The 72,089-nt window shown below is 42.7% G+C and overlaps 1 protein-coding gene across 2 annotated transcripts; it reads right to left on the reverse strand.

The window, feature by feature from the left end:
* Positions 1-3,550: 3,550 nt before the first annotated feature.
* DYRK2 (dual specificity tyrosine phosphorylation regulated kinase 2) lies at positions 3,551-58,280 on the reverse strand. Of its 2 annotated transcripts, none has more exons than XM_077469407.1 (3): positions 58,134-58,280; positions 23,690-23,799; positions 3,551-11,267 (listed from the first exon to the last, which is right to left on the reverse strand). In XM_077469407.1, exons 1-3 carry the CDS (start codon positions 58,135-58,137, stop codon positions 9,666-9,668), a joined length of 1,716 nt encoding a protein of 571 aa, XP_077325533.1. In that variant the 5' UTR covers positions 58,138-58,280; the 3' UTR covers positions 3,551-9,665. The 2 variants fall into 2 exon arrangements, with proteins under 2 accessions (XP_077325533.1, XP_077325532.1); XM_077469406.1 differs by lacking the exon at positions 58,134-58,280 and adding an exon at positions 23,981-24,361.
* Positions 58,281-72,089: the final 13,809 nt, after the last annotated feature.

Below are 72,089 nucleotides of genomic sequence, written 5' to 3' on the forward strand. Positions count from 1 at the left end.
GACCTTTTATTTTGAAAAAATATACAGGATTTTATTTTCATTGACTTTCCCAATACAGCAAACAAGTGAGAAGGCTGTATGCCACAGTGCTGGCGAATACCCCATAAATGTGAGTTGAGAAGTTATCCTTTTAACGCCAAGGAATCCACTTGTGTAAAACTCAAGTTATTCGTGTAATATCAAGATTGCCAAGTTTGTTTGGACAGGATAATGGTGCCATTTTTCACACAAAAATTGTGAAGGACATTGAGTACACTTGTGGAAGTTTATGTTCATCAAGTGTAAATGTTCTCCGGAGCATCTGCTGTATTCACTGGGACTTGAGTGATAATGAAGCCCTTCTTTATATTTAAGGCCAACTCCACATATTTTAACTCCACTTATGGTTAGTGAAGCAATTGCAGATGCCAAATATTTGCTATTTTTTCCCCCACAAGAGTAATTGATTTTGACCTGGTATCAACCCATTGTAATCCACTGTACAGCAGAGCTCAGAGAACGGGAAGGGCAGCACAAAGGATCATTCTGTACATGTGCTAACAAGCAACCTTGGACAGGAAAACAGCAGAGCCATATAGTGTTGAGATCATTAGTCTGCAGCTTCTCCTTCACTATCAGGTCACAAGCTGGGGGGAAGGGACAGGGCTTATTTGTATGTGAGACAGGGTTGGGTTATGTGTATACAGTAGGGAAAATTATTTGATCCCCTTCAGATTTTGTAAGTTTGCCCACTAACAAAGAAATGAAGGGTTTTTTATATATATATATATATATGTTTTTTTTATCATAGTTGTATTTTAAATGATACAGACAGAATAATAACCAAAAATCTAGAGAAAACAATAAAACACATGATACAAATGTTATAAATTGAGTTGCAGTTCAGTGAGTAAAATAAGTATTTGATCCCAAAGCAAAACATGACTCTGTACTTGGTGGAGAAACCCTTGTTGGCAAGCACATAGGTAAGACATTTCTTGTAGTTTGTGACCAGGTTTGCACAGATCTCCAGAGGGATTTTAGTCCACTCTTGACAGATCTTCTCTAAAGCCTTAAGACTTCATGGAAACTCAAAGTTTCAGCTCCCTCCATAAATTTTATATAGGATTAAGGTCTGGAGACTGGCTAAGCCACTCCATGACCCTACTGTGCTTCTTGAGCCTTGGCAGTATGTTTTGGGTCATTGTCATGCTGAAAGACCCATCCATGACCTATCTTCAGTGTTCTGGCTGAAGGAAGAAGGTGTTCATCCAAAACTTGACAATACATGGCCTCATCCATTGGCCCCTCAATGCAGCAAAGTCGGTCTATACCTTTAGCAGAGAAACAGTCCGAAGCAGGTTTCCATCATTTTGTGTGACCACACAAAATACCGACACTTTGGTCCCATTTCGGACATTTTCACTGAGGGGTGTACTCACTTTTGTTGCCAGCGGTTTAGACATTAATGGCTGTGTGTGTTGACTTATTTTGAGGAAAAAGCAAATTTATACTTATACAAGCTGTACACTCACTACTTTACATTGTAACAAAGTGTAATCTCTTCAGTGTTGTCACATGAAAGGATAGAATAAAATATTTACAAAAACGTGGGGGTGTACTCACTTTTGTGAGATGGCGATTATATATATTTTATATTAAAATAGATTGAAAAGTTTCAAGTGGGGCAAAACTGTCCCCCACAACCACCTATGGGAATGAGTCAGGCATAAAGGACGGAATTTTATAGGCTAAAATTTTTTAATGAATTTGATTGGTTTTAAGTATTTAATTTAAATATAAACTGTAATGAGCTTGTGCTGGAAGGTATATAAACAAGTGGATTTAACAAAATTTGACAGACGACGCTGAAAGACAGAAGATCGTCCTACCCTCCCTCCCTGTCGCAGTCATTTTATGAGGCGTTGTGTCTCTTTCTCTTTTGAGGAGATTGATATTATATGGTGTTTTTAACCTGAGCTTGGATAGCTAGGTTAATGTTCACATTATTAATATGTATTGTAAAGTTGAATAAAATGGAGTTTATTATATATGGTATATTACAAAATATGTTGTTATTAAGCCTATAATAAAACTGCAGCCTTATTTAATCTAAGTCTGGTGTTTATTATTTTTTTTATTTAAAATAAACAACTATAATTTTACAAAGTCCTGACTTTGGTACCATAGCAGGGAGCTGGTCTATTCACAGCAGCACAGCTCTGCACATCTATGGAGAGTGGTGTGTGTGCCTTTCCTCCAATCAGCTGGATCAGTGTATGGCAAGGATCCACACCCACAGGTGAATCAGGAGGAGAAAATTCTAACAGGATGTGCACTTTCTAAACCGTATATAAAGCTGAAGACAGCTAATAATTAAGTAAAACTTATGTAGGAGGATTTGTTTCATCTCTGTATCATCTGATGTTGTTCTCTTCACAGGGTATGAGGGTTTACATCCACTTTAAGGATATAGAGAAGATCTGTAAAGAAGAGTGGACCAAAATCCCTCCTGAGATGTGTGCAAACCTGGTCACCAACTACAAGAAACATCTGACCTCTCTGCTTGCCACCAAGTACTAAGTTATGTTTTGCTTGGGGGATCAAATACTTAATCTACTCACAGTTGCAACTTAAATTTATATAATTTGTTCTATGCACGTTTTCTGGGTTTTTGGCTGATATTCCGTCTCTATCATTTAAAATACACCTATGATAGAAAGAAATGAAGGGTCTGTTATTTTTAAGTGGGCAAACTTACAAAATCTGCAGGGGATGAAATAATTAATTTTCCCCACTTTATATCAATCATTATGTAGTTGTTCGGCTGCAGTTCAGGTTTAAAAACAAATCTTTTTATACTTTAAATTTTTATTTCATTGGAGGACCATATCCCACTAATTTTGCAACAACAGATCACATATAATCGTGATCTTGCCGTTATCAGCAAGCATTATCCCAACACTGTAGTGAAGTTTTGCTGCAAGTTGAAGCAAAGCAGAGCTGGACCAGTTCTGACCTGCTCCAAAATAGTTGCCATTGCACACTGGAAATACAGATAAGGTCAGAAGCATTGTTTGTACCACAGAATGCTCTCTTTAGCAGGATCAGAAGCCCAGAAGCTGATCAGTTCAGCTGCTGGGCTTAGCCCAGTGCCCTCATCATCACTAAGAATGGGAAATGCAATCCCAGCACTATTTTAAAATAGCATGTGGGATGGAAAGTACACCTGACAGAATTGCCATCGCTAACCTCTGCTTTAAGAATGCCAGTCCTGGACTTACAGCGCTGAATAGCAATGTAACAGGTTTCATGGCTTTGTGGTTAGAATATAAATGGGGCATTTTTAAAAACAAGTGTCAAGCATTAGATTGTAAGCTCTTATGAACAGGGTCCTCATGTAACCCTCTTGTATTTTATTGCAACTGTACTGTCTTCCCTTTATACTGTAAAGCGTTGCACAAACTGTTTGGTACTATATAAATCCTGTATAAAATGATAAAGTATAAATGATGTTAACTTAAAAACATATGAATTACCACCAACCCTTATTCAAAACAGGACAGAGAAATAAAAGGCAAAAGGGACATACATTTTTATTCTGAAATGATCTCTGGCCACAACAATAAAATTTTACAAATAGTCACTAAAAATTCATACTTCTGTCATCTGCTGTACAATACATACAGTATAAAACTGGCCACTGATTCTTGTCCACTCCAACATATCCAATGTAAAGTGGAGCCAGCAGCATCTCACAGAAAATGTACACAAAATTATACATAAGTCCACATTCAATCAAAATGGTTCACATATCAGTACACACAACTGCAGCATATTACAGTCACATGTCTAAGATGTTGCTGAAGAAGCAAAAGCAACAGCATCAGAGGTTCTTAAGTTTGTTTGCCAGGTTATACTTTTTTGTCCTTTTTTTTTTTTTACAATCTTTTATAGGAATTAAATGATTCGCCCCACGGGCGCACACCTGTGAGGCTGGGCGTTGACCATCACGCATTCTTAATTTACAAACCACATCTAATTTATTTGCAACGAAAGCCACACAATCTGCGCACATTAAATTTCATTAGGAACACAAACAGAACCAAAAACATTTTGCATGCCTTTGGTGTGTTGAATTCCTGACTACATTAATAAGTACTAAACATACAATCCACTCCAAAAACAGATTAGATGTGGTTTGTAAACTATGATCATTGCCAGATATGGCCAATTATGGTCAAATGGAGGAACAAAATCTACGGGCAGTTTGCAACCTCTGCAGACACCTCCTGGTAATAGCAAAAGAACTAATCACTCAAGCTAGATTTTCACAGCCAACTGCTACTTTTCTCCTGAGAAAAAAAAACGCTGCCAGAGATGTATGTTCAGTGCATAAACACACACCCCCGTCAGAACAAGCATGCATATTTATATCCCCATCATTTTACACATTGTCAGAAGATCAGACTGCTGGAGAAGCAACCTTGTGCATGGGCACTCATAAGCTGGCTATACATTTAACGAGCCAAGCTTAGAGTCTTGAACTTTAGAAGATTAACTGGAAACCTACAAAGAATTGCGAAAGATCATGAACTTCCAATTGCAAGGAGAAAAGCAGACATGGTGGTACAACGACCACATTAAAAGCAGAAAGAATTTGCATGTTCTAATTCAGGGGTCTCCAAACTATGGCCCTCCAGTTGTTCAGGTACTACAATTCCCATCATGCCTAGTCACGTCTGTGAATGTCAGTTTTACAATGCCTCATGGGATGTGTATTGCCACAACAGCTGTAGGGCCAAAGTTTTGCCAGTGTGTTCCACTTCAGAGCAGAACAGATAGTGACCCAATACACTGCCATAGAGGATGTCCCAGCACTGGTGTCCGCCTGGCAAGCGTACTAAACTGAGCGGTTGATTTACTAAAACTGAAGTGAAACATGTAACATGTGAAACCCATAGTCAGGTTGTAACATGTTACAAATTTACTTTAAATTTGATCTGTGAATAGGAAAACTACAAGTACCTACAGCCTTTGCAGCTGTCAGCTTGTAATACTCAATGAGCTACCATTGAGCTTACACCGACAGATCCACAGGAGACCTGCATGGCATCAGCAATCTGCTGATCGCTGGTGCAATGCTTTCCAGGGTCCTAAAACATCCTCCCTCTTAGATTGTAAGCTCTAACAAGCAGGGTCCTCCAATTCCTACTGTATTAAAAAGTGTATTGCATTTATCCTGTCTTCCCTCAAGTTGTAAAGCGCTGTGTAAACTGTCAGCGCTATATAAATCCTGTGTAATAATAAAATCGTAAATGTACTTTTACCTGCAAAAAAAAGTGCATTCATTATTTATTAGAAGGTGAACTTATCCTTTAGGCTGGGTTCACATATGCTGCAGCCGTGGCTCACAGCAAGGGGTCCAAGTACATCCCTCCTGTTCACCGATTCAGGTGAGAATCAGGGCCGAATTTTTGCCTAAATTTGCACCTGAATTGGAACCAAAGACGCACAGGACCCTTTTTAAATGTGGTCTGTGGCCACCCCGGAGATGTGTGAACCAACTCCATTGAGAGACAGTCACACTTGCATCAAATTCACAGCACAGTGGTGTAGTGGGTAGCACTTTCACCTAGCAGCAATAGGGTCACTGGTTCTAATCCTGACCACATCACCATCTGCCTGGAGTTTGCATGTTCTCTCTGTGCCTGCGTAGGTTTGCTCCGGGTACTCTGGTTTCCTACCACACTCCAAAAAACATGCTGGTAGGTTAATTAGACTCTGTCTAAAAAATAAAAATTGGCCCTAGTATGTGTTTGCAAGTGTGTCGGGACCCTATGGGGTAAAGGACCGCGCTATACTGCAGATGACACAGTGGAAAAAAGCACCCTGAGGCGATGGAGTTCGCATAGGTAGCGCTATACAAGTCATTAATTCAATTCGCATATGTACGAACCTTCAAGCTTTGACAATGAAAATCTGGAAGCGGATTGGTTTCCATGCAGAGTTGCATGAGATTTTGCACTCTTTAATTTTAGTAAAATCAACCAGTGACTGGAGTAAAAACACACCTGCAAAAAAGAGTCACCCTAAAGAAATGACAAATGCTCCCCATTTCTTTCAATCCAACTCTGCCCGGAGATCTTGATAATGTGCTGTGTAGAATGACTGACAACACCATTAAGAACCACTGGGCAAGACAAGTGTAGCAAGTTTGTAAGCATAAACATTTAACGTTTCAGAAGTAAATGTCTGTCCAGATGTAAAAAAAAAAAAAAAAAGTTTCAAGAAGAGAACTCACATTGGTGTGTTTATGATCAAAGTTAGAAATTGGGCTATGCCGTAATCTGCAGAGAAACAAGGTTTTAGAACGAACCCTTAGAGAAGTGTATGCTCTATGGGTTACACTTCCCTCCTCCTTCCCGTTTACTGTATAACCCAATTAGAAGAGACTATGCACTCCAAGATCATACATGAAAAGTGGCTCAAATACCGTGCACCTAAGAAAAGTCGCCTGGCTGCAAAGCCATTACAAAAAGGAATGCACTTTGGTTCTTACCAAATGCCCTGGGATTGAACACACTAGAAAAATGAAAAGTTTGAGGTAATTCTTACAAAATTAAATAAGATTGTGTTTCCTTCACTAGTAGAAGCATAACAAAAACAATGTACAAAATATAAAGGGTTGGTGTACAAATGCAGATATATAGTACCTGTTAATTGACTTTGAGCCTCCTTAACCTTTCGGATGTATGGAAGTATAATCCAGCAGTGTGAATGGATCTCAATAAGAACAATACTACTGTTATAGGTTACTTTTAAGGCCTCTATACAGAATTGGTTTAAGACAAGTAGAAATGATCTGTAATATAAATGCTTTTCTCACTACTTACCATCTACAGAGTAAAACATGAGGCCAAACATGCCCAGTGTGGCATTAATAAAAAGGCACAATTTATCCTGTATTGTAAGAGTAACTCATTCTGTTGTTGGAACAGTTGTTACAGTACAACAGAAATACACTTGTGTGTCAAGTAAGCTCCAACTGGTGCATGAAACAGCAAAAATGAGACTGCAACCAAAGAAACAGCAACATACTGTGCTATCACTACTGCTGTAAATAGGCAAGACGTCCCCAGACAATGGGAACATGTGAGACACAATATTGTTACTAGGACGACACACAGCAGATCAGTCACCAGAGCCCTTAAAGTAATGACAAAGTTGCACTTGGCATGCTTTGTGTTTGCACTTAACATTAGAAAATGACTAAAAAGACAGCTGCTTTATTTGAGAATCTCAAATTCAAACTGGTGAAAAAAAAAAAAAAAAAAAAAGAAGGAGGGGGCAGATCACCAGGGCGAGGGTTACTTTTATGACTCTTTCCTAAATGCAAAGATCGCTGGGGACAATTTACAGCGAAGACATAGTTCACATCAAATAAGTGCATTCGATGCGCAGTGGGCGCAGGAAATGTACAAACTGACGGGCCTATCATATGGTTGTTCTGATGCAGGCCATATCAATGCCAGCTTGCAACTGTATTTTGCACCAGACAAAAATGTGCAAAACCGACCACAGCGAGGGTATCATTGCACGTTTGGTTAAATAAATACATAGGAATCGTCTGCCGTAATAACCAAGTTACTATATTTAGACGAAAGGGAGAGGCGCTCTTCAGATTTTTGTTCTTGGCTCTGAACCAATATATAAAACGCATTCCTATTTGTGAAAAGGATTATTACAAACACTTTAAAACAAATGTGGATTTAAATAAATGTTGTCCCACATTTGACAAATCCTATTTTTTTTGTGAGAAAATTAGATAAGTGACATCATCTTGTTTTTGTTTTTTTTAGACACATTTGGGGACCATGCTTTAAGTGTGAATAGAAACTGCAAATGTTAGTAATGTGGATGTAACATTTAAAACCACACTATAAACCGTATAGGTTTACTGTATAAATTAAAAGGGGTTAACAGTCATACACTGTTGTGGGGAGCACTCACATAAACCTCTAGTGCTCTTCATAGGGAACATTTGCGATAACCGGAACCAATGCAGGTGCTTTCAATTAAAGAATATATTAAAAGCATCAGTTGTATGTAGAAGAGAAAAAAAAAAAAGCCATTTCCCGGGTTCCTTGCCACTGCACCACACGAAAAAGATATTTGGCTTACATTTACAAATAAAAATCTGATTAAATAATTTGACTCCACCATAAAAAGGACTAAAAGTATCTAAAGGATATATTACGCAAACAGCGTTTCCTTTCCTGCATGTAAAACAATGGTCTCCAAACTAGGGCCCAGATGCGGCCCCTTGCTTGCCATTATCCATCCCTCCCGATGAAACCAACGATGGGGCACAATTCCTTCCAATGTCACCAAAAATGGGGCATTGTTTATTCCCATTGACATCGGGGCCTTCTTTACTCCCAATATCCACAGTCCAGCCCCTCCTTAAAGCGGAGTACCACCCAAAAAGGGAACTTCCGCTTAGCCAACCCCTCCCCCCCCCGGTGCCACATTTGGCACCTTTTGGGGGAACCAATACCTGTCCTTGACAGGTATCCTGTCCCCACTTCTGGGAGACCGGGTTGTGGCAAAGTATGTCACATTTCGGTCCCCCCTCCTCCTGCTGGGCCAGTAAAAGAACGCACGTTGCGCATGCACAGTAGGGACCCGAATGTGAAGCCGAAAGGCTACACTGCCGGATTCCCTTACCCGCAGTGGCAGCACCCGACATCGCTGAACTCCAGGACAAACAAGTGTCCTAATGTAAAAAGTCAGCAGCTACAGTATGTGTAGCTGCTGACTTAATTTTTAAAGGGGCAGGTGGACCTCCGCTTTAAGTTTGAAGGACTGTAAACTGGCCCTTTGAAGACCCCTGGTGTAAAAGTATGAGACCAGTATTTTTTTTTTCCCCCCATTAATAAAAAAAAATATTTTTTTAAATAACAGCTGTGACAAGCAGCGACATACATTTCATCCTCAACCACCAATCAGCTGTGAGATTTTAAAGATCCACAAATAACTGAGGCACATGTTGCAACCAATCAGATACAAGCTTTAACTAGTCTGTACTCTTTACACTTGCTATAAGATGATTCTGGCCGTTTGACATAGTTTACCGCCAAACAAATACTCTTTACATTTTTATAACTCTTTGCACATACCTCCAACATCATTAACATGCTTAAAACACTTTACTCAACTGTATGAAGATATGCAAAGTATGTCATATGCATACTGGGAATCGACTTCTTCATAGCCAACATACATACAAGATACATCCACTTTGGCCAAGTCTACTTTGTAAAATAAATTAAAATAACGTGTGGAGCCGGTTTCTCAGAGCACTTAAGCAATTACTTTAAAACAAATGGTTCATAGCTAATCCTTCGGACACCAATAAATTAGGTTTAACAGTCAAGCAATAGACAGTGGCCAGCCACTGATTTTGACACGTCCTAAAGAAAGCCAATTAAAACTGATATGCCAAAAAAAAAAAAAACTTAAAGCATCGTCCCCATTGTTTAAATACAAAATTGCATCCTTACTAAAAATTACAATGGCTGCACAGATAAAAGTATTGATATAAACTGAGCAATTAAAAATATTATGAGCTGTATGCATAAGGCTCAGCAAGGTGTTTAAAGAAAAAGAAAAATGTTTATGAATCAGCTAACCAACTTTGGCAAAACGGTCCTTTGTTGAATATTTCCATTGGCATCTGTCATTTGGGCCAAATTATTTCTTAGTTTTGCAGCTGAGCCTGATGCAGGAGGTAACTTAGAGATTGAAGTTATAGCACCCGAGCTTTCGGTTATTCTTTTGGATGATGTCTTTTCCCCTGTTGGAGGCTTCGGCAAGCGCCGACGTAGCCAGTGATGCCGTAAAGCTTGGCTGGGTGTCATGCGCAGAGTGGGATCCCACTCTAAACATTGCGATAGAAAATCAAGAAATAAAGGATCATCGCAGCCCTTTAAAGCAGTTACCCAGTCCCTACTCCCAGGAGGACCACGTAATTTTCCTCTACGAGAGCGACCACCATTCAGTACCACAGATCCGTCTGGCAGGGTTGTAACAGTGCAATATCGAGGATAACCTTTGGAGCTGACAAAATTTTTGCCGCGTTTTGATGAATCAAGTAGTTTTTGGGGTGGCATTCCCAGTAATTCGATCATACATGCCAACTGATCACCTTCATCTTCTCCGGGTAAGAGTGGATAGCCCGTCAACAGTTCTGCTAGAATGCAGCCTAAGCTCCACATGTCAATAGGCATACCATAACGACCTCCAAGAATGACCTCTGGAGCTCGATAAAAGCGAGACTGGATATATGTGTAAACACGCTGATGTTCATAACAGCTAGATCCAAAGTCTATGACTTTTATACCACTTCTACCCTGTTGCTTCAATAAAATATTTTCCGGTTTAAGGTCACAGTGGATTATTCTGTTTTTGTGCAAAGCATCCAAGCACTGTAAGATTGAGTGCGCAAATTTGCGAACTAAAGGCAGACTGAAGCCTTGAAACTTATTTTTCTTTATCAGCTCATAAAGGTTCATGCTTAGCAACTCAAATGTCATGCAGATATGATTGCGGAATGTGAAATTCTCCAGCATGTGGATGACATTCATGTTGTTATCTTTATCTTGCTTTTTTAGGTGTTCTAGAATTCTAATCTCTTCTGCCGCTTGACGATGAAATCGTTTCTCATTCCTCACCATTTTTAAAGCCACGTGCTGATGGAGCTTGTGATCGTATGCCTTCACAACTTGACCAAAGCTCCCTTTTCCAATAACTTTCAATACTTCATATCGGTATGCAACGTGATCATGTGGCACTTGCACATAAGAGCCTTGGTCATCATCATAACCACCATTATTGGGGCCACCAATTACACCTTGACGTTTCTTTGCATTTGGACCCAGGAAGTATATTTCTGAATAGTTGAAAATTTCATGGTGCTCGAAGGCTGTTAGTTTTTGCATGTATTGCTTCATTGCTTGTTCCGGGGTTAACGAAGAGGACTTCACTTTGGTTGTTCCATCAGCAGATTTCAAAGAGCTGGAACTACCTTGTCTCCGGTGTGTGCTTTCTAGCTGTCTTTCTGAAACAACAGGAAGCCCAGTCTTGCCAACATTAGTGAGTCCATTTGGTTGCGTTGTCAGTACTGTCCTTTTGTTGCTGTTGTCCTCAAACAACTGCTGCACCTGGATCTGTCCATGACTGCTAATGTGCAGATGTTCATTCATTGTGTGCTTATTGCCTCCAATCTGAAAAAAAAAAAAAATGTACAAACATTCATAAAGAGGACAACAGTAATGCGGTTTTCACAAACATTAATTGCAACAACCATCATCACAATAGATACAAAAAAATAAAAATAAAAAAACAGCTTGGCATTAAAGCAAAATTTAAAAAAGAAGAAGTCTACCATCAGCAACTCCAATAATTGCTCTCTTACAAACCCACACAGGCTGCTGGAATATTAAATCACTGGACACTGCCTGGTGTGTCAGATGCTTGCGTCCCCTGCACCATGCTGTGGTTTGACTAGATAGATGCTATGGGGTCGATTTTCTAAAACCGGAGAGTGCAAAATCTGGTGTAGTTGTGTATGTTAGTCAATCAGCTTTGAACTTCAGCTTGTTCGATTAAAGTGGATGTAAACCCACTCTCACCCTTTCTAAACGACTGCAATATTGGTTATCTAGAAGAATATACATGCCTCCTGCATGTATGCTTATCTGTCAAATGTCTCCCCTCTGTCTGCTATGAGACCCGAAAAACTACAGGATTTTGTGGGTGGGTCTGTTTTCCAGGACTTGGTGGGTGGAGTCATGATGTCAGTAGACTCCCCACCCACCTCTACACTCCCCTTATCAACATGCATTTTCTCCTGTGTATTTCTTACACTGAACTTCTGCTATGATCACTAACATCCAGTCAAATCACAGAAAAGTCCCCACATGACTTCAGCATGCCAAATCATGCTGATGTGTGGAACAGCCGATCCTTGCAGAGCTGCTGAAGAAAGGAGTGGGGGAGGGAATTAAAAAATAATGCATGTCTTAGGCTAGTGCACGAGATATGTAAATCACCTGTCACTCAGAGCAAGGGGGAAGAACGGACAAATATTTCACAGTTTGTCCATTTTATTTCACTGAAAAAAAAGATATGAGGATAGCGCAGAGCTGGATTAACTCTTTGTGGCAAGACTGAGCACAGCTGATCTGAAATACCACACTATATAATTGTGCCAGACAAAAAAAAAAAAAAACACCCATTTCGGGTTTACATCCGCTTTAAGCTTTGACAAAAAAAATAAGATAAAAAAAATAAAAATAAACTGGAAGCCGATTGTTTCCTATGCAGAGCTGCATCAGATTTTGCACTCTCCGGTTTAAGTAAATCAACCCCAATGTTACTAGTGTGTCTCTACAGTGGTGCAAAGGCAATGAGGTGGAGCCAAAGCAGAAAACAGGGGATACAGAAATACAACACATGCTGGCCATTACAGGGCCTGGTGTAGTTTCACAAGAGATCAAAGATCTGAGTCACTGCTGGCAAGACAGGTATTAGTTTTTTTTTTGTTTTGGTTTTTTAATAGGCTGCTTATTTTTAAAGGAACGAAGTTAAAGGGGGTTAACTGAACATAGAAGTTTAGGAAAGAAAGAGAAAAATATCCCATCATTCAGTCTGACAGATGAAATATGATCAGATTCTATTCATCTGCTACAAAGCATCTCTGAAAGGGCTGTGTCTATTGTCAATAGAAGCTAATCAGATAACAGCTGTCCAAAGCAAGTTGCTACAATGACTCTTTCAGCCATGAAGTACTCCTATCCTTAACTACTTGCCGTCCATCCTATAGCCGAAAGATGGCTACAGCGCGGGCCTTAATTGCTGGGACAGCGTCCATGAACGTTCCGCAGAGCCTGCGGGTCACGCTCTGTGATCAACGAGTCTATAAGACTTGGCTGATCACAAGTCTGAGTAAGGGGGTCGAGCCCGGCCCTTTACCACGTGATCAGCTGTCAGCCAATGATGGCTGATCGCGTGATGTAAACAGAAGCTCCGTAATCTGTATTTTTTTTCCTCACACTGTCAGCATGAGGGAAAAAAAAGCCGATCACTGGCTTCTGTCAGTCAGAGGGACATCGGTCCCTCACACAGAAAGCCGCAGCTGCATTTTCTGTGCCCACCAGTGTCAGTTGCCAGTGCCCACTCAGTCACCCATCAGTACCCACCAGTGCTGCTAATCAATGCTCATCAATGTCGCCCTTTAGTGCCACCCTTCAGTGCAGCCTCATCTGTGCACATCAGTGAGGGAGAAAAATTACCAAAATTTTATAACTATGAAACAGTTCTGTTTTTTTTTTTTTTCAAAATCTTTGGTCCTTTTTTATTTAGGAAAAAAAATAAAAAAAACAGCAGCAATTAAATACCGCCAAAAGAAAGTTCTATCTGTGTGTGAAAAAAAATAAAAACACGATAAAAATTTAATTTGGGTACAGTGTAGCATGACCACACAATTGTCATTCAAAGTGCAAGAGCGCTGAAAGCTGAAAATTGGTCTGGGCAGGAAGGTACAGTAAGCAAGTGGTTGGCATAGGTCTGTCTATAGTCCAATTTGGTCTTTGTGATTAAAAGTAAAAAACAAATACCTATACTTTTTTTTTTTTTAAATCTTAGAATATATATTTAAAAAAAGGAGGAGATTTTCCGCAATCACTTAAATTACTTAAAAAGGTCGCTCAAACCAAAAAGTAACATTAAGCGGTAGAGAATGGTGAGCCTAGCCAGCCAGACTTCGATTATCCAAAAAATATCAGGAGAGCAGGTTCTTCCTACCATAAATGACTTCTCCGTTTTCCACCCGGGGGTTTTAGGTGTTCCCACCCACCTCTACATAAATAATTAAAACAAAAAATACAGAGAACTCCACAAGTCGATAAAGCAGACTCAAGAGTCTCATGTGTGAAAAATCGAAAAAAAAATAAAAATAATAATACCAGGTGGTTTATCTCTACCGCCTCTTAATAAAACAGACATATCTGTTTTGTGTACTCTAATCTGTTAACACTTAAGCTGCTGCTTTAGCTTTTTAAATCTAAATGTAACTTCATTTATTGTTTACCATTAAGGCCAAGTTTACACTGGCCTTTGAACCAACATCCCTGTGACTTTATTACGGCAAATTGCATACAAATTCTTTAACCATGAGGATTTGCCCCCTTAATGGCCAGGCCATTTTTTGCAATACGGCACTGTGTCGCTTTTACTGTCAATTGCGACGCTGTACACAAAACAAAATGTATATCCACACACACACACACACAAACAAACACAAATAGAGCTTTCTTTCGGTGGTAATTTGATCACCTCTGTGGTTTATATTTTTTCCGCTATAAAAAAAAAAAAAAAAAAAGGCATCAATTGTGAAAATATCCCCCCCCCCCCCCCCCCAAAAAAAATTTTTTGCCTTCACCACTTTAGGCCAATATGCATTCTTCTACATATTTCTTAAAGGAAAAAAAAAGGGAAGGAGTTAACACTAGGGGGCTATCAAGGGGTTACGTGTTCCCTAGGAAGGTGTTTCTAACTGTGGGAGAGTGTACTGACTGACCGATTGTAAGGAACAGAAGATCCCTCTCTACTCCCCTGACCGAGCCGGGTTCTGTCTGTTTACATTGACATCCCCATTCTGTCTCTCTCAGGAGCGATCGCGGGTCGCCGACAGACATGGCGGTTTGTGCTGTCGTGCCGAATTGCCACCGTATGACAACGGAGGCTGGTGAGCAAAAGGTTAACGGAAGTCAATGCAATTCGTAGTGAAGTCACACCAAAAGTAGTGCAGGAACCTTCTAAGTTAGACCAATTTAAGTCACACCAATTAGAACTGTTCCATTGCCGCTCATGAGGAGTGACTTGTCATGTGACTTTAAAAACTCAAGTCACATGACAAGTCATGGTATTGTGAACCAGAGCTAAGGGTCCCTGCACATTTGGGCATTTTGCCTGTAGAAGCAGCTCAATGTTGTCTTATGTGTCCATGCACATTAGACTTATTTTAAGCTCAGTGTTTAAAAGGCAGAAAAAATAAAATAAAAAAGACCCTTATGGTTTTTGAGAGGGGTTTTCTGTATTGTATAACAAAAACATGAAAAGTGAAATGTACAGACAATATCTGTTTATATACACATAAATGGACGCAAACCCTGTTTTCTGCGGACATAAATGGACTCAGATTTAAAACTGTCCATTTACATCCACCTGCCTTTAGACATACATTATGGTTCCTAAAAACAAGAGAAAAAAAAAAAAAAAATCAAGTATCTTCTTACTGATTTTAGGCAGCTGGTGGATGAGTGAAGCCCTATTAAAGCCTAGTATCTTCTCTGACTCCAAACTTATCCTCAATGGAACGGCCTGGAAACAGTGCATATCCCTCAGTGCCATCACCTTATGTAACCCGACATTTCACACAGTCATTTTGTCATCCTACCCATAAATGTAGGGCTTGGGGCAGCAGAGATATAAAATATACACATACATAAAAAACACACACTAATTATATTATATTATATAGAGATATATATATATATATACACACACATATACACACACACACACACTTTTATTAGTGGCAATATATATGAAGCCACTAAGAGCCTCCAGTATATGGTGTTGGCCTGTTGAAGTTTCTGTATTTCCTTCCTAGCAACCAGTCAACTTTTCAAGTCTAGAGTAGTACCAGCACTGACTACTGACTGGTAGCTAGAAGAAAAAACAAAAACGGTCTTTCATTCAGACAATCCATTTATAGGGCCTCGGGCCAACGTACTGTCTTGGTTACATGGCTTTTGTGTGGCAACAAAAAAAGTACAACTTGCCTACGGTAGTGTACACTTTTCCTGAACAGCCATATCACTAGTCCAAATCACAGGTTTTATATTGAATATTGTATTTTAATTTTTATTTTACAGGATATTGGATATATTCTTTACTCTACAGTGCATCCGGAAAGTAATCACAGTGCTTCACTTTTTCCACATTGTTATGTTACAACCTTATTCCAAAATGAATTAAATTCATTATTTTCCTCAAAATTCTACAAACAATATCCCATAATGATAATGTGACAAAAATGCTTGAAATCTTTGCAAATTTAATAAAAATAAAAAAAACAAAAAAATAAAAAATCTCACGTACACAAGCATTCACAGCCTTTGTGCAATACCTTGTTGAATCATCTTTGGCACCAATTACAGCCTCAAGTCATTTTGGAGTATGATACAAGCTTGGCACACCTATTTTTGGGTAGTTTTCCCCCCATTCTTCTTTGCAGGACCTCTCAAGCTCCATCAGGTTGGATGGGGAGCGTCGGTGCACAGCCATTTTCAGATCTCTCCAGAGATGTTCAATTGGGTTCAAATCTGGGCTCTGGCTGGGCCACTCTAGGACATTCACAGAGTTGTCCCATAGCCACTCCTTTGTTATCTTAGCTGTGTGTTTAGGGTTGTTGTCCTGTTGGAAGATGAACCTTTGCCCCAGTCTGAACTCCAGAGCGCCCTGGAGCAGATTTTCATCAAGGATGTCTCTGTACATTACTGCAGTCTTTCCATCGATCCTGACTAGTCTCCCAGTTCCTGCCAATGAAAAACATCCCTACAGCATGATGCTCCCACCGCCATGGTATTGGCCATGACGCTTGCCATTCAGGCCAAAGAGTTCAATCTTTGTTTCATCAGACTAGGAGAATTTTTTGCCTTTTGGCAATCCCTAGGCGGGCTGTCATGTGCCTTTTACTGAGGAGTGGCTTCCATCTGGCCACTCTATCATACAGGCCCGATTGGTGGAGTGCTGCAGAGATGGTTGTTCTTTTGGAAAGTTCTCCTCTCTCCACAGAGAAATGCTGAGCTCTTTCAGAGTGACCATCGGGTTCTTGGTCACCTTCCTGACCCTTCTCACCCGATCGTTCAGTTTGGCCAGCTCTAGGAAGAGTCCTGGTGGTTCCAAACTTCTTCCATTTACAGATGAAGGTCCCAGTGAGCACAGTGGCCTCCAGTGCTGCAGACATTTTTCTGTACCCCTCCCCAGATGTGTGCCTCGATATCCTTCCGGAGGTCTACAGATAATTCCTTGGACTCCATGGCTTCGTTTGTGCTCTGACATGCACTGTTACCTGTGGGACCTTATATAGACAGGTGTGTGCCTTTCCAAATCATGTTCAATCAACTGAATTTACCACAGGTGGACTCCAATCAAGTCGTAGAAGCAACTCAAGGATGATCAGTGAAAACAGAATGCATCTGAGCTCAATTTTGAGTGTCAGCAAAGGCTGTAAATGCTTCTGTACATGTGATTTTTTTTTTTTTTTTTTTTTATAAATTTGCAAAGATTTCAAACAAACTTTTCATGTTGTCATTATTGGATATTGTTTGTAGAATTGTGAGGAAAATAATGAATTTAAGCCATTTTGGAATAAGGTTGTAACAAAACAAAATGTGGGGAAAAAAAGTGAAGCGCTGTGAATACTTTATGGATGCACTGTATGCTAGTAGAAATGCACACCAAGGGCCGAGTCACACCAGATGTGGTGGGACTGCGAGGGGCGGCTATTCCAGCGCAGCCCCACCACGACAAGACAAAAGGGCAACTGCCTTGCAGTAGTGTACGGATGGGTACGGTGTGCCGTAAAAAAAAAAATGACTGCGTGTGGTGTTACTTTTCTTTTTAGCGTAGCGCTTAGCACCATGTGGCATCACACAGCAGCCAACTGAACTTTATGAAATGTTCTTGTGATAATTCAATTAAGCTTGTTCAAAAAAAATAGAACAGAAATAAAGTGCGGTGAACCTGCCAGACTGCACCGTGCACCAGCCACTGCGTTACAATACAGTGGCTGGTGTGAATGGACCATTAGAGAAAAGTATGAATAAAGGAAGCAAAACAAAATGAAATGGTGAAAAAAAAAAAAGGTTATTCACCAGCAACAAACGAGGACATCCCCTTATGAACAATATGTGGTGCGTGAACAAAACAAGGAAGTAAAAATGTCTAGAAGTCAGTCTCGCTCACATCTGAAACTACTGCTTTTATTTAGGAAAACAAAGAAAGACTTAAAGTGGTAACTCTGTCAAGAACCATCCCAGTGTGACAAGTTTTGCTGTTAAGCACTCCATTAACACCCACTACACAAATCAGTTTGAAGGGAGATTTTTTTTTCCCCCTCTTCTAAATTTTTACCAAAAAAAAAAAAAAAAAAAAGTAATTTTGGACGGCTCTTGACAGAGTTACCACTTTGTTCAAGTCTTTCTTGAAAAATAAATAAAACACACATTTTATAGGAAAATAATGTGCATTCATTATGTTTTTCATAGAAGCCTGCAATCATTGATCACAGAGGCAACGCAAGGCTCCTGCTGACTCTTCCTCCAGCTCTGTCTGTGCCAAGATATGGGGTTTCAGTTGGAGAACTGAAAGAAGTGTCAACTGAATACTAGTGCAGTGATCACCAAGCCACACTAGTCTATTGAGAAATGTATTGGCCGCAGTGGAAGATGGGAATTGTAGTCCATTCATTCAAAGATCTATGTGAATAAAATGGCTTGTCTGTGCAGGTGGTGCCATTCCAGTTTCAAAAGTTACAGCAGCTGCATGGGAGAACAACCCCCGTAGCTGTTGGGATGGGGGTATTTGCTTAGTTACATGTAGCACCCTAAATACCATTGTGATGTAACATCTTTGATGGAGTTAGCCTTTGATCCAGTTTTAGCTGTGTGCCCCCAATTCACCAATTTAAGTCTGCAAAGTGTTGATCCTAGCACCAATACAATCTGCACACTCATTGATGGGTACACAAGTTTGAGGGATTGTAAGCTCCTTGAGGGTAGGGACTGATGTGAATGTACAATGTGTATGTAAAAGCGCTGCTTAAATTGACGTCGCTATACAAGTACCTGAAATAATAAAAAAATAAAAATAAAAAATTTAATTTCCATACGATACGCAGAGGTCAAAACATGTGTTGGAAATGGTGTTTTGCCATTCACCATTTAATTGACCATAAGCAGTCTCCCCGCATTTTCATTACGCGTTGCGTTATGCACCATGCACCTTTGGTTTGATCAATAAGCACCGTTTTCCTGCAGTGGCATCACTGTTGTGGGCCTTGGAAGGGATGGCAATGCATGAAAACAAATTAAAAAGCACTATACATGCATGGACAGATTTCTACAGGCCTCACAATGCATGAAAATGCACAGGAAAATGGACACGTCTCATTTTTCAAAATGCAGCACAACACTGCTCATGTGAAGGACCTCATTGTGTAACATGTGATCCTATGACACGTCCATTGTTTTGCATTTCAACATGTGCTAACACACCAAGGTGTAAATGGAGCCTAACTGTAAATGAGGGACCTAGAATTATTTTTAATTTCACTCTGGAATGCACAGTGAAACCCAATATTGCACTATGGAGGAGGTTGGGGGGGTCCAGCAGATGGCACACTGAGAGTCCTGTAAGAGTGATCTGGCAGCTGCACAGCTGCCCAGATCACTTTTACTAACTCGCCCTCAGCCTGCTGATAAGAATAGATAGATACGTGAGCTTGTTTTGACCCTTTCAAAGCCAGGACACATGGGCTACACCCAAGATCCCTTTAGAAGTGGGGGTGCCATTGCTGTTGACCTCCAGAAAAAAAAAAAAATATGTTCCTGGATATACTCCTCTGGTTTGAACACTCAATTCAAGAATGCAGATCAGGACTTCTGATTGAACTTGCTGCAAATATATGAAAGAGGATCAGAATAGAGCTAAGCAGCTATTTATTTCATGATAGGACATTTTATACTATCCATATATAAAAAAAAAGTAACAAAAAGAAAAAAAAAAAACACAACATTTAAAAAAATATAAAAAAAAAGACAAGCATAGGTCAGCTACTTGTCTTCCCAATACACTGGGGGGGGGGGGGGGGGGTTGTTTACCAAAGGAAAATCCACTATGCACTTGAAAGTAAAGTCGCTGTAGATTCGAGAGGGACATGCAAGGAAGATTATGAAAAAAAAAAAAAAAAAAAAGTATTTTAGCTTGCACATGATTGGATGATAAAAATCAGCAGAGCTTCCCTCATTTCAGATTTACCCCTTAGATTTAGAGTGACTGCACTTCCAGTGCAAAGTGGATTTGCCTTTCGTAAATAACCCCCTAGGTTTTATAATCCAGGACGTAGAACTGATTGGTTGGTGGGGTGTTGTCAAATGAACAAAGAGGGTATGGGTATGCACCATGTACTTTGTGCAGAATTGAAAATTTTCATTCATGAAAGAAGCAAACAATGACATTCAACGATATCGCTCTCTTCTTCCACAGGGTTCATGCTAGGTGAAAGCTCAGTACGCATAATCCCATTGGAAAGAATACACCAACACCATAAATACTTACAAATAGAAATAAAAAGGCACAGTCTTCTTGTGTTTTCAGAATACTGACAACCCCTATGTATCTAGCTCTTGTGTGGTTACAAATGACAACCCCTAAAATCTATGTAACCAGACAACCCATACATACATATGAAAACCTCTACAAAGTCTATATAACCAGGCAAGCTATATATACATACATACATACATACATACATACATACATACAATGTCTATATAACCAGAGACGCTCTACATACATATGAAAACCCTTACAAAGTCTATATAACCAGGCAAGCTCTGCGTACAACATCTATATAACCAGAGAAGCTCCACACACAAATTATATAATTTTAGAAACGTCTCATTTTATTAAAAGAGAAAAACTGAAATATCGCATGTACTTAAATATTCAGACCCTTTAACTCAGTACTCTGTTGAAGCACCCTTGGCAACAATTACATCCTTGAGTCCTTTTGGGTATGACACAGCAAGCTTTGCACACCTGGATTGGGGTATTTTCTGCCATTCTTCTTTGAAAATTCTCTCAAGCTCAGTCATGTTGGTTGGATATCGTCAGTCGACAGCCATTTTTAGGTCTCTCCAAAAATGTTCAATAGGGTTCAAATCAGGACTCTGGCTGGGCCACTCTAGGATATTGACAGAGTTGTGCCAGTTCTGTGCATAGGACCATTGTCACATTGGAAGATAAACACCTTCAGCCCAGTCTCGGGTCCTGAGCGCTGTGGAACATGTTTTTCATTGAGGAGATCTCTGTGCTTTGCTCCATTTAGCTTTCCCTAAATCCTGACCAGTTCTCCAGTCCATGCTGCTGAAAAACACCCCTGCAGCATAATGCTTCACTGTTGGGATGGTATTGGGAAGGCGATGAGCAGTGCCTGGTTTCCTCCAGACATATTGTTTTGAACTGAGGCCAAACAGTTCCATCTTGGTTTCACCAGACCAGAGAATCTTGTTCCTCACAGTCAGAGTCCTTCAGGTGCTTTTTTGCAAACTACAATAAGGCTTTCATGCGTTTTGCTCCGAGGAGAGGCTTCCATCTAGCCACTCTGCCATAAAGCCCAGATCTGTGGAGGGCTGCAGCAGTGGTTGTCCTGAAACTTTGTCCCATCTTCACACAGGAACTTCAGAGCTCAGTCAGAGTGACCATCAGGTTCTTGGTCACCTCCCTTACTAAGGTCCTTCTCCCCCAACTGCTCAGTTTGCCCAGGAGATCAGCTCTTGGAGGAGTTCTGGTTGCACCAAACTACTTCTGTTAAGAGAATTATGGAGGCCACTGTGCTCGTGGAGACCTTCGGTACAGCAGAATTTTTCTAGTGTTCACCAGATCTGTGCCTCTGTCTCTGAGCTCTGCCAGCAGTACCTTTGACCTCATGGCTTTTTCTCTGATACAGTATGCATTGTCAGCTGTCTTTTATAAAAGGGGTATGGGCCTTTCCAAACCATGTCCAATAAATGTATATCAATTTACCATAAGTGGACTCCAATCAATGTGTAGAAAAATCTCAGCAACTATCAAGAGAAATGGGAGGCACCTGAGCTAAAAAATTTAAGTGTGGTTGCAAAGGCTCTGAATACTTATGCCAATGTGATTTTTCAGTTTTTCCTTTTTAACAAATTCACAGACATGTGACTTTGTCATTATGGGGTACTGAGTGTACAACAGAGGGGAAAAAAGAATGAATTAAAAAAAAAAAACACGATAGTATCAGGCTGCAACAAAACAAAATAGTAAAAAAGGTGAAGGAGGTCTGAATTCTTTATAAATACACTGTACATATGACAGACAAGCTCTACATAAATATGACAGCCTCAATAATTATATGTACACAGACTAGCTCTACGTACATAACACAACTCCTACATACCTATGACAACTCTATAGCTCCATGTAACCAGACAAGGACTACATACTACAACCTCTATAAGTCTATATAACCAGACAAGTGCTACATACATGACACCTTCTACATACATATGACAACCTCCACGTAACCAGACAAAGGCTTTATACATAGGACAACCCCTACAAGTCTGTAGAACAGCCTCAATAATTCTATGTAACCAGACAAGCTCTACATACATAAGGCAACATCTACATACCTATGACAACCGTATAGTTCCATGTAACCAGACAACCTCTACAATTCTATGTAACCACACAAGCTCTACATACATATGGAAGAGGCCACAGATGTGTGCTATAAATAACATATGTAATTAAGCGGCCGCTGTAAATAGCTTTCAGAGACTATCACAAATAAGGCGTAGTAATTAAAGTAAGGGATATTTAAAAGGAAAACCATTCACCAGCAGTGATATTTTGGTGTGTGGGGGTGACGGAGCCCTCCATCCTGTACATTGATGTCCATGTATAGGACAGTGTGTGGGGGTGACGGAGCCCCCCATCCTGTACATTGATGTCCATGTATAGGGCACTGTGTGGGGGTGACGGAGCCCCCCATCCTGTACATTGATGTATAGAGCAGTGTGTGGGGGTGACGGAGCCCCTCATCCTGTACATTGATGTATAGGGCAGTGTGTGGGGGTGACGGAGCCCCTCATCCTGTACATTGATGTATAGGGCAGTGTGTGGGGGTGACGGAGCCCCTCATCCTGTACATTGATGTATAGGGCAGTGTGTGGGGGTGAGGGAGCCCCTCATCCTGTACATTGATGTATAGGGCAGTGTGTGGGGGTGAGGGAGCCCCTCATCCTGTACATTGATGTATAGGGCAGTGTGTGGGGGTGAGGGAGCCCCTCATCCTGTACATTGATGTATAGGGCAGTGTGTGGGGGTGAGGGAGCCCCTCATCCTGTACATTGATGTATAGGGCAGTGTGTGGGGGTGAGGGAGCCCCTCATCCTGTACATTGATGTATAGGGCAGTGTGTGGGGGTGAGGGAGCCCCTCATCCTGTACATTGATGTATAGAGCAGTGTGTGCGGGGTGACGGATCCCCCCCATCCTGTACATTGATGTATAGAGCAGTGTGTGGGGGTGACGGATCCCCCCCATCCTGTACATTGATGTATAGAGCAGTGTGTGGGGGTGACGGATCCCCCCCATCCTGTACATTGATGTATAGAGCAGTGTGTGGGGGTGACAGATCCCCCCATCCTGTACACTGATGTATAGGGCAGTGTGTGGGGGTGACAGAGCCCCCCATCCTGTACATTGATGTATAGGGCAGTGTGTGGGGGATAGGAGGACACAGACGTGGGGTGCTCTGGTCTTACCGTGTTGGCTCTGAGGGGTGGCAATGAGACAGGCGATCCGGTGGCGGCGGCAGCAGATCGGGGTAACGCTGGCGATGGTTGGAGCTGGCTGGTCCCTTCACTTCCTCTGCCTAGAAAACAAAGCATGTGTGGGATTAGTGGGTGACAATGTCTGGGGCCCTGAATGGAGCAGACTGGGTGCCATTGTCAGGGCTTTGTTATCACACAGTATGTAGGGGCCCCGTGTGTCACAAGCCAGCTGATTAACCCCTGAGGGCACGCCCTCCCCCTTAACATGCTCCTCACTCTTACCGGCCGGATGGATGGCCACGGCCGCCCCGGGTTTTCTGGTTAACATGGCGGATGAGGAGGGAGAGGCCAGAGGGGAGCTGGAATTTGAACTCCAGATCCGGGCTGTCGGTCCCCCACTACCTCCGCTCCCCGGCTTCTCCAATCAGAGCGGCAGCGCCCCGGCATCCCCTCACTTCGTCCTTGTCTCTCTCCCGTCACCACACAGGCGGCCCCGCTGCTTCCTCCGCTCCCAGCCGAGCACCCGAGGGAGTCAGTGTGGGAAGGGAGCGCAGGCCCCGCCCACAGTCACTGCGATCACCCCGCCCCCTCCCTAGGATTCCTCCGCCAGGCCCCAGTACCGGGCACAGTCGAGCCGGGGGAAGCGAAAGCGAGGCTGAGCTTGGCCCGAGCTGTGAGGAGAGTGCGGGCGGCGGCCACTAGTTCGGGGAGGGAGGAGACTCGTCTCCAGGTGACCAACACATAGCAAGCGGCTGGGACGTTGCTAGGCAGCGAATAGATTTTAAGTTCACGTATTTAGGAAGCGTAAAAATGATGCGGTCGGGGCTTTTTTTTTTTTTTTTTTTTCAGTATGTTCAAAGGGTCGTAAAGCTGTACTGTATATGAGAGCAGAGGAGTCACAGAGCTGTATGAGGCCTACTGTCAGCCATTCACCGTGGACACGGGCTGTGCACACATGATATGTCCAGACTTGTTCTGGGTCACTCACTCACTAAAGGATGACAGTGTCAGAGCCCACACAGGTCAGCCTGGCAGTGCCAACATCATATAATCATGGCTTACTGTACACCCTTGTTTAGGCCTACACTAATATGATTGTACAAAGGACGGCCTACACTATACAATATGATTTTACGAATGACGGCCTACACTATACAATATGATTGTACAAAGGGCGGCATACACTATACAATATGATTGTACAAATGACGGCCTACACTATACAATATGATTGTACAAAGGGCGGCATACACTATACAATATGATTGTACAAATGACGGCCTACACTATACAATATGATTTTGTAAAGGACGGCGTACACTATACAATATGATTGTACAAAGGACAGCGTACACTATACAATATGATTGTACAAATGACGGGGTACACTATACAATATGATTGTACAAAGGATGGCGTACACTATACAATATGATTGTACAAAGGACGGCATACACTATACAATATGATTGTACAAAGGGCGGCATACACTATACAATATGATTGTACAAATGACGGCCTACACTATACAATATGATTGTACAAAGGGCGGCATACACTATACAATATGATTGTACAAATGACGGCCTACACTATACAATATGATTGTACAAAGGGCGGCATACACTATACAATATGATTGTACAAATGACGGCCTACACTATACAATATGATTGTACAAAGGGTGGCATACACTATACAATATGATTGTACAAAGGACGGCCTACACTATACAATATGATTGTACAAATGAGGGCCTACACTATACAATATGATTGTACAAAGGGCGGCCTACACTATACAATATGATTGTACAAATGACGGCCTACACTATACAATATGATTTTGTAAAGGACGGCGTACACTATACAATATGATTGTACAAAGGACAGCGTACACTATACAATATGATTGTACAAATGACGGGGTACACTATACAATATGATTGTACAAAGGATGGCGTACACTATACAATATGATTGTACAAAGGACGGCATACACTATACAATATGATTGTACAAAGGACGGCGTACACTATACAATATGATTGTACAAAGGACGGCGTACACTATACAATATGATTGTACAAAGGACGGCGTACACTATACAATATGATTGTACAAAGGATGGCGTACACTATACAATATGATTGTACAAAGGACGGCGTACACTATACAATATGATTGTACAAAGGACGGTGTACACTATACAATATGATTGTACAAAGGATGGCGTACACTATACAATATGATTGTACAAAGGACGGCGTACACTATACAATATGATTGTACAAAGGACGGTGTACACTATACAATATGATTGTACAAAGGACGGCGTACACTTTACAATATGATTGTACAAAGGACAGCGTACACTATACAATATGATTGTACAAATGACGGCATACACTATACGCCTTAAAGGGGTCCTAGCACTTTCAGCTTTAATCCAAGCCAGCTAAAGACCAGCTTTACAGCTTTAAGTGGTTGTAAAGGCAAAAGGTTTTTATCTTAATGCATTCTATGCATTAACATTAAAAATCTCTCTGTGTGCAAGCAGCCCCTAATACTTAATACCCTAATACCCATCTCTCTCTCCAGCGATGTCCACGAGTGTCTCAGCCATCCAGGACTCTCCCTCCTGATTGGCTGAGATACAGCAGCGGCGCCATTGGCTCAGTTAGCCAATCAAGAGAGAAAGGGGCGGGGCCAAACCACAGCTCCATGTCTGAATGGACACACAGAGCTGCAGCTCGTCTCAGGTGCCCCCATAGCTAGCTGCTTGCTATAGAGACACTCAGCAGGAGGGAGGGGCCAGGAGCGCCGAAAAGGAGGATTGGGGCTGCTCTGTGCTAATCCACTGCGCAGAAGTAAGTATAACAAGTTTGTTATTTTTATAGAAATTAAAGCTGACTTTTAAAGTTTAAAAAAAATACTTTTTAAAAAACAGAATTTAAAGCATAACTAAAGGCAAACCTTTATAGCTGTCTTTGTCCCCATTCAGAGATTCACCCTTTCCAATGGTCCTGATCAACTATGTCACCAGGAAAGAAAGTGAAGTTAAATCCAAAATGATGTGACCACTGGACCAGCAATAGAGGATAAATCTTCCAATAAGGACACTTGTTCCCAAGACAGCTGCCTAACACAGCCCATACAATGGTTTGAATCTTGGCCGGTTCAGCGGGAATCAGCCAAGATTCGAACCTTGTATGGGCAAGCTGAAGGTACCAAGCTGAATCGATCAACTTAGGTATAACCAGCATTCTGGGTTTTACCTGCGATTATCGCTAGCGGCTGGTATAGCCACTAGCAATAATGACTTATCCCAGCAGGGACAGCTTCCGTCGCAGGGAGAAGACCATGGCTCGGCAGGAGGGACTCCCACATCAACACTGTGTTGCAGGAAAGAAATTCACTCTGTGTACGGCTGGCCTTAAAGGAGATTTTTCTGATATTTGAAAGATATACTCTCACTTCCTGTTGAGTCTACAGGGCGTGAAGAGAAATCTTCCCAATGGAACACAAAAACTGACAGTTTTAATCCACCCCATACTTCTATTAAACGAATTGCTGCCCACCATATAGCAAAATGACGGCGGCAAAGTGGTTTCAATATCCTGACTGGATGTCATATGATGTCGAGCAGGATAACAGCCGCTTCTTGCCCGTGGGGGCGCTTATCACGGTGATCGGTGATGCGGTGTGTCAATCTGACACACTGCTACACCGATCTCGGGAAAGAGCCTCTGACAGAGACTCTTTACCATGTGATCAGCCATGTCCAATCGCGCCTGATCACAGTGTAAATAGGAAGAGCCAGTGATCGGCTTTTCCTCACTTACGTCTGTCTGACACGAGTAGAGGAGAGCCGATTGGCTGCTCTTCTCACAGGGGGGTCTGTGCTGATTAATTATCAGTGCAGCCCCAACCCCCCCCCCCCACACTGGACCACCAGGGACACCACTAGGACCACCAGGGATGTCACCACCAGGTATGCCACCCTAGACCACCAGGGATGCAATCAGTGCCCACAATGGATGCCAATCAGTGCCCACAATGGATGACAGACAGTGCCCACAATGGGCATCACTGATTGTCAGGCATTATTGTTTGGCACTGATTGGCATCAATTACTGTACATCAGTGCCACCTATCAGTGTCCATCCATGCCCATCCATGTCACCTATCAGTGCCCATCTGTGCTGCCTATCAGTGACCATCCATTCCGCCTATCAGTGCCTATCTGTGCCGCCTTACAGTGCCCATCCATGCCACCTATGTGTACCCATCTGTGCTGCATATCAGTGCAACCTATCAGTGCCGCATATTAGTTCCCATCATCAGTGCCACCTCATTGATGCCACCTCATCGGTGCCCATCAGTGCCACCTTATCAGTGCCCATCAGTGAAGCCCCATCAGTGCCCACCAGTGAAGGAGAAAACGTATTTATTTACAAAGTTTTGTAACAGAAACAAAAAAAAATCATTATTTTTTCAAAATTTTCAGTCTTTTTTTTATTTGTTTAGCAGAAAATAAAAATCCCAGAGGTGATCAAATACCACCAAAAGAAAGCTCTATTTGTGGGAACAAAATGATAAAAATTGAGTTTTGGTACTATGTAGCATGACCGCGCAATTGTCATTCAAAGTACGACAGCGCTGAAAGCTATTGGTCTGGGCAGGAAGGTGTATAGGTGCCCTGCATTGAAGTGGTTCAAATTTTAAAAATGTTTTCTTTATATACAGTACACACACTTTCATATACAAACTACTCTTGAATGAGGCCCTCCTGCACTACATGCTTGTTAACTCTAGGGATGAGGGAAGTGATGACACAGGAAGTGAGAAGGAATTACCCCAATGACATCACTGTAATAGTTTAGAACTCTTCCTGGTGCTACCCAAAAAAAATGAAAAATGTAGCTGTGTGTGGCTTTGATGCTCATCTCCATGCTGTTTTTCATTTAGAGATCTTTCAGACATCAGAGCAATGATTCCAGATGAGTACAGCCACATGAAGGAGCGGGGGCCAGTGTACAGGTCTGGATTAATGACTAGGGCAGCAACCAGAAACACAAATTAGCATGCCGCTGTCCTGCAGCGGCCAGCTTGGTGACAGAGCTGTGTTTGTGTGGTTGCTTGTGAGCTCAGGCTGTTCTTTTGTATGGCACAGTGCATGAAGCGTGGAGGAGAAGGGCTTCCCTGGGGAGGAGGAGCAGCTGCCCCCCAGGAGCCCCTCCCCCTCCGGTCTTCTTACTGTCAGACAGGGCTGTGATCATGTCAGGGGGACAACACAGGAACTGGCACACCCTTCACTAAAATGTGCATGTGTTCAGCCTGTCTTCACTACAAAATAATGTCCCTGGCTGTGTCCCTAGCAAATCTGGAACTCTTCCAGTAGTTCAACACGGATCCTTTTCTGTTTATAGCATACATACTTTTGCATCATGCAGATTTTTTTGGACCCATATGGTATACTCCTTACCCTCAAGCTAATATAGGACCTAAATTGTATGCCATGAGTTAGGGTAGGGTTCATACACACAGGCATACAGTACTCTCTACTCTGTGTTCAGATCCATCATTTATACATATCTGATTGCAACAATATAGTGTTCCATGGCCCCAAGCACACTAGTCCTTACTGGTCTGCAGTGCAAAACTGAAATGGAAAAATCCATGTTCAAGGACAGGCGTACGGAGCGTACCTTATGCTATATGCATGTAAATGTTTGTGCTAAAGTTTAATATGCGGAGCGCAAATGTACTCTATCTGAGTTACCTGCATCTTTGCAATGGTAGGTGGCAAGCAATGCTGGACAGTAGGCAGCAAGAGCCACCTGTGTCCTGGCAACCAATACGAGGATGAGAATATAGATCATATTCTACACTGTAAGCACATAAACATTTGTGCTAACGTTTACATATGTGGAACACAAATGTACTCTATTTAAAGCAGAGTTCCACACAATTTTGAGAGGTGGTCTTACATAGTTAGTAAGGTTGAATAAAGACACCAGTCCATCCTGAGTGAGTGTCTACAATTGTCCCTATCCCTGTACATTTCACACTCACATCAGTCCCTACCCTCAAGGAGCCCACAATCCAAGGTCCCCATTCATACACTAGGGACAATTTTGGACAGAAGCCAGTTAACCTACCTGCATGTCTTTGGAGTGTGGGAGAAAACCAGAGTACCTGGAGGAAACCTATGCAGGCACAGGGAGAACATGCAAACTCTGGGCAGGTAGTGTTATAGTTGGGATTTGAACCAGCAACCCTTCTTACTGCTAGGCAAGAGTGCTAACCACTACACCACTGTTGTGGTCTTAAACAAAAGACCCCTCTCCACCCCTAATTTTTCGATATTTAAAAAAAAATGTTTTTACTTTCTAACTTACCTTTTTTGGAAGTACTAAGAGTACTTCCGATCAAGCCGAGCCGCGGCCGAGGAAGTCACATCCTCTTCTGCGGCAAGCCCCCCCCCCCCCCGTTGTCTTCTGGGACATGTATGCATGTGTCCCAGAAGACAAGCTGGTTATTCACAAAGCGCAGCGGGACTTGCACATGCGCAGTCGGGAAGCCGGCAGTGAAGTCGCAAGGCTCCACTACCGTTTTCCCTAATGCCACGTACAAACGACCAGTCCAACGGTCTTCCCGCCAGAGTTACGACAGACTTTCAATGGAGTTACGACGGACTTCCGACCGAATGGACTTGCCCACACACGAACGGACCAATGTCCGTTTGTTTTGAACGTGATGACGTATGACGGGACTAGAAAAGGAAGTTCAATAGCCAGTAGCCAATAGCTGCCCTAGTGTCGTATTTGGTCCGTCTGACCAGCATACTGACGAACGGTTTTCCCGATTAATTGTGTCGGACAGATCTGAAACATGTTCTATTTCTAGGTCCGTCTAAATTTTTGAAGAAAAAAAGTCAGCTGAAGCCAACACACGATTGTAATATCCGATGGAATGATTCCATCTGACCTTTTCTGCCGGAAAGTTTGTCGTGTGTACGCAGTATTAGTTGGAATGGCGGCGCCTGCACCCGATCCAATGGACAGATCGGCCTTGGGGGGCTGATATTGCGGGTGTCACAGATCAGCTGCGGAGCTGATCTGTGTCTCAGCTTTACTGCTGTAGGCCGGCTGGCACCTGTTGTTCCACTAGCTTGTCTTCAGCTCTGCTGCACTCTGCAGCTATGGGTGTCTCCGGATTCACCTGTTGCTTAACCACTTACCGACCAGCGCACGACGATGTACGTCCTATTTTTGAAGAGGGATATCTCGGTAACGACAGCAGCTGCTGCCACAACCGAGATATCAATCTCTTCAGGCGCCGGTCGTCTGAACGATAACGGTGGTCTCCGCGGCGGATTCGCCGCAAGATCACCGTTATTGGCGGCGGGAGAGGTGCCACCCTCCCTCCCGCCGCCCTCCCGCACCTTCCGCCGCTTACCGGAGCCGTCGGTAGCGGCGGAGGCGATCGGGTCCCTTCGCTAGCTGGGTATGGAGACGAGTGAGGCTAAGATGGCCCCCACTCGTCTCTATGCCATAGGAGGGCGGAAGCGACGTCAAAACGTCACTTCCGCCCATACCTCTTAAAGGTATATTTTTTTAAATGTCTTTTTTCTTTCTTTTTTTTTTGCATTTTAGTCCAAATATGAGATCTAAGGACTTTTTGACCCCAGGTCTCATATTTAAGAGGACCTGTCATGCTTTTTTCTATTACAAGAGATGTTTACATTCCTTGTAATAGGAATAAAAGTGATCCATTTTTTTTTTTTTAAACAGTGTAAAAATAAATAAAATCAATTAAAATAAATAAGGAAAAAAAAGGTTTTTAAAAACACCCCGTCATGACGAGCTTGCGCACAGAAGCGAGCGCATACGTGAGTAGTGCTCGCATATGAAAACGGTGGTCAAACCACACATGTGAGGTATTACCATGATCGGTAGAGCGAGAGCAATAATTCTAGCCCTAGACCTCCTCTGTAACACAAAAAATGCAACCTGTAGAATTTTTTAAATGTCGCTTATGGAGATTTTTGAGGCTAAAAGTTTGACGCCATTCCACAAGCGGGCGCAATTTTGAAGCGTGACATGTTGGGTATCAATTTACTCAGCGTACCATTATCTTTCACAATATAAAAAAATTGGGCTAATTTTACTGTTGTCTTATTTTTTTATTCAAAAAAGTGCGCTTGTAAGACCGCTGCGCAAATACGGTGTGAAAAAAAGTATTTCAATGACCGCCATTTTATTCTCTAGGGTGTTAGAAAAAAAACAATATAAAATGTTTGGGGGTTCTAATTTTCTAGCAAAAAAAACAGTTTTAAACATGTAAACACCAAATCTGAAAAAGAGGCCTGGTCCTTAAGTGGTTAAAGTGGTGTTGCCACCAAAAAATAAAAAATTGTTTAAAATTCTTAAAAAATAAATAAAAATAAAAATAAAAAATTGGAAAAAAAATTTTTTTTTGCTCAGCTCTAAATGCCTGTTGCTAGGGGGTCCCTCGTAGTCTGCCTTCTACATTGCTCGGGCTGGTGACATCACTTCCCCTCGTGCCGCACAGTCATCTGGGACCTGTCACGTGTCCCAGATGACTGTGTGGCGTATCACGGCACCCTGCGCCGCTCGCTCATGGGCAGTGGGTGCCCGGCTGTGAAGCCACAGCCGGGTGCCCACAGTAAGAATGATGGCACCGCGAGGGGGTGCTTCGTTCCCCCGCATCGCTGGACCCTGGGACAGGTAAGTGTCCGATTATTAAAAGTCAGCAGCTGCAGTATTTGTAGCTGCTGACTTTTCTTTTTTTTTTTTAGGGGGCACCCCACTTTAATATATGATTCCTTCCTGCTACTTCCTGTCCAGCCCCTCATATGCTTCTCTATTTAAGTCCCTCTCAGACCAACTCTGGTTGCTTGAGCAACATTTGTTTCTGAGCTCCCTTCGTGTAACCTGCCTTAACCTGACCTCTCATGAACTGATCTCTTGTGTACTGACTCGGCTTGTTCTGATTACCTTGTCTGCAGCCTGCCCTGACCTTGGCTCGCAATCCGGCTCTCCTTTTCTTCATCCATCCATCCGTGCCTGACAGTGTCTTCTGGTACTTCCCTAGCGAGCAGGGTGAACCCAGGGGTCGTGACCTGGGGTCAGCACACAGCTAAGCCCAAACCCTCATGAGGGGGTCCCTGGCAGAATACCGATTGGCCCTTAGACTCCACGTCCTGGGGGATCCTGTGTCACCTGCTGACCTGTGGGCTCACTGTAAGTAGTACCGCGACAAGGGGCTCCCTGGACAGGTAAGTGTCCTTATTAAAAGTCAGCAGCTACAGTGTTGGCTGCTGACTTTAAAAAACATTTTTTGGGGCTGGAACACTGCTTTAAGCCGCCTGCATCCTAGTAATGAATAGTGGTAGCTGGCAGGAGTCGCCTGTGTCCTTGCAACCAATAGGAGGATGAGAATATAGAGCATATTCTACACTGTAAGCACATAAACATTTGTGCTAATATTTACATGCGTGGAACACATATGTACTCTATTTAAGCTGCCTGCATCTTAGTAATGAATAATGGTAGCTGGTAGGGCCTGCCTTTGTCCTGGCAACCAATAGGAGGATGAGAATATAGAGCATATTCAACACTGTAAGCACATAAACATTTGTGCTAACGTTTACCTGCATTCTTTTACCTGTAGGCATGTAAACAAGTATGCTAATGTTTACATGTGTACAACACAAATGTACTTTATTTGAGCCATCTGCATCCTTGCAGTGAAGGCTGGTAGATGTCAGGAGCTGCCTGCAATCTAGCACACAGGACACTATGCATCAGGAGCCACCTGGCAGCCAGTGGGAGGACTGGGAGGGAGTTAATTCTACACTATATGCATGTAACATGTGGGCTAGTGTTTACATGTGTAGAACTCAAATGTACTCCATTTGAGCCTTCTGCATCCTAGCAATGAAGGATGGTAGGTGGCAGAAGCCCACTGCATCCTAGCAATGCTGGATACTAGGCAGCAGGAGTCGCCTGCATCCAGCAACCAATAGGGTACATTTGCACTATATGTTGTTTGCATGTAAACGTGGTCACAAACGTTACTTGTGTACAATGTTTGAATAAGACATTAGGGGAATCTTGCTGCCAACAGGATCTCTGGTAACATCATATGCCCAGTGTGTATGGGGCCTTTGATAGAGTAGTGTTTCATGGGGGTGAATAAATTCCATAATTTTTTTGCTTTTGTTCTTGCAATGTGAGGCTTTGATGCTAGTGATTAAGAGCAGTAGTTTAAAGAGAATCTGTAATTTTGTGGGGTAGCTCAGGGAAGATGAACATACTAGCCACATACTAGTGAGAACCTGTCTGCCCCCACAGAACTCTCCCAATTGACCATCCTCAGTTCTGAAGCCTGCAACATGTGCAAAGAATAATCCCACACTTTGCGTTCCAAACAGTGGACACCCAAGCTTGTGTGTATTCAACCTGACTTCACATGGTATTTCATCCCATTAATCATATCTAAACCTGTCATCTGAGAGATGCCGAGGAGTATTCCAGCTAGCAGCATGTACAGAAGGATGCTAAAAAAGATATATATGGGCAGCACAGTGTGGCTAAGTGGTTAGCACTCATGAATAGCAGCTCTAGGGTCTTTGTTTTAGATCCCAACCACTGTACTACCTGCCTGGATTTCCTCTCCCACTCCAAAGACATGCTGAAAGGATAATTTGGCTCCTGTCTAACTTGGCCCTAGTATGTGTATATATGATTCTGCACCTCTCCACTCTTCCTCCAGACTCTGGGACCTAGATTTCCAAATGAAATGCTACATTTTCCACAGTCAGATGATTTGGGGAGCCATGCCATCTGCTGGTGTTGGCCCACTATGTTTTATCATGTCCAAAGTCAGGGCAGCCCTCTACCAAGAAATTCTAAAGAATGTCATGCTTCCCTCTGCTGACCAACTTTATGGAGATGCTGACTTCATTTTCCAGCAGGACTTGGCACCTGCCCACACTGTCAAAAGTACCAATACCTGGTTTAATGATCATGGTTTCACTGTGCTTGACTGGCCAGCAAACTCGCATGACCTAAACCCCATAGAGAAAATGTGGGGTATTGTCAAGAGGAAGAAGGGGAACACCAGACCCAACAATGCAGACATGCTGAAGGTCGCTATCAAAGCAACCTGGACTTCCATATAGACATGTGCACCTTCAATAAATTTGTTTAGTTTCGTTACGTTCCTTTTTGTATTAGAATTAATTTTGTATTTTCGAAAGGTTCGTTAACTTTTCGTAACAATTCCAAATGTTCGTTATGATGAATTTATCATTATGAGGGGCTCCCACCATCCTTGTGCTGACTTCCTGGGTTTTTTAACTTCATCATAACGAATAATCGTAATTGACGAACATTCTTATTTTATCCGATTCTGAATCTCCCATCGACTACCAGTACCAGTCTCCCTCTCCCATATTAAAAAAGGTCATTTTCCCAACCCTCACTCAGCAGCAGAAGAAAACCTCTGATTGGTCAACAAAACACCACTCATGTTTCCATTGTAACGGAATTTGGATCCAAAATTCGTAAACGAAATTTCGTACAAAATTCTGAAGCATAGCAATTTGTATTTTTGGACCCTCCCGAATGTACGAATTTCCGGAAATTTGTACGAATTTCTGGAAATTCGTACAAAACTAATCGCACGTGTCAACTTCCATAACACCTCAGCAGTGCCACAGGCTGATCGCCTCCATACCACACCGCATTGATGCAGTCATTCATCCAAAAGGAGCCCCGACCAAGTATTGAGTGCATACTATACAGTACATGGACATACTTTTCAGTAAGCCAACATTTTTTGTATTTAAATCCCTTTTTTTTATTGGTCTTATGTAATATTCTAATTTTCTGAAATACCTAATTTGGGGTTTTCACTGGCTGTAAGCCCTAATCATCACAATTATAAGAAATTATTGAAATATATCAGTCTGTGTGTAATGCATCTATATAAAATATAAGAGTTTCACTTTTTGAATTGAATTACTGAAATAAATGAACTTTTTGATGATATTCTAATTTTATGAGATGCACCTGTGTATGTGTAAAGCACTGCGTAATTGAAAGCGCTATATAAGTACCAGTAATAAATAAACATATGCTGGACACTGCACCATTTTTTCCTATGAAAGGTTCAATATTCTAGATGTGAGATTCACATCACCACAAATGCTAAGACATTACTTAGGGTACAGTTTTGCTTTATTGTAGCATGTACAAAGAAAATCAAAGCTCGATACGCAAAAGCATAGCGCATATAAAAAGTTTGTTACCATACATTTTTTTTGCGTGCAGGATCTAGCCCTATGTGTCTGCATCAAAAAGTAAATTCGCATAATTAACACCTGTTTATATGCATGCCAAAGTGCATTGCAATGTGATTTGCAACATGCGTCCACACCCGTTTTCATGTCTTTTATTGGTTTGAATGGACAATGCCTGTGCCTCAAAACATAAGTGGAAATTCAACAATCAAGTGAATTAAAGCATAATGAAAGCCAGCAGAGTTTCACCTCATTAACTGAGCTCAGGAAGCATTCCTGTGCAAAATGAACAACCTAGTAAATCAACCCCAATATTCACTGCATGTTATTTTATTGATTTTTGAATGTATGTGAACTTTTGCATATTTGAAAGTCCATTCATTAGAATTATTGTACAGGTTATCATTCTTTAAAGTGATTGTAAACAATCACCTTATAAAACAACCCATTTAGTTTAAAATTGAAATGAAAGGTAAAACATTTGTGTATAGATATAAAAAAAATATATAGATACCTTTTTTCCCTTTTTAAAAACAAAGTGATCACATTCCCTCTGGTCTTAGCTGCATAAGAGCTGGGGGAAGGAGAAACAACAGAATGCTGAGCTTGCCAGTGAGTGGCTGTGTGTGTGTGTTTGGGGGGGGGGGGGGGGCGGTGCCAGGACAAGTCTGATCATTGGATGAGAGCAGGCTGAGTTCCCAGCATAGCTAGAGAACTGACCACGTTGTGTTCTCCTGCTTGGGGTGGTCAGTTTTTAATAGGAAAGCAGAAGGACTGGCAGAATCACTAGGGATTTCACACAAAGGAAGCAATACAAAGAGAACAGGATTTTTTTTTTCATGCAAGTACATGGTACCGCAGGCACATATCCCAAATATGAAATGCTGGGGTAACAAACACTTTAAAATACCTTTAGCGCAAGACTAGCAATAACTGCAAGGAGGGTAAACATGGACCCTTATGAGATGCAATAAATTAATACTTTGTGAGGTGAAATAAGGACTTATAGTAAGACTTCTAACAACTAACTGCTTATTTCATAGCAGTAGCAATTCTACTCCTATATAATTGTATTTTGGAATTGAAGTAAAAATGATCATGAGATAAAATAAATAATTGAGATAAAATAGCGGATACATTTTAGTGAACTGAGCCTTATGTGGCTGCTGTAGGGGTGAGGTTCCAGTATGGCAGCCTTTCTCAACAAGGGTTCCTCAAGAGGTTGCAAGGGGTTCCTTGAGGAAAGAGCAGCGTCTGCTTCTCAGATAAGGAACTAACTGCTGACAAAAATGATTTTTCTAGCTATCTGTAGGGCTGGGTGGCGGGTCTTCCCAATGACCACAAGTGTAAGGAACACTTTTCACAATGACTATCACACTAATGTACTGTAGGTATAATAACTATCAACAAGAGCTCCTTGAGATCTGGTATTTTAAGGGATCCTCCATATTAAAAGGTTTGAGGCTGGAGTATGGGATTCCCCTCCCTCATCTGCTCCCATCAGAAGGTTCCCCACGGAAGCCCTTGGTGGGCAGTGCCATTGAGTATATTTGAAAAGCTGCCTGCTGCTAGATGGTCCTACTTTGGATGTCCATAGGTCTAGAGCAATATAACTGACCAAGTTGGAAATATAAATAACTTTAAACAGCCCAATCCAAGCTCAGTTGTCATATCAAGCTGTCGAAATTGGGGAGGAGAGATTAGTCTATTGATGAACACTCTTTACCAGATCAGAGATAGGCAACTCCAGAAAAACAGCAGACTTTTAGGGATGTAAAATATTGTCAATATTTTCAAAGCTCCTGGGGAGTATATTACTATGGGTATAACACCATAGTTATGCAGCCCTGTATAAACATACTGTAAAATAAAAGAACAGAGAATATTGTTCGGGACAATAGCCCAGCACCAAGTTAGAATGGGTAGAGTGACTGTTTATCGGAGATCTTCTGATAATAACACGTTGTTAGGGTTGCACGGTTTGTTTACACGGCAGTACTGTGACCTGTGGGATCACATTAGTAAAGTGTTTTTGGAGTTTGTTTCACTCATCCCCATCAGACTCTGGATTGTAGAAGTTGCTGGCAGTCATTACTATTGTGTGAAATCGATTAACTAAAAGAATTCATTCACTGGCTAGTGGTCATGAGTTGATACTGTGCCTCATGAAAAAGTTCAGTGTACAAACTCTGGTCATAATGTCCAGCCAAGAACAATTTAGAACAAGTATTGAACGCTTTTGGAGCAAACATGCATGTTTAACTGGTTTTAAAACGGAAAACTAAGCTAACAAAGGGATCAGCCATTAGAGTAAAGGGTCAGTCAATCCAGTTGATTGAAATTCTAGTTATGGGTGGATGCTGCTGAGGGAATCACCCTGCTGCTAGATTTTTGCATAATAAGGGCTGCCACTAGGCTGGTACTTTACTGACCTGTCCTGTGAAATTGGGACCAAGGGTACCAATGTACCTACTAAAAAGTGATAATAGTGGCAATATTTTTTTTTTGTGGGGACAACCCTATAAATGACAGAAAATGACTTAAAATATAACTAAAATTTAAACAAACCTTACGTTTCTTTCTTTAAGTCGGTTTACATTCATTCCTCATAAAGATCTTAGAATCATTCTAATGGCCCCCATATGCATTCATTTCCTTTATGTTTGTGTCTACAATTCAGTTTCTCAATTTTTCCCTTTGTGCTTATTTAGATGCACTGACAGCAGAGACTACAAGTGTAAGGCCTTGTCCACACTTGAGTGACAATACCGTACTGCATTTTACTGCTTTTATTGCATGTTTTATAGATTTTATTTATGGCACAACTAGCGAGTCACACGTTTTAGCATGTTTGCAGAAACGCGGATAGAAAAACTTGTTTCTGCTATACCCAAGTGTGAACGGGGGGGGGGGGGCCTAAGTGATAATGAGTGATGAGGCTGAGTGAAAGAATGCATTCCTGGTATTACTTTTGACCAGCATACCCCCCCTCCCCCTCTCCTAGCCACTGGATGTTGCAGACTTTAGCTGTGCTGTTGATGTATTGATCCGTTATTTTATTACTGTTCTTAGAAGCACGTCTGATAGAATATAATGAAGCAACTGTTTGACAGAATTCATAGCTAAAATCTCCAAACTATGGCCTGTGGGAAAATCCATCCCTCTGCAAGTTTTTATTTGGCATGTCAATGTATGGATGGGACACTGATGTGGACCCTCATGTAAGGAGAGACTCTGATGTAAAGGGGACTTTGACTCCAGTTTAGACTTTGATGTAAGGGGTTCTGATGGGGACTCTCATATAAGAGGAACTTATAGGAACTTTGCTTTGAAGTTTTGCTTTGAAGTTTTTTTTTTTTTTTGCTGTTCTAAATCAAATCATGCAGATCAAACTCAAGTAAAACATATTCATTCATTTACCGTATATACTCGAGTATAGGCCGACCCGAATATAAGCCGAGGCCCCCAATTTACCCCCAAAAAACTGGAAAAAATTATTGACTCGTGTATAAGCCGAGGGTGAGACATGCCTGTCCATCCCTGTGTGTCCGTCCATCCCTGTGGGTCCATCCATCCCTGTGTGTGTGTCCATGCATCCGTGTGTGTGTGTGTGTGTGTCCATGCATCCGTGTGTGTGTGTGTGTGTGTGTGTGTCCATGCATCCGTGTGTGTGTGTGTGTGTGTGTGTGTGTGTGTGTGTGTGTGTCCGTGCAGCCTACCTGTGTCCAGCCTGCCTGTGTCCGTCCAGCCTGTGTCCGTCCAGCCTGCGTCCCGTCCAGCCTGCGTCCCGTCCAGCCTGCGTCCCGTCCCGGCCCGGCCCGTCCCGGCCCGGCCCGTCCCGTCCCGAGCCGAGCCTCCGTCCTTCAGCTCTTCGTCGGCGGCCATTCTAGGATTCAAAAGCCGCGCCTCCGTCGGTGATAGGCGGAACACTCAATTTCCCACTGACTGCTGTTCCGCCTATCGGATGTCCGTGATAGGCGGAACACTCAATTTCCCAGCAGCCTGTGTTCCGCCTATCACGGGCATCGTCTCATCCTCGTCCGTAGTACGAGGATGAGACGATGTCCGTGATAGGCGGAACACAGGCTGCTGGGAAATTCAGTGTTCCGCCTATCACAGGCGAAGGCGGAGGCGGAGGCGCGGCGTTTGAATGTTAGAATGGCCGCTGTCTGTCTGCTCGATACGCTGATCGAGCAGGCAGACAGCGATGACTCGAGTATAAGCCGAGGGGGGCACTTTCAGCCTCAAAAAAGAGGCTGAAAATCTCGGCTTATACTCGAGTATATACGGTAAATGTGATTCATTAATTGAAAAGTGATATTTGGAGGACTCTGGTTTACACCATCCAGTGGCCAGCTCTCTCCCTGGAACATGCACATTTAAAGGGTGTCCAGGGATTTGTCCCTACGCTCTGGCTGAAACAGACAGTGACTTGGGGCACTAAGAGGAACCATGGGAGATCTTTCCTGCTGGCTGTTTCAAAGAACTGGAAAAAAGCTGCTGCAGCTACAGTGATAGACTGAAGATAAAAGTAAGAAAAACTTTTTCAAACAATACTAATAGAGTTTTCTGCATCATCAATTTTAATGCTCTTTTTTCATACCTAATGTAATTAATCTACGTTTAGAATTCCTATAAAGTGACTCTGTCATGAGAAGATGATGGAGTCTGCCACTGGTGACCTTATCTTTGAGAATTTTACATTCCTGGTTCTCATACTGATGCTCTGGTTTAAATCTTGTCAGAAGCTCTGACCTTGAACAAGTATAGAGATAAAAACATTTTTTTACACATTTCATGTTTATTGTGGGTTTGTAATCTCTGGATGCAGGCAGTGTGGCTTGGAAGCGCACCTGTAGGAGATACCCCATGGGAAGCTGCTTCCTATGGGGTACCACCAAGAAGAAAAGGAGCCAGGAGTATCAGCAAGGGGCACTTGTGAAGTGGAGGTTCGGGACCACTCTGTGAAAAACCATTGCACAGAGTGTTTGTTATTTTTTTTCTAAATGTGCAATCACTTTAAAATGGACTTATATTAAAAATGTATTGTTTATATTCTTGATGAAATTTATATATACAAGTTAGTAGAAATATTTAAATATATTTACCGTCCCTGGAGAAAATTCTGCTGCAAGTTTCCATCAGTGCTGTCCACATGTCTTAAGGTCTGGGGACTTGGTCATGGGTCTCTGAAGGGGAAGACCAAAGTTCAGACATGAAGCCAACCCTGAAGAAAGTTTGCATTGGCAAATTCTTTTAGAAATCTTAGGATTTAAGACGTTCTATTACTCTTTATCCATCTTAGAAAGACTTTTAAAGTTAACCTGTTGTGAAAAGGAAATATGTAGGCTGCAATTATTGTCCCCCTTTTTTAAAACATTTGTTTCCTGGCTGTTATACACCCATTGGCATCAATATTTTAGTAAATTTTGAGACCCATTGCACATAGAACTTAGTCCTATTTAAATATGTAGTGCTTTTGCATTGCAGCATGTTTGGACAGATCACACCCTCACCGCTATCTGCCCACACTGGCAAAAGGAGATGAATACTAGGGGGAGGAACTCACAATGTACACAGAGCTCAGGTAGCCCTTGACCCCTCCTCCATTGAAAGTTGCCAGTTGGAACATCCATTGCTGTGCTGTCCAATTGTGAAGCCCTGTGCTTTCTCTGCAATTTTAATTTGTTACAAAAAAGAAAGCTACTGAGTACAGACCTACCTGTCTGCCACCAGTAGCCTGCTATTTCAGATCTGAGGAGAGAATACAGTTGTAACTATCAGCTCGTATTGTTAATGACCAAGCTGGAGAGCAACACTGTCATTAACAAAACAAAATCCCACAACCACAGACATCAGCTGCTACACTATGGCAGAGCTGCAGCATTAAATGGGTGGGTTAGCTTCAGTGCTGGCTGTACCTACCCCAAAGTAATGCCCAAAAATTGGGCTTCAGCCTGGGGTGGAGCACCAACCAGCACTGACAGAGAAAAAAACTAAAAATGTTCATTTTATTTTGCAGAGTATTGCAATAAGCGCTGGAAGCTTCTTGGATGTAGTAATACGGCTTTACTTTCATGGTGAAATATATTACATGTCTTACAGCATGGAGAAACATGAACAGAAACAGAACAGTAACAAGGAATATACAAGTACTTACACTGAGATAGAACATACCTCCTGTTATATCATAGAAAACATGAACTATACACTATAATAATACAGTGCCACCTGCTGCATAGATAGGCATAATGCATACAGTATTGTCAGTTTATTAACAACTTTACATTGTATGTTGTTGTTCTTTTCCAACACCCCTTCTCTACAGTATGAGCTTGATCAAATTATATTCAGCTTCTTCTGGAAATAACTATGAAGTTCTTTCAATAAAGGTTGGTGAGTGCATTAGCAGTCCTCTCCTCTGACGGGCAGTATTGTCAGTAATACCTTGCTCTTGATTGTCCCTCAATAGGTAATACTTGACGTTGATGTGTTTGGTCCTAGGATTGACCCTTTCTGATTGCGTAAGCTTTATACAACCCTGGTTGTCTTCAAAAATGGGAATTGGTTTTGACATGTCTATCCCAATGTCCACAAAAAATTGACAAATCCATGTTGCTTCTTGACATGCGTAAGCTGCTGCAATGTACTCTGCTTCAGTTGAAGATAGAGCGACAGTTGCTTGCTTTCAACTAGACCAACTTATGGTTCCTTCCCCATACTGGAAGATGGAAGATGAATCCACTTGTGGCTTTGCTGTCTGTGCAGTCCCCGGCCCAATCAGCATCCACACATCCGACCAGTTTTGGATTCAATGTTGCTGGTAGTCATAACTAAATGTTCCTTTGAGGTATTGCATCATTCTTTTTACTGCGTTCCAGTCATGCTGAGAGGGAGCTGAAACTTTCCTGCATAGTATGCCCACTGCTGCAGCTATGTCTGGTCTTGTCACAGTGGCAACATATAGCAGCTTAGCGATTGTTCTGCTATACATGTCATTGTTGGGTAGTAAGTTTTCTGCTTCATTGCTCTTTTGACTCCTGGTTCCATAGGAGTTTTCACTTTCTTTGCATCTTACATATGGAATTGTTCCAAGATTTCAGAGATTTTCTGAGATAACCTCCATCTTTTTATTTGGTTTCAGAGATAGTAGCTAATTCTCCCTATCTCTTTGATTTCAAAATTCTCTTTCAGCTTGTGAACTATCTGATTGTAATCCCCTTCTTGCTCAAAACAGGTTTTAATGTCATTAACATAGATAAGGATGTTTATCCATCTGTCTTCTTGATTCTTGGAGTAGAGATAGGGGTCTGCTTTACTTCTTGAGAATCCCTCTCTGGTAAGCACTTCATTCATGTTCTCATTCCACATCCTTGCAGATTATTTAAGATAGTAGATGCTCTTCTGAAGTATACACATAAGGTTGTCTCCTTGCTCTCATGGTTGCTCCATGTAGATCTCTACCTTAATGTCTCCATATAGGAAAGCAGTTTTAACATGTAGGTGTTTCACTTGCATGCGCTTCCTGGCTGCATCGCTAAGAAGTGCTCTGATGGTGGAGTGTTTTATGACGTGAGCGATTGTTTCATCGCAATCTTCATCGGATTTCTGGGAGTAACCCTTGGCAACTAGTCTGGCTTTGTATTTGTAGCTATTCCCTTCTGTGTCTGACTTTATTTTGAAAGTCCACTTACTTTCAATAGTTTTGCGGTTAGGAGGGAGTTCTGTGAGTATCCAGGTTTTATCTTCTTGAAGTGACTTTAATTCTTTTTCTGCTGCCTTTCTCTATTTATTGGTTTCAACGTTTGGCAGTTTTTCTATGTCTTCCCAGGATGTTGGTTCAAGTATGCTGTGTGTTTTGCAAGTGTATGACAGCATGCGGGGTGGTATCCCCATTTTAGCCCGAGTGGATCTTTTGACTTTAGGCAGTTCAGTAGGATCTGGTGGGGAACTTGATTTAGGCATTGTGAGTTCCACCTCTTGTTTTGACTCCTGCACAGGTTCGCTTTGGTCGACCTTTTCTTCTGGTTTGCTTTGCATATTCACTTCCCAGCATTCAGGGATCAGTTTTTCTGTTGCTGGGCTCTCATCAAAATAAACACTATGGCTTATTGTCACTTTGTCAGTCTTTGGGTGTAGGATTCTGTAACCCTTAGTTTGCTCACTGTAGCCTACTAGAATGCCCTCTATGGCTCTGTTCTCCAGCTTGGATCACTATTTACTTGGAATATAGGCATATGTTTTACATCCAAACACTCTGATGTGCCCTATGCTAGGCTTTGATCCATGCCACATTTTGAATGGAGTACTTTTACTTTCGCTGCACGGCTTTCCAGATAGAACAGTCCTTTTTTAAGTGACCAGTCCTTTTACAGCGAAATCAGGCTCTGCTTTCTTTGTTGTGCTTTGTGCTTTTGTACATCTTAAGAGCTTTGACATCATGGTGAATATTTTCTTTCCTTCTGTCATATTTATTGATTAATTTGCCTTTGACATATACCAGTGTCAGTTCCTGCTACGGTCTAGTTTCTAAAGCATTAATAAGAGCAGTATATGTCTCTGTTTTTCAGGAAAAAAATTGTTGAACACTTTTTTGACTACCGTATGTAACTACGAGACTGCATTTATTTTGTACAGTCTTTGTAGCTGCTGACATTTTATCTTTTTTTTTAAAAGGCTGAAGGACCCTCATGCAAAAAAAAGGAATATATAATACCTTACTTACATATACAGTTGTGACCATAAGTTTACATACCCTGGCAGAATTTGATTTCCTGGCCATTTTTCAGAGAATATGAATGATAACACAAAAACTTTTCTTTCACTCATGGTTAGTGTTTGGCTGAAGCCATTTATTATCAATCATCTGTGTTTACACTCTTTAAATCATAATGACAACAGAAACTACCCAAATGGCCCTGATCAAAAGTTTATATACCCTGGTGATTTTGGCCTGATAACATGTACACAAGTTGACACAAAGGAGTTTGAATGGCTATTAACCACTTCAGCTCCGGACCAATAAACACCTTAAGGACCAGAGGTCTTTTTGCAATTTCGCACTGCGCTGCTTTAACTGGTAATTGCGCGGTCATGCAATATTGCACCCAAACGAAATTTGCGTCCTTTTCTTCCCACAAATAGAGCTTTCTTTTGATGGTATTTGATTGCCTCTGCGATTTTTTTTTTTGCGATATAAATGGAAAAAGAGCGAAAATTTTGAAAAAAAAAGATATTTTCTTCTTTTTGTTATAAGAAAAATCGAATAAACTAAATTTTAGTCATACATTGAGGGCAAAATTTATTCAGCCACATGTCTTTAGTAAAAAAAATGTCAATAAGCGTATATTTTTTGGTTTGCGCAAAAGTTATAGCGTCTACAAACTAGAGTACATTTTCTGGAATTTACACAGCTTTTAATTTATGACTGCCGATCTCATTTCTTGAGGTGCTAAAATGGCAGGGCAGTACAAATCCCCCCCAAATGACCCCATTTTGGAAAGTAGACACCCCAAGGAAATTGCTGATGGGTATGTTGAGCCCATTGAATATTTATTTTTTTTGTCCTAAGGGATTGAATAATGACAAAAAAAAAAAAAAAAAATTTTTTTTACAAAAAGTTGTCACTAAATGATATATTGCTCACACATGCCATGGTTATATGTGAAATGACACCCCAAAATACATTCTGCTGCTTCTCCCGAGTACGGGGATACCACATGTGTGGGACTTTTTGGGAGTCTAGTTGCGCACGGCACCCCGAAAACCAATCACCACCTTCAGGATTTCTAAGGGTGCAAATTTTTGATTTAACTCCTCACTACCTATCACAGTTTCGAAGGCCATAAAATGCCAAAATAGCACAAAACCCCCCAAAATGACCCCATTTTGGAAAGTAGACACCCCAAGCTATTTACTGAGAGGCATGTTGAGTCCATGGAATATTTTATATTTTGCCAAAAGTTGCGGGAATATTACAAACTTTTTTTTTTTTGCACAAAGTTGTCACTAAATGATATATTGTTCACACATGCTATGGGCAGAAGTCAAATTACACCCCAAAATAAATTCTGCTGCTTCTCCCGAGTACGGGGATACCACATGTGGGGGACTTTTTGGGAGCCTAGTTAACTAGCTACCTAGCGACACTAGCGACACTGATGCAGCGTTCAGAAAAATTATCGCTTAGTGACACTGGCAAAAGGGGGTGAAAGGGTTAACTAGCGGAAATCAGGGGGTTAAAACCATTATTGGGTAGTATATCGGGGTACCTAGCGCTATAAAAACCTGGCGGTGAACCTAAAAAAATAACTAGCTACCTAGCGACTGTAGCGACACTAATGCAGCGATCAGAAAAACGATCGCTTAGTGACACTGGCAAAAGGGGGTGAAAGGGTTAACTAGCGGCAATCAGGGGGTTAAAAACATTATTGGGTAGTATATCGGGGTACCTAGCGATATAAAAACCTGGCGGTGAACCTAAAAAAATAACTAGCTACCTAGCGACACATGCAGCGATCAGAAAAATGATCGCTTAGTGACACTGGCAAAAGGGGGTGAAAGGGTTAACTAGCGGCAATCAGGGGGTTAAAAACATTATTGGGTAGTATATCGGGGTACCTAGCGCTATAAAAACCTGGCGGTGAACCTAAAAAAATAACTAGCTACCTAGCGACTGTAGCGACACTAATGCAGCGATCAGAAAAACGATCGCTTAGTGACACTGGCAAAAGGGGGTGAAAGGGTTAACTAGCGGCAATCAGGGGGTTAAAAACATTATTGGGTAGTATATCGGGGTACCTAGCGATATAAAAACCTGGCGGTGAACCTAAAAAAATAACTAGCTACCTAGCGACACTAGCGACACATGCAGCGATCAGAAAAATGATCGCTTAGTGACACTGGCAAAAGGGGGTGAAAGGGTTAACTCTAGGGGCAATCAGGGGGTTAAATCTTTATTGGGGGGTGATAGGGGGCTACCCTGGACCTAACACTAACTGTCCTGACAGTTTTTACTGTCACAACTGACACTGAATGCATTGATCAGTAAAGAAATGATCAATGCAATCAGTGACACTGTGACTGGGGGGGGAGGGGGGGCGGGGGGGGGATCGGGGGGCGATCGGGGGGGGGATCGGGGGGGGTTTGTGTGCCTGTGTGTACCTACATGTCAGTGTAGTGTTCGTGCAGACTTACTTTTACTCTTCTCCTCGTAGTCCGGTCAAAAAGACCGCCCCGAGGAGAATGACATCACTTCCTCCTTCCTGTGTAAACAATACACAGGGGAGGAAGCTTCTCATTGGCCAGGAGCGATCCAGAGGGGGTGGCCGAAAACGAACGGCCATCCCCTCTTCACGGAGCGCTCCTGGACCGAATCGGACCGCCGTATCCAGCGGGAGGGGGTCCGATGGGACCCCCCACCCGCTGGAAGGCAATCACGTAGATGTACGTGATTATGCCTGCCTGTGCCATTGTGCTGACGTACAATGGCAATACGGCGGTCCTCAAGTGGTTAAAGGTAACCATCCTCACCTGTGATCTGTTTGCTTGTAATTAGTGTGTGTGTATAAAATGTCAATGAGTTTCTGGACTCCTGACAGACTCTTGCACAACTGTATCTCTTACATTGTGAATCCTCAAGTGGTTAAGCACCATGTAGTTTTTGAAATTATTTGTGAGCTACAGTTCAATGTTTGCTATTTTTTTCCACCATATGCGTGACATTTACATTTACTATCCACACACTTAATATGGTTTTGATTTGTCATTTTAATAAAATGTGTCAACAGCTGTGTAGTGTAGGGGTCTATCTAACCAATGTACAGTATTTACAGTACTGTAAATCCAATTAGATGGAACCTTATAGCAAACATTAATGTAGTTATGGACATACAATATTATAAACAATTTCTAATACAGATATAACTATGCAGGTACCATAATTGCTTTTGCTTAGTTCCAAAATGATTTATGACAGTGGTGGTGGTGGGGAGGATGGGATCAGTGGCGGTGGTAGTGGTGGTGGTGAGGGGGGGTGGGATCAGTGGGGGCAGCGGTGGGACCAGTGGTGCCATCCTCCCCCAACCACCTCTGCCTCTTACTGATCCCATACCCCCACCATGATGGGGAGGGATAACAATGAGATTTGTGGTGGGGGAGTCAGTAAGAGGCTGAGGTTGGGATCAGTTTCACTGACAATTTGTCACTTACTTTGTCAGTTAGTCAGTCGATTCCTTCCCCTTCATTATTGCCATGCCTCCAGGGATGCTCCTGTGTCATGGAGTCTACTGCAGAGGGGAGAGCTCCTCCCCCTTCACTCCATTAGTGTCAGCTGGTCAGCTGATTTTCTCTTCCAGCGTCCGCCTCCGCCTCCCTACATGGCTTTCCTCTCCAGAGATAGCAGCTTTTGGCCAGCGGGCAAACACCCCCGTGGCAGAATGAAGGGATGGACAACAGTAGCTAAGCACAGCCAGAACAGTGGAGAACGGGCGGGCCCCCCTGACAGTGGAGAATGGCCATGGACAGCAGCGGAACTCCAGGGCCCAGACACAAGTGCAACTGCTGTGACCCTAGTAGTTCCGCCACTGGGCATGGCATGTGTCTGCATAGTGTCCTGTACATGATGGCCAGCCAAATGATGCAAACTGGCCACGCTAACACAACACGGATCAGCTTCTGTTCTCAGTGTGGTCAATTTAGAACAGGGAAGAAAGGTGCTTGGTGGGATCAAGTAGGTACTTCAAATGGAATAAGTACATGAAATTGATAGAGACTGGGATTTATAAAAATATGTGAACACGCACACATAGAATATTTTTTTTTTTTAGGGTAACATACACTTTAATTATTTATGTTTTATTAAACTTGGTGGTAAATCATACTGCTTGTGGTCATCTTCAGTATGACCACTATTTGATAGAAATATTGCAATTTACTAAGCTATAGCAATCACAATTTGCCGTAATGTTCTTTATTTATAGCAAAAAGCTTAAAATAATAGTCACTTTGCTGAAAATAAAAATTGTTATGTGACATATTACATGCATTATATTTTAATGAACTGAGTTTTCCAAGTGTTATGTGCTCTGACATTTCCATGCGACAGGACTATGAAGCCAGTTTTATTCTTCTGTCAGTCATGGTGCAAAAAGCATGAGTGTGACCTCAGCCTCAGAGTCAGAATATCTCTGACACATGTATTACTCTGAGATTAGGTTCCCACTTTTCCTGCAGCTATTACTTTCTGTGCAGTTCCTTGTTGCACCTGTCTGATGACACAGTTATTCAACAGCATGCTTTAAATGAAGGAAGTATGATGGTATGCTTGAGTGGTTTGTTTTATGCAGGGATCTTTTTGAATATGTAATAAACTTTATGACTGCAGTTAAAATAACATGCTGTTAAAAATGATTAACTTCTGTCCATTTTCATATTCTCTGTACTTTCTTCTGTTGGACTGAAAGGTGGCCCCCAGAATGTAACATGTGTATCGTAGTTTATTGTTACTGAATAAATTTATAGATTTTTTTACTGTTCCATGATAATTTTTGAAAAACTTCTGTTTTTTATTAAACCCTTTTTTATAATATCTTTTGAAGTATCGAATCATTTTTCTGCTACATTTTCTATTGACTATTCTATATTTAACTAATTGATATTAACATTTACCTTCGATAAGATGTGTCCATTGTGCTTCTGTGTTCAACTTTCATTGAAATCATGCTCCTCCGATAAATAAAGCATGATCTATGAATGAAGAATGGGCAGATAATAGGCCCTTCTCCTCCATTCATAAATCCTGTTTCATTCATAGAATCTGTATTAAAAGAGCAGTAAAAAAAAAAATACATACTCACCTAGGTGGATACAGCATCGGTCCAATGCATCTGTCTCTTGCTGCTTTTAAGAATGAGAATTAAGCAAATAAAAAGACAGCTTATGGCTCAGTTCTTGGTCTTCAGTGAGCAGAGAGTTGGTGACTGTCACTAGCTCCCTGCTCTGCCCCTCCAGCGCTGGGTTGTGGAGGTGGCAGCGGCGTGCTGATAAGCTGAGCCAGCTGCCATTCAGGCATCTGGGTGGATCTTGACATAAAGTCGGGATCCCTCCATAGTATGGATCGGCTGAGTGATGTCAGCCAACAGCGGGCTTTTCCAGGTAACAGGTATGCAGAACTAAGTACACTCCTGTGATCCACAAGAGAAGTAGAGCTTTGACCATAGTTCTTTTAATGGCTTCTATGAATGGAGCAGCTGGGCATAAAGGGCAGGCATAGTTGGGTACTCTTGATAATTGCCTTTCACAGCCCCTTAGTTCTATGAACCCCTACTGCACTGGAAGATTATGGTGGCATGGGTGGGGTGGGGCATCGGAGAAGGAAGATTTTTATGAAAATGGACACAACAGCACACGGGACTCATCTCACTGAATGTAAGTAATGTCCCTTGTGCTGATTTGTTATTTTATTTTTTTACTTTGTTACAGATGTTGGATTCATGCACATAGGTGTCTGAGTATCTTGTGAGAGATGCAGCTTCTCAACCTGTACACTGTTATTCTCTGGTGTGCATTAGTCATTTAGTGAAATCAGGGCCGGTGCCACCATAAAGCAGCATAGGCAACTGCCCTAGGGCACCAGGCTAGGGGGGTGGTAAAATTCATCTGTGAAGACAGACCCCGCTGCATGTACTGGATTCTGCGCACAATTCGTAGGGGTGTGCAGTGGGGAGCAGATAGGCAGGGGCTGTACAGTGGGGTACATATGTGCAGGGGGGGTGAACAGTGGGGAACATATGTGCAGGGGGGTGTACAGTGGGGAACATATGTGCAGGGGGGTGTGCAGTGAGGAACATATGTGCAGGGGGGTGTGCAGTGAGGAACATATGTGCAGGGGGGTGTGCAGTGGGGAACATATGTGCAGGGGGGTGTACAGTGGGGGACAGATGTTAGGGGGGTGTGCAGTGTCTAGCAGTTATGCAGGGTGGATCTATAGTGGGGAACATATGTGTAGGGGGGGTGTACAGTGGGGAACATATGTGCAGGGGGATGTACAGTGGGGGACAGATGTTAGGGGGGGGGGTGTGCAGTGTCTAACAGATATGCAGGGTGGATGTATGGTGGGAAACATATGTGCAGGGGGAGTACTTCGCCTAAGTAGATAAAAATCCTTGAATTGGCCCTGAGTACAGTCACTGTTCATCTCAGTGGTGGGTTGTGATGAACATGCAGCACCGGGCAGTACAATCTTAAACTTTTACAAATACAAAGATCCACTTCTCTGCATTTTTGTCCTTTACAGTACCATGCAGCTCTAACCTGTGCTGTATTTTGGCCTGTGCTTCATGTCACAACTGCTTCTCTCCCCATGCAAGTCTATGGGAATGCAAAAAAAGTAGCTTGAAACAGTTTAGAAGGAGTCAGCTGCAGGTCAAATGCACCTATAGTGAATTATATATGCATTTAGAAGCTTAAACTGATGTCAGAAGCATGCCGTATTTGCAGCTTAAATCCCGTATACACTGGCTCTTAGCAGCGCAGACTTCATTCACCATTAGGTCTAATTCTGTCCATCCTTGTACAAGGTGACACACTGCAGAGTTTAACCGTGTACATAAAGCCAAGTCCCTTAGGACATGGCCAGACACACAAACTGACATGCTTTAGTGCTTAGCTGTGAATTATTATTGAGTTTTGTATTTCAATGCAAAAACATTGTGTTTATTTGCTTACATTCTTGTAGATCTGTTAGGGCTGCACAGTCCCAGCAGCCATAAGGCATACCTCCCAACATTTTGAGATGGGAATGAGGGACAGCTACTAGCAAAGGTATGTAGGCATAGGACACGCCCCTGTCACACCCACTTAAAGGAGAATTAACCCAAAAAAAAGCATACCTCCCAACTATTTGAGATGGGAATGAGGGACACCTATTAGCAAATGTATGTGGGCATAGAACACACCCTCAAAGAATTATACAAAACAAATATTAGTTAAACCTACAAGTGCTTTATTTTAACCACTACTATTCCTTTATATTGGCTTTTGAAGTTTACAAATGCAGCAATTTATTATTTGGATGAAAGATTTAGTACAGAGAAACAATTTTTGAAAGATAAATAGTGCATTTTATACACAATTAAATAGATCAGACAAAAATGAGGAACAAATGAGGAGGAATGAGGGACAGAGGGACTTTGTTCCAAATGAGGGACAGTTGGGAGGTATGAAAAAGGTTAATTAAATCCACAAAATTAGTTTTTTTACCACTATTATTCCTTTATATTGGCTTTTAATATTTAGAAATGCAGCAATTTAGAATTTGGATGAAAGGTTTAGCACTGGGAAACACTTTTTTTTTAAACATAAAAAGTGCATTTTATATACAACTATATAGATCAGACTAAAATAAGGGACAAATGAGGGGGAAAGAGGGACGGAAGGACATTGCTCGAAATCAGGGACAGTCCCTCGAAATCAGGGACAGTTGGGAGCTATGCACAAGGCCACACGTTCTTCAGAACACAGAAATTTGACTGTCATGTATGGAGTTCCAAGTGAACTCTACAGTCCATCATACAGAAGTTTGGAGAGGAGGGGATAACAGCTTTTTTAACCCCCCCCAAAAAAAAGCTCTTCCCTGGGTCTCCTGTTATTTTTTTTACATTTTACTAATGTTTTGTGAAAGTGCTGGGCCCTGCCACGGTGTAAAAGGATGTAAATGGCACAAAGGGTTCTCAAGGATTGAGGGGCTCCAGAATATCTATTATGAACTGAGAAAAGTGATTTTTCAGTTTTCTACAGGATTGAAAATTCCCAAAATGGGGTTTTGGAATTTAAAGACTTCAAAGAGTATTGGGAGGGATGAATCTTCAGACTCCTGGGTCCTGGTCTTATCATTGACCAGCTGGATGAGTGCGCAGGTATGCAGAGCCTTTATAATCAAGGGCCTATCTTCAGTTTAGGGCTCCACCCAGGGGACAGGCGGTCTCCTGCCCAGAGGCCCAGAGGCAAAGGCGTGGGCCAGAGCAGAAGAGAGCTACAAGAGAGAGAGCTGTGAGAGAGGTACAGAGTCACACATGAGCAAAGTAGATGGTCTAAGGGACCAGACTAAAGGTCTAGCTTTGAGGCCTGAGCAGCTGCACCACGAGAGTAATGCCGCGTACACACGTAGCGGACTATCCGACGGACTTAGTCTGGCGGACTTCCCGCCAACCTGTCCGTCGGACTTTCCGAGTGGGCTACTTGCCCACACACGGCACTTTTTCAGCGGACTAATACGCCGTACTAAGTCCGCCGTACTATCCGCCCTACTTTTCAAATGAACGGACTCGCCCACACACGCGGAGGAAAGTCCGCTCATTTCGAGCACGTCTCCAGGTAGGCGGGGCCCACGAAGGAGATGTCGCTGGCCCCGCCACCTTGTATGGACTTAAAGGGGAACCCCAACGCCGAAAAAAATCCGTGGGGGTCCCCCCCAGGTCCACAACAGACCCTTGTCCGAGCACGCTACCCAGCCGGCCAGGAAAGGGGGGGGACGAGCGAGCGCCCCCCTCCTGAGCCGTACCAGGCCGCGTGCCCTCAATATGGGGGGTTGATGAGGACAAGGGCCTCTTCCCGACAACCCTGGCCGTTGGTTGTCGGGGTCTGCGGGCGGGGGGCTTATCGGAATCCGGGAGCCACCTTTAATAAGGGGGCCCCCGGATACCGGCCCCCCACCCTATGTGAATGAGTATGGGGTACAATGTACCCCTACCCATTCACCTGTAAAATAAAGTACAAAAAAAACACAACACACAAGATAAAATAGTTTATTGCACAGCTCCGGGGGTCTTCCGTCTTCGGGGGTCTTTTCGCCGGACTCCTCCGCTATCTTCTTCGAGCTCTTTTGCTAGCAGAGGAGCCTGGCTTTCTTCCTCACCGCGGCCTCTTCTTCCGACTTCGGGGGTCTTGTCTCCCTCTTCGGTTCTTCTGCCGGGCCACCGCGCCTTCTTATAGCTCTTTTACAGGCGGTGGCCCGGTCTTCTGTCGCTGCCGCCGCCGCCACCGCCGCCGCCGCCGCCGCCGCCGCCTTCCGTTCTTCTCCTTCTTCTCCTGGAGATGTTGACTCGACGCTCTCTCCGGCCGCAATGCCAGGGATGCGCTGCGTGGCGACTTATATAGGGACAATGGGCGGGGTCTTCGGTTGATGTCACATGGGTTGATGTCACATGGGTTGATGTCACATGGCGACAGTCCCAGCATCCTCCGGGACTGTGACATCGTAAGGGGGCTGGGTCATGGTGGCAGAGGGGGATGGAGGCAGGGGGGAGCTGTGTAATGTAAAAGGGTCCAGAGGTGCAGGGGGCTGTGTAATGTAAAGGGGTCCAGAGGTGCAGGGTGCTGTGTAATGCAAAGGGGTCCAGAGGTTCAGGGTGCTATGTAATGTAAAGGGGTCCAGGAGGGCAGGGTGCTATGTAATGTAAAGGGGTCCAGAGGTTCAGGGTGCTATGTAATGTAAAGGGGTCCAGGAGGGCAGGGTGCTATGTAATGTAAAGGGGTCCCAAGGTGCAGGGTGCTGTGTAATGTAAAGGGGTCCAGAGGTTCAGGGTGCTATGTAATGTAAAGGGGTCCAGGGGGCAGGGTGCTATGTAATGTAAAGGGGCCCCGAGGTGCAGGCTGCTGTGTAATGTAAAGGGGTCCAGAGGTTCAGGGTGCTATGTAATGTAAAGGGGTCCAGAAGGGCAGGGTGCTATGTAATCTAAAGGGGCCCAGAGATGCAGGGTGCTGTGTAATGTAAAGGGGCCCAGAGATGCATGGTGCTGTGTAATGTAAAGGGGCCCAGAGATGCAGGGAGCTGTGTAATGTAAAGGGGTCCAGAGGTGCAGTTCTGGAGAGGGGGTGCGCAGTACTGACAAAGAGAAATTGAAGGATGCAGGGGGCACAGTGGGGTATTTTTACATTTTAATGGGGGGGGGGGTGCCAGATATAAGATCCACACCGGGTGCCAAATGCTGTAGGTACGCCCCTGCATCATGGGTACATCATGTCCCTGTTGTCTTTATTAAGTTAGAAGAATTCTAGTCAAAACCTAACTATACATAAAACTGCTCCCACCTTGAATTTAAGCCTATTCTAATTATCCTGTAAAGGAATTAAGTTTATAATTGCCTATTCTGAGGGTGCTCTGGTCCAGTCACATGATCTCTCCAGTGGCCAGTTTAGTGAAGAGCAGAGATCACCAACAACCGCTGCAGAGCCTGGGAGGCAACATCACCCATGGGTTTACTATAGGGCATCTGTTGTTGGCTGTCCATCCTCCGGGTGCCTCCTTAGCAAACCTGGAACTATGAAGGCACCCTGCTGAGCTGGGCTGTGTGCATCCATAGACACAGCGCTAGTAAGCCACGCTCTCACTCCTTCCTCATATGAGTTTGACTGACAGCAGCAAGAGTCTATGACTCCCACTGCCCTCAGTGTCTCTTGTGAGACCTGAAAGTTATTGGAGCAGTGAGAGGAACCAGGTAGGGGTTTAGGGATGGGGATGGGAAGAGTAGGTAGTGGGGCTTTTTTACCTTAATGCAAGGAATTCAAGAAAAAAAAAAAAAAGGTTCGGACATTAGAACTACCAAGAAGAATTTGAAGTATTTTTTTTTTTTACATAGTTACAATGTTACTATGTATATACTAAACCTGTGTGATTCCCCCTAAATACTGGAAATGACTGTAATATACACCACTACTTCAGTAAACTCCACTAGCTTCCAGGTTCCATGCTGAGCAGCTGCCCTGCTGCAATCGGAACACAGAAGGTCGCCCTGCTCACGGAAGCTATTCCAAGATCGCTTTGCATTTTTTCAATGAATGCAAAACATTCTATGATTGGACAAGGTGGAGAGGCTGGCCAATGATGTCTGGCTCATCACCTCTTCCTCCTCCACCTTCTCTGAATGGTATCTGTGCCAAGCAGAGTGACCTCTTGTGTTGATAATGCAGTAGGGCAGCTGCTCAGCATGCGACCTGGAAGCTAGAGGAGATCACTAGGGTAGCGGTGCGTGCTACAGTCATTTCCAGCTTCCAGGAGCATTGATCAGGTATGAGCAATGCACAATTACATTGATCCAAGCTGGATGGACCAATAGCGCCATGCTGCTGTCTCCGCTAAAAAGCTCTGAACATGTCAAAACGCTTGCTTAATTCGGTAGTAAATCGCATCAAAAAAAAAAACGAAATTAGGTCCTGGGCAGTTATAGTCATAATGTGCCAGTATGCATCACATACTAACACATTTTGACAGACTTACCCGAAAACGAAGCCCTCCAGCGGTATGCTGTCACTGCTGAAGATGCATCCATCTTCACCCGGTCTTTGTTCTGGGTTTACGGGCTTTGGTGAATGGCATGTGCGCGGGAGTCACTGTTTACGGCACAGCTCTGAAGGTACTGCTGTTCCTTTAGAGCGCATGCGCCGGTGACATCACTGGCTGCATATAAAGTAAATATCTTCTAAATGGTGCACGTTTAGGAGATATTTACTGTACCTATATGTAAGCTTTTTTTTTATAGGCTTACCTATAGGTAAATATCATACATGGGTGTTCCCAGATAAGGCTAGTGTGAATGTGACCTTAAAACGGGGTTCCACCCTAAAGTGGAACTTCCGCTCAACGGAACCCTCCCCCCCTCCGGTGTCACAGTTGGCACCTTTCACCCACTTCTGGGCACAGGAGTCTATGCCTCTTCCTGTCCTGCCGCGCTGTCTGCTGGGACACATACGGGTCCCAGAGACAGCGCAGACCATTCTCATTGCGCTGCGCGTCTCGCGCATGCGCAGTAGGGAACCAAGAAGTGAAGCCGCAATGCTTCACTTCCTGATTCCCTCACGAGAATGGCGGCGGCAGCAGCCGAGAGCCGAGCGATCGATCGGCCTCAGCTGCCGACATCGCTGGACCCTGGGACAGGTGAGTGCCATTTATTAAAAGTCAGCAGCTGTAGTATTTATAGCTGCTGGTTTTTAATAATTTTTGTTTCCAGCGGAATCCCTCTTTAAAGTCTAACAATAAAGTTCCCTTATTAGTTTCTTTATGTTCTGGTAAATATACTATTGAAAGCATTTTGTCATATCTGTTCAACAAGTGCAAAAGAATAGCTATTTGTCCAGCCAGAAGTCCTGAAAGCTGATAACTTCCTGTGCTGTCTTCCTCTACGGTCAGCTACCAGTTGGCCTTGTCTTCTCTATTCCTTACAAAACAAATCACCCTATGTTATGGGGGGGGGGGTTACATAGTCCTAACAAACTAACCCACCACATCTAAAGGTAAGTACATTACATTTTTGCTCATGGACAGCACTGCATATTGCATGTATACAACATCCAAAACACATAGTATCCTTGCATTCATAAAGCAACTTAAAGTGGTTGTATAGTAAAATTTTTTACTTTTACCTACAGGTAAGCCTATAATAAGGCTTACCTGTAGGTACAAAAAAAATCTCCTAAACCTGTACGATTTAGGAGATATTCCCCTTGCAATGAGCTGCTTACTGCAGCGGCGCATGCGCACAGGGGATTCTTGGCTGAAAGCCTGGCAGACGCCGGACCTTGCTGGAAAGAAGTCTCCCGTGCGCATGTGCGGGAGTGACGACATCGCGGCTCCAGCCACTCACAGCGCTGGAGCCGCGATACACGGAAGACACGGCGAGGCAACATGTCAGCTACCTCGGCGTGGACCAGGTGAGATACCGACTTTTCGTTCTAAGGTAAGTATTTCCTAATGAGCTAGTATGTGGTGCATACTAGCTCATTATGCCTTTTGCCTTACAGGGGTATAAAAAACAAAAAAAGTATCAGCGGGTATACAACTGCTTTAAAATTTAAATACACATTAAATACAATTGTAAATACACATTTTAATCCTAACCTTGGTAACAAAGAGTTTTTCACATCTTTTCAACATAAAATAAAATGCAGCTAGCTAGAGCATACTCAGGGTTTTTATAAAATACAAGTATAATAAATAATAATTCTAAGCAAAAAAATATTGAAATGTCAGGGTCATTGCAAATATTCCCAGTAAATAGGAATTGTTAGTATTTCTTCTTGTATATGAATTGAAGGCTGCACTTACCCATAATTAAGGATGTCTATTTCATGTTGTGCTTGCTGGAAATGAACGGCTACAGGGTATGAGGACTGAAGGCATAGCAGAGACTTGATGGTTCTATTTAAAGCCTTGTTCCTGCTCTCCTGTTTCTGTATTATCATTAACAGGAACACTGCTGCTCGATGACAAGTTTAGCGCAAGAGAAATAAACAAGGAACAAATAGTCTGTTTCCTGTAGCTTGTGCAGGGGAGCAGATTACCATTTGTACCTGTACATTTACTGCAGGAGGGAGCAGATGGAGTGTTCTATAGAGGACAGAAGATGTCACACTAGCTGTCTCCCAAGATGATACGAGAGAACAGAAGGAGTGGGAGTCCATCATTATGTAGAATGGTGTATTTTTGCCATACTTCTCAGCACAGGCAGGAATCAAGTATCGTGCGTAGCCAACATTTACTCTCTATAACAAACATATCAAAATTTGTGTCTGAGCCTAGATGCACTGTGCCATTTCATTTTATTTCTCATAAAAAAAAAACTAAAAGAATAATAAGGACTGTTCATTGTTTTCACTTACAAATGGCAGCTTTGGTAGTGCTTTGATACCTACAAAACAGTACCAGCCGCCGTCATTATACAGCAGCACGTTGGCACAGCACCGCAAACGGGCGTAGCTGTACGTCTGCCACCTTAAGAGCTATGGAGGCGCGTGGCCAGGGGGCGCGTGGCCAGGGCCCGTGATATACGCCTGCGATCTGCGATCGCTCCTCACAGAGCCAGAACGGGAATCTGTCAATGTAAACAGATTCCCGTTCTGTCAGGAGAGTCAAGATAGATCTGCTGTTCCTAGTAATCAGGAACAGCGATCTATCTCTACCCTCAGTCAGTACACTCCCCCCACAGTTAGAAACACCTCCCTAGGGAACACTTAACCCCTTGATCGCCCCGGGTGTTAACCCTTCCCTACCAGTGACATTTATACAGTAATCAGTGGCTATTTTGAGCTCTGGTCGCTGTATAAATGTCAGTGGTCCCAAAAAAGTGTCCAAAGTGTCCGATCTGTCTGCCACAATGTTGCAGCTCCGCTAAAAATCACTGATCACCGCCATTACTAGTAAAAAAAAAAGAAAATTGATAATAAACATGCCATAAATATATCCAAAGAATTAAATTAAAAAAACTAACAACTAGTATACAAAGCCATCCACAACTCTGCCCCCAGCTACATCACTACCTTAGTCTCTAAATACCAACCCACTCGTTCTCTTCGTTCCTCTCAAGACCTCCTGCGCTCTAGCTCCCTCATCACCTCCTCCCATGCTCGCCTCCAGGACTTTTCCAAAGCCTCTCCAATCCTATGGAATTCCCTACCCCAATCTGTCCGCCTATCTCCTACTTTATTAGCTTTTAGGCGATCCCTGAAAACCCTTCTCTTTAGAGAAGCCAATCCTACCCACAACTAACAACTGTATTTTAATTTTCTCCATCAGCTCATCCCCCACAGTTATTACCTTTTTTGTTTCAACTTGATCATAAGCTCTAATGAGCAGGGCCCTCTAGTCCCTCCTGTATTGATTTGTATTGTAAGTGTACTGTCTGCCCTCATGTTGTAAAGCTCTGCGCAAACTGTTGGCACTATATAAATCCTGAATAATAATAATAATATCCCCTATTTTGTAGGCGATATAACTTTTGCGCAAACCAATCAATATACGCTTATTGCGATTTTTTTTTAACAAAAATATGTAGAAGAATACATATTGGCCTAAACTGATGAAGAAATTTAAATTTTTTACATTTTTTTGGGGGATATTTATTGTAGCAAAAAGTAAAAAATATGGGGGGTTATTTACTAAAGGAAAATCCACTTTGCACTTTCAGTGCACTTGGAAGTTAAATCGCTGTAGATCCGAGGGGGACATGCAAGGAAAATAAACAACAGAATTTTAGCTTGCACATGATTGGATGATAAAATCAGTAGAGCTTCCATTCATTCCAGATCTACCCCTTAGATTTAGAGCAATGGCACTTCCAAGTGCACTTGCAGTGCAAAGTGGATTTGCCTTTCGTAAATAACCCTCATTGTGTTTTTCTCAAAATTGTCACTCTTTTTTTGTTTATAGCGCAAAAAAATGTAACTGCAGAGGTGATCAAATACTACCAAAAGAAAGCTCTAATTGTAGGAAAAAAAGAACATGAAGTTTGTTTGGGTGCAGCATCGCACAAGCACGCAATTTACAGTTAAAACTACGCATTGCCATATCGCGAAAAAAACGGCCTGGTCAGAAAGTTCGAAATCCTTCCGGGGCTGAAGTGGTTAAGCTGGTTGTAAACTCAAGCAGGTTAAAAACATTTTAAAGTCACTATATCAAGCATCATTATAAATCCACATTTCTTTTTTTTTTTTTTTCTTTTTTTTTTACTTGCCTCTAAGGCGTTTTCTGGTTTGCAAATGGCAGGTATCGTGATCACTGTATGTTCCTAAGCAATTTATAGAAATGTAGGTGGGTATGTCACAATATGGCATACATCATTGGAGGAGATGACGTTTGCCATTGGGCATCCACGTTTCCAAGGCAATGATACCAGCCGGCGGCATTATGTTACTTCCACCTTTTTACCAGCCTCTTTACATACAGGAGGGAAAAGGAGATGCTGGATAGGGAAGCTAAGCCAAGGCAGGAAGGATGGTGGGGGGGGGGGGGGGGGGGGGTGTTCTTACACTGACCATGGGAGATACAGGCAGAAGGTATCACTTAGGGCAGTATGTGCAGGTGAGAAGTGCAGAGGGTATGACATGGGACAGTGTTTGCAGGAGAGGAGTGCAGGGGGTATAAAATGGTGCAGTATGTGAAGGAGAAAGGTGCAGAGGGTATGACATGGGGCAGTATGTGCAGGAGAGAAGTACAGAGAGTATGAAATGGGGCAGTATGTACAGGAGAGAAGTGCAGAGGGTATGATATGGGCAGTATGTGAAGGAGAAAAGTGCAGAGAGTATGAAATAGGGCAGTATGTACCGGAGAGAAGTGCAGAGGGTATGACATGGGGCAGTATGTACAGGTGAGGCATGCAGATATGTGCAGGAGAAAAATGCAGAGGGCATAACAATGGACAGTATGTGCAGGAGAGGGACACAGAGGGTATGAAATGGGGCATGACGTGCAGGAGAAAAATTCAGAAGGTATAACATGAGACAGTATGTGCAGGAGAGGGTGCAGAGGGTATGACATGGGGAAGTATGTGCAGAAGAGGTGAGCAACGGGTATGAAATGGGGCAGTATGTGTAGAAGAAGATCGCAGAGGACATGCCATGGGGCAGTATGTGTAGGAGAGGAGAGCAGGGGGTAAGACATGGGGCAATATGTGCAGTAGGGGAGCACAGAGTGTATGACAAGGGACAGTATGTGCAGGAAAGGAGTGCAGAAGGTATGACATGGGGCAAAATTTGCAGGAGAGGAGTGCAGAGGGTAGGGCATGGGACAGTATGTGCAGGAGAGGCGTGCAGATTTTATAATATGAGGAAGTATGTGCAGAAGAGGAGAGGGTATAACATGGTGCAGTATGTGAAGGAGAAAAGTGCAGAGGGTATGACATAGGGCAGTATGTGCAGGAGAGGAGTGCAGAGGATATGACATGGGGCAGTATGTGCAGGAGAGGAGTACAGAGGGTATGAAATGGGGCAGTGTGTGCAGGAGAAGATCGCAGAGGGCATTGACATTTGGCAGTGTGTGCAGGAGAGGAGTGCAGAAGGTATGACATGAGGAAGTATGTGCAGGAGAAGAGTGCAGGGGTGAGACATGGTAAAGTATGTGCAGGAGAGAAGCACAGAGGGAAGGACATGGTGCAGTATGTGAAGGAGAGAAGTGCAGGGGGTAAGACATTGTAAAGTTTGTGCAGGACAGGAGCACAAAGGGCATGAAAGTGGGCTGTATGTGGTAGAGAGAAGTGCGGAAGATAAGGTATGTTGCAGTTTGTTCAGGAGTGAAGTGCGGAGGGTATAATGGTGTGCAGTTTGTGCAAGAGGAGAGTGCTGAGAGTATGACATGGGGCAGTATGTGTAGTAGAGGTATGCGGAGGGTATGACCGCAAGCAGTGCAGTCGAATATGGCGGTAAGCAATATGTGTAGGTAAGGATATGAGAGTGAGGAATGTGGATGGTATGAGGACAAGCGTATGTGCTGGAGAAGAATGCAGGGGGTATGACAGTTTACAGTATGTGCAGAAGAGGAGTGCAGAGGGTATGACATTTGAAATGATATGTGTAGAAGAGGACACTTGATGTCTTTGTCTACATGAACAGCAGAAGTATTACTTCCACAAGTTAAAAGGAACCTGTGCTGAGGACAACAACAAGACTGTCATTGCTGACCTTCTGAAAATGCTAGATACCTGGCTATGCTTCTGATTCTCTGGCTTCAATACTTTATAATCCACTGACTCCAAAGCATGCAGCAATGGAATGTGAAACACCCAAAACATACTTGTCAGGGAGCATACTGTACCTTTAGGTATTCGGTAGGGGTCACGTTAGTGTACTAATCTTTTTGCACATCAGTACAGGTTTCTATTGCTAAACAAGCAAATCAGGAAAAGTGGTAAAACAATTATGTCAATTATTCAAAGAGACCCTATACATTGGAGACATGCTTCTGAGACCTGAGAGCTGTTGCACAGTGCCAATTTTAAAGTTTGCATGTTTTTTTACTTCAAAATTGAAGACATAGTCAGGACACTCCATTGTGTGATTGATGTGGTGGTCATTTTATGCATACATTCTGTTTGTAAATTGGGACACTATTTGTAAATTTAGAACAACTTGTATTATCTTTTTAAGTAAAGAGGATTAGTTAACTCTTTGGGATTTAGAAGGATCCTGTCAATCAAGAATTGAGTGGAATTATATACACATTCTCAAATTTAAATTTCCCAGTATTTTACAACTTGTTTTAAAAACTAGAGAGCATATGATATAAATAAAATTAATAGCCAATCAAGTATATATTTTTTAATAATAGAAGTAGCATTTTATTTTATATGCAAACATGTTATAGCAAGAGCGAGGCCCTGCTTTATGTCTTTGATGTTTGTATGTGTCGCATGCCTAGATGTAGGGCTTTTTTCAGCTGGAACTTGGGGGAACTCAGTTCCACCACCTCTGGCTCAGGTCTTCTGCTCCCTGCTCACCACTATCACTTGGTAACACTGAAGTCTAGCTTCTGCATTTACAAGTGATAGCTTATCTCCCATTAGCTCCCACAGGTCTGATCTCCTGAGTATATCCCACTGAGTGCAGGACAGGGACAAGGGAAATACAGAATAGGTGCCCAGGGTTCAGTGTTGTCATGGGTTGGAGAGGGCGCATTGGAAGGCTGCATCCTCTGTGGTCTCCATTTTTTCCCTGGTGACCAGTTGTTGATGCTCCTACTGCACGGTCTCCCTTGTAAGTGACTGTAGTATAGAATAGTATGTTGGGAGGTAATACAGCCAGATAGGTGCTTCAGCTTAATATTGCAACAAAGGTAAGACGCATGGCAGATGGTGAGCTTTTAAGGAGGGGGAAGAAGATGAGGGCAGTAGAGGGAGGGGTTGCATGCAGAGGGAAGAGCTACTATTTGATTCCATTTGGCAGGTATGTGTGTGTGGCGAGCACGGTTGAGTTCCTGCACCTATTCTCTGAGAAAAAAAGCCCTGCCTAGATGTAATAGTTGTGTTTTGATGAGGGTTAATAAATTAAAAATAATTGCTTGGATACAAGGTGAGATTACCACTAATATCACAGGAATATACTTACCCCTATACTAAAGATACAACTATCTTTTCTAATAGCTGATTCTAATGGAAAAACGGCAATGTACTCAGAGATAGAGAATGAGTGTCTGCATTTGTCACATTAGCTTACATTTACTATTCATATGATGTGGGTGTATATATTGCCCGTGCTGTCATAATATCCGCATTTTTCTTAGAAAGACTCTGACTGTTACACAGTGTCTTTTAAATCTTGATTGTCAGGTCTGTTATCGTGTTGTTCAGTTTTATTACTGTGTAGGTGGGTTTAATGAACCTAATAGCCTTATACTGAAAAGTGAGCAGACATAAATTGATGACAACTATGAAGTCTTTAGGCAGGCTGGTTGTACTGAAGTCAATACATGGATCATCTTCAGTACAACCAGCCAGTCATTTTTTTTCATGCGATCACTGCTGTCAGCTATAGCTGCCAGCAGTGATTATTGTAATCTGATGGCTGGTAAACCTTCTCTTGTCAGAATACAGTAGTGCAGTCATTGACTATTGACTGTGTTGGTAGGGGAATCAAACAAGTTTCTTTCAATCTGTGATATAATTGTATAATGTATGGGTTTTTTAACAGATGTGAATCCTGGAGACAAAATAGAGTTGTACCTGCTCTGCACAAGATTTCATCATCCTTATGATCTAAAGCAGTTGTCTCCAAACTGTGGCCCAGGGGCTGGATTTGGCCCTTTGCTTGCCTCTATCCAGCCCTTGGGGCACTACTCCTCTAATTGACACCAATGATGGGACACCATTTCTCTCACTGACAACACCAATGGGGCACTTTTCTTCCCACTGATACCAACAAGGGGCACTATTTCTCCAATTAAAACCAATTATGGGTGGTCTTTCAACCTGGGGGTCTTTACGGCGAACTCCCCTGAAACCATACTCAATGGACTTCCGTTTTGATAGCATCATTCGATCTTCTAACTCACGACCTTTCCTTATCCAACTCGGTATCTGCTGGCATATCCACAATTGGCCTACTAATGAACTCTTCCACAATACGCCCATTCTCAAAACTTTAAAGATCATAAGATCATACGACCTTCCAAAATCAGACTTCTACAAATATCTTCTTCAGATCTATTCTGGCAAACCTCAACAAAAAAAAAAAAAGCACTGGATCCCCTCGGATATTCTAACTTATTTTAATGCTGTCTCCAAGAACAATAAAGGAGTTTCTTTTTTTTACCACCTTCTTAACTATAATCTCTTCTCCACTAAAACCTCAACTGTGGTCAACTGGGAAGCAGATGTCTCCTAAACTTTTACAATGTCCCAATGGCTTAAAGCTTCCAAATTGCTCTTGTCCTCCTCAAACTGCATCAACCACTGGGAAACATGTTTAATGCTCCTACACAAGTGGTACTACACTCGAGTCAGACCTTCAAATATGTCCCTGTCTACTTCCTCCAGCTGCTGGAGAGACTGTGGAAACCCTGGTTCATTCATTTATATACAGTATCTCACAAAAGTGAGTATATTTTTGTAAATATTTTATATCTTTTCACGTGACAGCACTGAAGAAATTACACTTTGCTACACTGTAAAGTAGTGAGTGTACAGCTTGTATAACAGTGTAAATTTGCTGTATCCTCAAAATAATTCAACACACAGCCATTAATGTCTAAACCGCTGGCAACAAAAGTGAGTATACCCCTAAGTGGAAATGTCCAAATTGATCCCAATTAGCCATTTTCCCTTTCTCGGTGTCATGTGACTCATTAGTGTTACAAGGTCTCAGGTGTGAATGGAGAGCAGGTGTGTTAAATTTGGTGTTATCACTCTCACTCTCTCATACTACACTTGTACGTGTACTCTCTCATACATCACTGGAAGTTCAACATGGCACCTCATGGCAAAGAACTCTCTGAGGATCTGAAAAAAAGAAATGTTCCTCTACATAAAGATGGCCTAGGCTACTGTATAAGAAGATTGCCAAGACCCTGAAACTGAGTTGCAGCACGGTGGCCAAGACCATACAGCGGTTTAACAAGACAGGTTCCACTCAGAACAGGCCTTGGCCATGGTTGACCAAAGAAATTGAGTGCACATGCTCAGCATCATATCCAAAGGTTGTCTTTGGGAAATAGATGTATGAGTGCTGCTGACATTGCTGCAGAGGTTGAAGGGGTGGGGGGTCAGCCTGTCAGTGCTCAGACCATACACCACACGCTGCATCAATTTGGTCTGCATGGCTGTCATCCCAGAAGGAAGCCTCTCCTAAAGATGATGCACAAGAAAGGCCGCAAACAGTTTGCTGGAGACAAGCAGACTAAGGACATGGATTACTGGAACCATGTCCTCTGGTCTCATGAAACCAAGATAAACTTGTTTGGTTCAGATGGTGTCAAGTGTGTGTGGCGGCAACCAGTTGCGCAGTACAAAGACAAGTGTGTCTTGCCTACAGTAAAGCATGGTGCTGGGAGTGTCGTGGTCTGGGGCTGCAGGAGTGCTGTCGGCAATGGGGAGCTACAGTTCATTGAGTGAAGCATGAATGCCAACAAGTACTATGACATACTGAAGCTGAACATGATCCCCTCACTTCGGAGACTGGACCGCAGGGCAGTATTCCAACATAACAACCCCAAACACACCTCCAAGACGACCACTGCCTTGCTAAAGAAGCTGAGGGTAAAGGTGATGGACTGGCCAAGCATGTCTCCATACCTAAATCCTAAAGAGCATCTGTGGGGCATCATCAGACAGAAGGAGGAGGAGTGCAAGGTCTTCAACATCCACCAGCTCAGTGATGTCGTCATGGAGGACTGGAAGAGGACCACAGTGGCAACCTGTGAAGCTCTGGTGAACTCCATGCCCAAGAGGGTTAAATCAGTGTTGGAAAATAATGGTGGCAACACAGAATATTGACACTGGGCCCAATTTGGACATTTTCACTTAGGGGTGTACTCACTTTTGTTGCCAGTGGTTTAGACATTAATGGCTGTGTGTTGAGTTATTATTTTGAGGGGACAACAAATTTACACTGTTATAGAAACTACACTCACTACTTTACATTGTAGTAAAGTGTAATTTCTTCAGTGTTGTCACATGAAAAGACAGAATAAAATATTTACAAAAATGTGAGGGGTGTGCTCACTTTTGTGAGATACCATATAATTAACGCCTTTATGTATGTTATGCCTTTGCGATCACTGCCTAAAAGACATCTGCCCGGATATCCAGAAACGATCAATCAAAGGATTTCAAACGTTCTGGTCCTGTGATTCACTCAGACTCTACTTGCCATATCCTTTCAGTGTGCTTGAATTTAAGGAAGAAAAGGAATCCTCATAGTGTGAATATGTTAAAACTTTATTCATACAAGAAACCCCTTCCCTTATCCCTATGCACTTACAAACAAACTTTAAAAAATAGCATCCCGTATAAAATATTGCATTCAGTTCTGATACTCTCACCACCCCTCATAAAGATCCATTCATCCTTGGTGGTTCCCGGGAAGAGATCGGAGCCAGTGACAGATGCAGCAAGCCTAATATTGTACATTAACCCACTCACCCGCAGAATTACCAAAGTGTGGCCAATGTCATTTTCCTTAGTAAATGTATATGTTGATAAAGCTTCACTTTGTAAAGGATACCCAATCAGGTGCAAGGAAATAAAAAAAAGTATTTTTGCTTATACACGATTGGATGATGGAAAACAGTAGAGCTTTACCACATTTATTAATCTCTGGGAAAATGTGTACCTTTAATCCACACACCACATTCACCAGATATTTTACTTTAGTTAATGACCCCCATTGTTTTTTTTGTTTTTTTAACCTCCCTGGCGTTATGATTATTTAAGATTTTAGGTGCTGAAAGTGGTACAATTATTTTGCATGGAAATTTGGCGTTTTATATTGTAGGCCTGTAATTCTTAGGAATAACTCACTTAAATCTGTCCAAACAAGAGTCTAGTAGACATCCCGGGTATGATAAAGTTTGAAACACGAAATCATAAATTATAATATAATAAATAACTATAAATAATTATAACAAATAATAATATAATAATAATAAAATTATTCAATAATGTAATCATCAAATCCAAAACACTGAAATTTGCTCAGTTGCAGAATTGTCACCGTCATTACTCTAAGTTTGATGATGAATTTCCCCACTAATCACTATCGCTCAATTCTGCAAGTGATTCTAATTTATTATCGCTGTTTTCTATCTGGTTTAAAAGCACTTTTGACGTAAACTGACACTTTTTGGTTGCTATGGACAATCTCCAGTTTCCTGGCAGAAAGAATAGTAATAGTATTTATAATATAAAATTGCATGCAGAACACTGGACAAACCACTAGGGACAAAGGGTACATACATAGGTACCCCTACATAGGTAAAGGTAAAAAGAGGCAGATAGCTAGATAAAGCTATGCCAGTAGAAGTAGCAGAATGATTGATAGGCAGTGGTTGTAGAAGAGTCAGAGAACCAACTTCTGCCTCTACAGAGCTTTAATACAGATTGTGCCGCTCTTCTTATGCAACAAAGTCCTGCAGTTCAAAGAACAGACTACACTGAAAAAACAAATAGAATACGGGCATTAGTCTATGGCCTAGTTTACACTTGTGGTTAGGGCAGGGGTCAAGACCTGGGAAAAAAGTGTGGGAACTCATCCAAAATTCCCCACCCAACCTCAAAAATAATAAAAGTGTGTGTAATATACGCACTCCTTTTTTAACAAATAAAGTGCAACATTTATTGTAACGTGACAGTTTACGAGGACACCTCCAAAATTCACATGCATCAAAAAAATAAATATAGAACAGATCTAACAACAAAATAATTTAACCTACATGCTATACCAACAAGAAAAACACAATGTGTGATAATGGTTCAATGCAGACTCACTGTGCCCATCATTGCAGCCTCACTGTGCTCATCATTGCAGCCTCATTGTGCCCATCATTTCAGCCTCACCATGCCCATCAATTCAGCCTCACCGTGCCCATCAATGCAGCCTCACCTATGCCCATCAATGCAGCCTCACTGTGCCCATCATTGCAGCCTTACTGTGCCCATCAATTCAGCCTCACCTGTGCCCATCAATGTAGCCTCACCTGTGCCCATCAATTCAGCCTCACCTGTTCCCATCAATGTAGCCTCACCTGTGCCCATCAATGCAGCCTCACCTGTACCCATCATTGCAGCCTCACCTGTACCCATCATTGCAGCCTCACCTGTGCCCATCATTGCAGCCTTGCTGTGCCCATCAATGCAGCCTTACTGTGCCCATCAATGCATCCTCACCGTGCCCATCATTGCAGCCTCCCCCAAGCCCAAGGTGGAAAGCGCTGCAAGCCAATGGGAAAATGGAAACACATGCTGACCTTCTCAGTGGCGGAGTGTAGCATGTGTAGTACTGCAGCAATGGTTAATAGATATTTGGGCACTTGCCAAGCTCACGCTGTTCACTGCCACATTGTCAGGCTCGGACTGACCGACACGGTTCTATACCACCAGGCAGCATTGAACACAGTGGGAGCGGCACCCGTAGTCCTGTCCACCGCTAGAGAGTAGTGGTTGGGACTACGGGCGCCGCTCCCAGTGTGCTCAGTGCTGCCTGACAGGGTGGGCAGGACTACAGGCGGTGCTCCTGCTGTGTTAAATGCTGCCTGGTGGTGTAGAACCATGTCAGTCAGCCCAAGCCCAACAATCTAGCGGTGAACAACATGAGCTCAGCGAGTGCCCAATGATCTATTAACCCTTGCTGCAGTACTACACACGCTGCACTCCACCACTGACAGGGACATCATGTTTTACACAAGAGGAGGGAGGGCAGGGTCGGCCCCCTGCAGCCACAGTGCAAAGGGAACGTTGTTCTTGCTGTAGAAAAAGTACAGGAATGACGTTAAGATTTCGCGTTCCTGCAGGACTCGAGCCATGGGTTAGGGGAGTGGTAAGGGGGTGGTAAAAATGTGTTAAATGTGTGTTATAACTGTAGGGAGGATGGGCTACCTAGAACATGACAGAGATCACTGCTCCCGATGACAGGGAACAGAAGATGCCTGTGATGCCACTAGGCAGAACAGAGACATGCCTTGTTTACATAGGCATTTCCCTGTTCTGCCTCTCCTCGTCGTGATCGCGGGCCACCGGCGGACATCGAGTCCATGACACCCAAGGGCACACTCCTGCAGCACACAGCTGGCACACGTGTGCCCGCTAGCCCACGATTATGAAGGGACATATGGGTACATCCTTTTGCACACCTGTGCCATTCTGCCGACGTACATCGGCGTGCTGCGGTCGGGAAGCGGTTAACTAAGAACAATTTGATTCTTTCTTTATTTAAATAGCCAGCAGGAACAAATTATTTTCTGTCTTGTTTCACGCTTGTCACATTGCTTTCGCCAGAAAATAACAATCTCTTTAAAGTGGTTATAAACCTCACTCATGAAATCTGAACAAAGCACATACTGTATATCTATAGTGTTTACTTGTCTTTCTCCAAAGCTCGAAGTGTCATTTCTCTCTGGTGCTTCATTCCTCTTTTATCAGCATGTGTCACTTCTGAGAAGTTTTAAAGACACATGAGATAGATTTGTGACTGGGAGGGAGATAAGCACAAATCTTGTCTATTCAGAACACAGCTCTGCATGTTCCTTCATTCCTCTGCAGTGTGTGGAGGGTGGGGGGGGGGGGGCGGCTGCCCCTTTCTTCAAATCAGCTACACACTGTAACTGCAGCTCTCTGCCCCCTCCTCTGTGATACTGACAGATGCGGAAGGCTTTTATCACAATTCTGCACCTTTAATGAATGTAGAGAAGAGAAGACTGCAGATAAACAAGTAAAACTTTTGTAAGGAGATTTTTTTCATCTCTGTTTATCATCTGAGGCTAGTCACTTCACTGGGTATATGGGGGATTTACAAACACTTTAAGAAAAAGCTGTGTTTAGTGAAACGCGTGAGTATAGGATTTGTATTTGCTGGCTATTTAAATAAAGAATAGCATATTGCATCTTGGTGTGCAGTGTTCATTATGATGGTAAAACTGATTGCTTTGGTGAGGACAAGTTGATCTAGCACCTCCACACAACTATGGAGCGTGGCTTTTAATCTTACCTGGAATTTCATGTGAAGCCACTAACATACAGTGTGAGCTGTAGTATACTTTTGGATTCTGTGTAAATTGCTTCTCCTATGTGCACTGACCACAGAGGGTCACTTGCTTGGCACCTCTGCCACTCATAGAATGCCTTTTATTTTTCCAATGTGAAAAGATGGAGATTGTAACATCGCTGCCCCTTTTTTTCCACCTCGTCCAATCAGAGAACACCTTGTATTCACTGAAAAAATACAAGGCAATCTATGAATGGCGAATGTGAGTGAGTGAACCTCTGTGGCAGAGGGGAAGCCATTTGAGGAGAATCATGGATTATTACAGAGATTTACAGCATCCCCATTAGCCATCCAGATATCAACTGAGAGCTTCTAACCTAAAAATTATGACACTGTTGTCTCTCCTTTAGCTATTTATACTGCAATAGGGAAATTGGTTGTCTTATGCCCCATACACACAATCGGAAATTCCGCCAGCAAAAGTCCGATGAGAGCTTTTGGGTAGAAATTCCAACCGTGTGTATGCTCCATCGGACTTTTGCTGGCGGGATTCCTGCCAGCAAAACATTGAGGGCAGGTTCTCAATTTTTCGGTCGGAAAAAGTTCTGATCGGAAATTCCAATCATCTGTACCAATTCCGAAGCGCAAAATTCCTACGCATGCTTGGAAACAATTCAATGCATGCTCTAAAGCATTGAACTTAATTTTCTTGGCTCGTCGTAGTGTTGTACGTCACCGCGTTCTGGACGGTTGAAAGTTCGTGTGTATGCAAGCCAAGCTTGAGCGGAATTCCGTCGGAAAAACCATCCAAATTTTTTCCGATGGAAATTCCGCTTTTGTGTACGGAGCATAAGATGTTGTAATGCAAGCAGCAAGTAATTGGTAGACAGAATATTTTAGGACCTTTAAAAACTATTATCGTGGACTTTCATAATAGAAGATGATATTAGTGAACTCTAATAAACTGTCATAAAAACGTACTTGACTTTCATATGCTGAGCAACACACTGCCTGCTATTTGATCTGGGCTTTGGCAGTACAATGATTGTATTTATTAGAGTTTCTGCTTTAATACAGCACAAATGTCGAGTAATAATTTTGC

This window comes from Lithobates pipiens, unplaced genomic scaffold, assembly GCF_037356315.1.
Source record: "Lithobates pipiens isolate NorthernLeopardFrog02 unplaced genomic scaffold, aLitPip1_a1.2 Scaffold_8, whole genome shotgun sequence".
NCBI lineage: Eukaryota > Metazoa > Chordata > Amphibia > Anura > Ranidae > Lithobates > Lithobates pipiens.

Coding starts and splice junctions, on each gene's coding strand:
- DYRK2 (XM_077469406.1), bottom strand. CDS start 24,026: ATGTTAACCAGAAAACCCGGGGCGGCCGTGGCCATCCATCCGGCCG. Junction 23,800..23,980: donor CGTGGCCATCCATCCGGCCG/GTAAGAGTGAGG, acceptor TTTGTTTTCTAG/GCAGAGGAAGTGAAGGGACC. Junction 11,268..23,689: donor CACCCCTCAGAGCCAACACG/GTAAGACCAGAG, acceptor TTTTTTTTTCAG/ATTGGAGGCAATAAGCACAC.